This window comes from Monodelphis domestica, chromosome 5 (assembly GCF_027887165.1).
Source record: "Monodelphis domestica isolate mMonDom1 chromosome 5, mMonDom1.pri, whole genome shotgun sequence".
Lineage (NCBI taxonomy): Eukaryota > Metazoa > Chordata > Mammalia > Didelphimorphia > Didelphidae > Monodelphis > Monodelphis domestica.
The window spans coordinates 217,767,209-217,838,755 of record NC_077231.1 but is presented as its reverse complement, the minus strand read 5'-3'; the positions used below and the strand labels follow the sequence as shown (position 1 = coordinate 217,838,755).

Below are 71,547 nucleotides of genomic sequence, written 5' to 3'. Positions count from 1 at the left end.
AATTGCCAAAACTAGTCTGATATAAGGTTATAAGGGCTAGAGGGTCTGAGGAAAATCTCAACTGGTTAGGTAGGTCCTGATGAGTGTGAGACTTCAATAATGCGATTAGTGGCATAGAGGACAGAACATTGGACTTAGGAGTCTAGAAGACCTGAGTTTGAACCTTCTCTCAGACACTTACTAGCTGAGATTCTTGGCAAGTGACTTAACCTTTTATTAGATTCCTTTTTCTCATCCCATCTGTAAAATAGGGATAGCAATCACACCTATATTGCAGTTTGTCATAAGGATCGAGTGACATAACATATGCATAGTACTTTGTAAATTAAATAGCTAAATGTTAACTATTTATAATGTGCAGTTTGGTTTATAGTATTAAAGGCCAATATAAAGGGGAAAATAAATACACAAAGCAATAGTTACCATGCTGTTTCCGATAGAGAGGACAAAGAAGAAGAGCCAGCTCCTGACCTCAGAAACTTACAGTCTGATAGGAGTAGGTTAAATAATTGTTTTTCAGACATGTCTGACTACATAACCTCATGAACTTTGTCCAAGGAGTTTTCTTGACAAAGATACTAGAGTGGTTTTTCATTTCCTTCTCTGGTGTGTCCCAATTTTACAGATGAGGAACTGAGGCAAATAAGGGTTAAGTGACTGGCCCAGGGTTACATTACATATTTGAGGCCAGGTTTGAATTTAGACTTTTCTGAATCCAGGTCCAGTGCTATATCCACAGTGCCACCTAGCTGCCCCGAGTTAAATAATAATAGTTTTCAATTATATAGTGCCTACTATGTGCTTAGAGCTATGCTAAAAGCTTTTTGCAAACATTTCATTTAATTGTTACAACAACCCTGGGAAGTAAAAGCTATTATTACTATTATCCCCATTACACAGATGAGGAAACTGAGACAAACAGAGTTTAAGTCAGGGTTGGAGGTAAGTTTGGTTCAGGAGTGGTCCAAGGACAAATCATAAGAAAAGAGCTCTCTAGGGAAGCTACAAAGATCATGAGATGCCTTTCCTTCTGCTACCTTCCCCAATTCTGCTAGGAAGACCAACCAGCAAAGGTCAAAAGTTAACTCAGGGTCATATAGCTAGTAAGTATTTTAGTCTGGATATGAACTCAAATTTTTCCTGCCTTCAGACTTAGCGACTATCCACTGCCTTGCCAAGTTGCCTTTTATATAAGTAATGATAATATAGAGAAGAATACTAAAATGTCCCTAAAGGATGTGCTAATTGCTAAGGGTGTTCAGAAGAGAGAAAGAAGTTGAATGGTCCATATTCTTTTCATCTGCCAGCTTTCATTTCACCCTTTGGGACACACTATTTCTCTCCAACCATCCTCTCCTACATGAGGACTACAATGTATTTGATGCTGTCCCCTCCTTAGTTCTTCATTTATTCACTTTCTTTGCTCCCTTGTCTTATAACTTCACCCTACCCCAGCTACCCCAGAGGATGCTTACAAGGATCCACTTCCATGATCTTGAACTCTGAAATTCCCTTCTCTGAACATCATGCCATTTTTCTTCCCTTAACAGTCTTGAAATTTTAGCTAACTGAATCAGCTATACATTGTCTTCCACTGTAGACTCACTTTTTTCCCTAACCTTGCCCAGCCAAATTCCCAAAACAATCCCTTCTCCCCTGCCCCTTGTCTCCTTCCTGTGCTGACTAGTTTCCCTACAAATTTAACTAATCTTAACTGGACCTTTTTGCTGCATGGCAGTCCTCTTATTTACATTGTAGACTTAGATAGTCAAGGGGTCAGTCCTCAAAGGCTTTTTTGTCTTTGGCTTATTATGCTTCTCCCTGGAGTTTATTTAGAAGAAATCTCCAAAGTAAAAGTTAGCTATAGAGCATGTGTAACTTTTCTCAGATGTGAGCAATAGGATCCCCAGCTCTGATGCAACTACTTAATTAAATAAACGCATCTCAACCCATGGAAAATGAGGGATTCACAGGAGTCTATCAACTTAAGCAGAAAATGCCTAAGGGAGACACAAAAGACTTCTAAAATTTCACAACAGATACAGGAAATACTGAAAGCAGTCACATTGGTTCTGAATTTCCAATGGATTTTAGGCATTCGGAAGACTTGAACTTCCCTGGAAGAGAAACACACTTTTTGGAGCAGTTAAATGCCCTTTTTAATAATACGAAATGATAAAGGGAAATAGCAAAGACCACAGAAATGTCTTTTACCCATCACACATGATAAATGTTTTGTACTTCAGCTGTAAGAGCCACATGAGTGATGCTTTTATTTCTCCCAGTCTGGATGCTATTTGAAAACTATATGGGAGTAGTGTTATAAGAACATAGCATTGGGAGGAAGACCACTCAGCTACATGCCTTTCCAGTGTGTTCAAATTGATTTTATTAACATGCCCAAAGACAAGGGATACAAATATGCATTGTTTTTTGTGGATAGACTGACAAGATGGGTTGAAGCATGTCCATCCAAAAAAAAAAAATGACACAGCAACAGTAGTGAGATTTCTATTAAAAGAGATAATACCTAGACATGGCATTCCTGATACCATAGACTTGGGCAGGAGGTCCCATTTCACTTCCCAAGTTCTGCAAGAAATCTACAAGAACTTGGGGATCAAATGCAGTTATCACCCGGTTTATCGACCCCAAAGTTCAGACCAGGTGGAAAGGATGAACAAAGAATTAAAGACTCAGATAGGTAAACTCTGTTCAGAAACAAATTTAAAATGGACAGATGTTATGCCTCTTGTTTTATTCAATATAAGAACTAGACTGAGAACTGCCTTGCATATATCACCATTTGAAATGCTATTTGGTCAACTACTTTGGCATGGTAGAACAGTAAAGCTATCATACTTCTCCATGTTAAAAGGGGAATGTGTGCTTCATGAATACTTAAAACAGATACAAAGTAGATTAGACAAACTAAGAAAACTGGGTTTACTTGTGCAAAGAATACCACTAGATTTTTCACTACATAAGATAAAACCAGTAGATAAAGCATATGTCAAGAACTTTAATAGAGAATCTCCTACAGAACCAAGATGGATCAGTCTAAAAATGGTCGTAATGACAACCCCAATATCTATAAAGGTTGATCAAAAAGATCCATCGTTCCATGCTTCACATGTAAAATTGCATCACACTCATAACATTAATGTCAATGAAGATACATAAATATGACATCTGAAACAAATAGTCCTAGTTATAATCAACAATACAAATAGCCCTAGCAATAAGCAACAACAGTCCCTATGAATGGAAAACTATGAAAGGAAAGTTATGAAAGACAAAACAGAAAGAACAGACAAGAGAGCATTACACATGTTAAAATAAAGGAAAGCACATAAGAGTACAAATGAAAACAGAAAAGCACTGCTAAAGCAAATGAAACAGCTCTGGATAGAAAGATAGACAGTAAAACAGCCAGAAAAGAAAAACAGGTATTTAAAAAAATTAGCTCCAAAGAAAAGTCTCTACATAGTCTATACAGAATCTCTGCCAACAATTGTTTGTTTGTTTTTTATGGTCAAACTGTCAGTAAACCTTTATTTTTCACAGCAAGTTCAATTTCTTACCTATTTATTCTTTAATGCAAATTTAATAACACTAGTTTATGCTGAAATAAAAACTAGGTTAGGCTAGTCTAATTATCATCTTCAAAAAACATTCCCTGAATATCTGTTAAACATATTTTTAAAATGTTATTTATTTAGTCAATTTAGAACATTATTCCTCAGTTACAAGAATCACATTATTTCCCTCCCTCCACTCCCACCACCCTTCCCACAGCCGACGTGAAATTTCATTGGGTATTACATGTGTCCTTGATCAGAACCTATTTCCATGTTGTTGGTGTTTGCATTAGGATGTTCATTTAGAGTCTATATCCCCAGCCATATCCCCTCGAACCATATATTCAAGCAGCTATTTTTCTTCTCTCATAGATTCCTTCAAGTTGTTCAGGATCACTGCATTGCCACTAATGGAGAAGTTCATTACATTTAATTGTGTCACAGTGTATCAGTCTCTGTGTACAATGTTCTCTTGGTTCTGATCCTTTCACTCTGCATCAATTCCTGGAGGTCGTTCCAGTTACCATAGAATTCCTCCACTTTATTATTCCTTTGAGCACAATAGTATTCCATCACCAACATATACCACAGTTTGTTCAGTCATTCCCCAATTGTGAAGGGCATCCCCTCATTTTCCAATTTTTGGCCACCACAAAGAGCACAGCTATGAATATTCTTGTACAAGTCTTTTTCCTTATTATCTCTTTGGGGTACAAACCCAGCAGTGCTATGGCTGGACCAAAGGGCAGACATTCTTTTAGCACCCTTTGTCTGCCATCAATTGTAACAACAAAGAAAATAACAAAGTTATTTCACATGAAAACATAACTCTATGACCAAATGAAATACATTATATCAAAACAGTATCTCCAAGAAAACTCAAAAAGTCAACATCTTAACATGAACATCAAAGAGAGAGAACAATAAATCCCCTTGTGAAAATTCAAACATCGAAAGATAAGAGAATATCAATTTCATAATCATAACATACATCTAATAACTTATACTACAACATATTACATACACCCACTCATGAAGATGATCATATGAAAAGGTTACTTCATACTGACAAGCACTCATGAAGAATTCATACCTTACATCCATGAACAATGAAAATGTTCATGTATGTTCCTGAATATTAAAGAACACAGGACTTCAATCAAGAGTTGATGACAGACAACAAGTTGTATCCAGCACAGATGGTAAAACCAAGACACATAGTTTTCTGTGTCCAAAAGACATGGAAGGACTTTGAAATTTTGGACTTGTGGTCATGAGGTCATGTAAGAGTGTGACATACATGTTAATATCACATATATACATACATATGCTACACATAAATAAAATGTGGAAGGAAATCTCATGGACTAGGTAAGTATACAACATGCATAATTGCAACACACAAAATTCATACTGATATATAAATTTTCTGTGGAAAATTCAAACAAAGAAATTTCTTATCTGCATGAGTTTGCACAGAAATAAAAAACAATGTATTATATTTGTACATATGTAAATCTGTATAGATACAACCTATGTACATATGTAAATACTAATGTACTAACAAACTATATTAGAATAATTTATTAATGTTCTAATGAGTAACAATAGGGACAGCTTAAAAATTTTGTTAAAAGTCTTAGGGAATGCAGGGACAGACATAAATTTAGCTATAGAAGTTAGATTACATTATAATTTTAGGTTAACAATTGTTAATAATAGAAATTTTTATTAAGTAGAACTTACAGACGTAAGGAGATAAGACAGTTACATATTCAAAATACTGTTGAAATTGTTTAAAATTGTTACAAGGTTTGTCATTATGTTAAAAAACCATATTCATATAAAATCCTTAGTTACCTAAACCTTTTCCTTATAGGAATTACCTATAGGAAATACCGAAATTTAGCATAGAATTAGGTAGACAGAATACTTAAAATAGATTAGGATTTATTATTTTGGGAGGGTAAAGGAATATTTAACTTAGTATAGGGTTAAGAATTAGATAGTTAAGAATTTTGACAAGATATATTTAAAAGGTAAGTAACGCCAATACAGGATGTAGGATGCATCCTGTCCAAAGACAAAATGGGGGATTTGTAATGTTGTGGAAGTGAAAAAATGGAGAATCCTGCAAAAGATCTGGAGAAGCTGGGACGGCTGAGCTGTCACTCAAGGAGAACATTCTAATTGGAATGGTGACCAGGAAAGACTGTTGAAAAGGATGAGACAAATTGAAAAACTGGGTCTTTTTGCCTGGAGACAGAAAGGAGCAAGGACAAAAGTCCAGTTCTCTGATTTCTGCCTGCTGTATTACAGTGATTGAATTTCAAGACCTGTTAACCACTTTTCCCAATCTGAATTATATTCTACCATCCTCCAACCTTGGAATTATTTTAGTATTAGAGAAACCCCAAACCCTCTTTCCCTCCATCTTCTTATCTTTCCCTTTCTCTCAAATAAACCCATTAATAAATCTTGGAGAAAACAAAAGAGCAATTTATTTGATATACCATAATACTCACTCTGAATGATTTTAGAGAGACCAACCAAAGAATCAAGTGGAAGAGGGAGGAAGGAAGGGAGGAGGGCCTAGGAGGGAGGTTACCAGAGAGGGTAAAGGGAGGAAGGAGGGAGGAAGAGAGGAGATTGGCAGATATGATATTGAGTTATCATTTCTCACTTAAATAAATCCCTATTACAGTAGCTAGGTGGCTCAGAAGATAGAGAACTAGGCCTAGAAAAGGGAGGTCCTGGGCTCAAATCTGGCTTTCCTAGCTGTGTGACCTTGGGCAAGTCATTAAATCCCAATTGCTTTGCCCTTAACACTCTTCTGCCTTGGAACTGAAATTTAGTGTTGGTGCTGAGATGGAAGGTAAGGATTTTGAGAAAAAAAAAAATTTTTGTGGGCATTCCTCTTTCTCTAGCTCTGATGCCTGGGTTCTCAAACATGGAGTTAGACATATGGTACAATCCCCAAGATGGGAATCTCTCACTTAGATAAATATTATGGGGAGCACACTGTTTAGAACATTAAAATCATTCTTTCTCTACAAAGGAAGTTAGAGTTCCAGAGTATTGTCTATGAACTCTCCTCCTGGGTCAAGTATTTGCATATGGCATGTGCTTTTAAAACAAAACTCTTCTACCAGTGGATGTCATCTCTTAACCTGGAAAAATTTAAATTCAGACACTCTTCAATTATATGTAAGCACACAGTTTCTATGAATGCCAAAATCAACTACACCTGGGGAGAAGAAAGAGCTATGAGATTAAGAAGTTGCTAGAATTCTGCATCTTGAATCTTCCTGGGTAATGGGTGGTAATTTTATTGATGAGAGTTTCTAAATCTTTCAGAGGTTTTTTTGGTATTTATAATATTGCTCAATTTCTAATTCCTTGCTATGGCAAGAATAGATAATATAAATATTTTTGGACATATGGAACCTCTTCCACTTTCTTTTATCTCCTTTTAGGGTATAGCATAGCAATTTAGAATTACTTTACAAAAAGTCTGGACCAGGTAGCTCTACCAACAACACATTAATGTATCTGTTTCCCAATAGTCCTTTCAGCATTGTTATTTTCCATTTTTTGTCAACTTTGCTAATCTGGATATAAAGTAAAACTTCAGAGTTGTTTTAATTGGCATTTCTCTCATGAATAATCACTTAGAGCATTTTTATATGGTAATTGATAGTTGACTTTCTTCCTCCAAACACTTCATATTCATATCCTTTGATTTTTTATCAGTTGGGGGAATGGTTCTTATTCTTATAAATTTGAATCATTTTCCTATTTTAGAAATGGTACTTTTGGGGGCAGCTGGGTAGATCAGTGGATTGAGAGCCAGGCCTAATAACAGGAGGTCCTAGGCTCAAATCTGGCCTCAGACACTTCCCAGTTGTGTGACCCTGGGCAAGTCACTTAACCCCCATTGCCTAGCCCTTACAACTCTTCTGCCTTGGAGCCAATACACAGTTTTGATTCCATGATGGAAGGTAAGGGTTAAAAAAAAAAAGAAATGGTACTTTTATCAGAGAAACTAAACTAAATGATTATTGCCCCATTAATATACTTTTCTTCTAACTTTAACTATATTGGCTTGTTTATGCAAAGATTTTATAATAATTACTAATAAAAAATTTCCATTTTACTTTCTGTGATCCTTTCGGTGTCTTGTTTGGTCATGCACTATTTCCTTATCTATAAATCTGATGGGTAATTTATTCTTTGTTCTTTTAATTTGTTTATGATGTCACATTTTATGTCTGCCACATATCCATTTGGAGCTTGTCTTGGTATTTGATGTGAGGTATTAGTCTATACATAGATTCTTCTATACTGTTTCCCACTTTTCCTAAGTTTCTTTCGAATAGTGAATTCTTCCCCCAGTAACTAAGATCTTTCGGTTTTTGAAACACTTACGTCTACTGTGCTACAGCTAGGTGGCACAGTAGAGAGAGTATTGGAGGAAAACCTGAGTTCAAATTGGCATTAGGACACTTACTAGCTGCATGAACTGAGCAAGTCACTGAGCCTCTTTTTGCCTCAGTTTTCTCAAATGGAGACAAAACTTACTTTCTAGGGTTGTGAGGATCAAATGAGATAATATTTTTAATGTTCTTAGCACAGTGCCTGGCACATAGCAGGTACTATACAAATACCCATTCCCTGCCTCTCCTCATTTACTTTTGTATATTGTGTCCTTAATCCTTTCTGCTGATCAACCTCTTTATTTCATAACCAGAATCAAATTGTTTTGATGATTCGTGCTTTGAAGTATAACTTATCTGATATTGCTAGGCCTGCTTCCTTCCCACTTATTATTAATTACTTAGTAATCTTGATATTTTGTTCCTTCAGATTAATTTTTTTTAATTATTTTCCCTAGCTCTATAAAGTAATCCACTGGTAGTTTGAATGGTACAGCACTAGGTAAATTATTAGTAGTATAGTTATTTTTATTATATTGACTTATCTTGGCCATGTACAATTAATTTTGCTGACTTCTTTCCAGGCGTCCACATTCCAGTGAGAGGACAAAATGTGATATGGGGAAAAGTTTGGGGATCTCTCCTTCTATCTCATGTGTTTCCATGAACAGAGGACTTGGTTATTTGCCCCAAATTGATGTTTTTGATGTTGTTGTTCTTTTTTTTTTTTTTTTTGGTGAAGGAAATTATAGACTATGATCTTGTGAGCTATGAAAAGTGAGGAGAGTGAATCACCCAAGACCTAGGAGTTCAGAACTGGGGCACTTAGTCATTGATGGTTTACAATGTGAGTAAACATACCCAGCATGGGGACTGAAGTAATAACATTAATGGATTCACCTAGAACCTAGGAAGAGTGAGGCCAGAAAGAATACTCCCTATATTTCTGTCCCCTGAGTATTCACATACTAAGTATAGGTATGCTGTCCACATTGTGGGAATCAGGGATTTGGTACCCTAGCAATATGGAAAATCCATTTACAAGTTTTTTAAACTTTTCTTTATACCAGAGAAGAAGTCTGAATATTTTCTTTTTCTCTAATGGGGTATTTTATAGTACCTTACTATAAAATCTGACTAATTTTTTACTGTACACCAGTCCTAAATCATCAACCTGGGTTAAGTATTGGGTCAGAGGTTACATAGCTTGTAAACTTTTTTTGTGTCATCTGCTAACCTCTGTGTATCATCCACAGCTTCTGCAAAACTCCCCCCCCCCCATTTCCATTTAATTTCTTATGTCAACCTGTGATATATCGAAACTGTGATGGGGAAAGTTGTGATGTGAGAGGAATATCTATACTTAATAGGTGTCTGTTAATGATAATAATAGTTATCATTCCAGACTCTGTGCTGAGAGCTTTATAATTATTATCTCATTTGATCCTCATAACAAGTCTGGGAAGTAGGAACTAGTGTTTTCACCCCAGTTTCATTGAGGAAACTGAGGCAAACTGAGCTTAAGTGACTTTTCCCTGGTCACATAGCTAGTAGTTTTCTGAGCTAAATTTCAATGCAGGTCTTCCTGACGCCAGAACCAGTGCTTTCTATACATGAAATCATCTAGTTGCCCTTGTGGATTGATTGAATCTTACTTAGCTAGTCAATCAACTGAAGGAAGCCTTAGTCATTAAAAAAAAAAAAATCAAGTGTTGTTACTTCCTCTTAAACAAAGTACAAGTCCACGTTGTATGGGGGAGGGGTATGCTCAAACTGATGGCCATTCACTCTTCTTTATATATTCTTTTCTGATTGTCTATTTTACTCATCTCAGTGAGTGTTTCAAACCTCCTCTCCTTTCGTCAAGTCCCCAAACATTGTCCTGCCCACCTCTCTCAGTAGATGTTCTCACTTCCAGAGTAAACATATTAACAAAAACATCTTTCCTAGGTTTCTATATTTTCCCTAAAACCCACTTCAAAAGCTCTTTATATCTTCATCTTTTGCCTCCTTTATTCTATTCTCTGAGGTGATATTTCTCCTTCAAACGACCAAACTCTCTTTTTGCCCAGTCTTCCTCTCCTTTCTTCATCCCATATCTCTTATCTTTCATCTGCCAGCTTGTATCTCCTCTTCTATGTATTAACATATTGAGATCATATTTAACAATCCTTCACTTGCCTTGATGGTTCCCTCAAGCTATTATCCTATCTCTTCTTCATTACACTGCCAAACTCCTAGGCACACCAATACTTGCAGTCTCCAATACTTAATCACACTGTCACTTCCTTTGCGAGCTTGACTGAAATTGCTCTCTTCAAGGTTGCCAGTGATCTTTTAAGTGCTGAATCAGATGGCTTTATCTTAGATCTCATCCTCTTCCACATTTCTGTAGCTTTCGACACTGTTGAGTGTACCCTCCTTTTCTTTCCCATGGTTTCTGGGATACTCTTCTCATGGTTCTCTTCCTATCCTATCTCATTCTCTCCTCTGGGATTCCCATCTACTCCCATTCATTCTAATGTCATCTCCACCCAAGGCCAACACTAATTTTTTACCAAATTTAGTCCTAAATCATCAACTACCTGTGAGATTTCTCCCAGATGTGCAAATGTTGTTGTTCAATTGTGTCCAACTCTTCATGACTGTATTTGGTGTTTTCTTATCAAAGACACTGGAGTGGTTTGCGATTTCCTTCTCAGACTCATTTTACAGATGAGAATCTAAGGCAAGCAATGTTAAGTGACTTGCCCAGAGTCACATAGCTATTAAGTGTCTGAGGCCAGATTTAACTCATGAAGTTGAATCTTCCTGACTCCAGACCCAGAACTCGATCCACTCTGTCACCTAGTTGTCAATCTGTGTATCATAACATGCATGTGCCATTTTTTGTTGCTGTTCAATTGTTTGCAGTTGTATTTAACTCTTTGTGACCTATTTTGGGGGGTTTCTTGGCAAAGGTACTGGAATGGCTTGCCATTTCTTTCCCAAACTAATTTTACAAATGAGGAAACTGAGGCCAAAAACATTGAGTGATCTGCCTAGGTTCACACAGCTAGTGTCTGAGGTCAGATTTGAACCTAGGACCTGCCATCTCTAGGCCTGGTTCTCAATCCACCGAGTCACCTAGCTGCTCCAAAAGAAGTTGCATCCAATGTGAGGTTCAAACCCATGACCTGAGATTAAGATTATGCATGTTGAAGCCATGCATATTCCAATGCACAGACTACATTCACAAAATCACTCACAAATATAATATTTTCAAAGGAATATGAGAGAGGAATCAAGCAAGCAGTAAACAATAATTAAGCATCTACTATGTGCCTGGTGGAGCAGCTAGGTTGCTCAGTGGTTTGAGTGCTGGTCCTGGAGAATGGAAGCTTGCTTCATGAGTTCAAATCTGGCCTCAGACCTTATTAGCCATGTGATCCTGGGCAAGTCACATAACTCTTTTTGCTTCAGTTTCCTTGTCCATCAAATGAGCTAGAGAAGGAAATGGCAAACTGCTCCAGTATCTTTTCCAAGAAAACCCTAGTTGGGGTCATGAAAAGTTGAACATAACTGAAATGACTGAATAACAACATATGCCTAGCACTGAACTAAATTCTGAGGGTACAAAAAGAGTCCAAAAGGAGCCCCCTGCCCTCAAAGCTTTTATTATCTAATGAAGGAAACAATGCAAACAAATATATTGAAAACAAACTGTATACAAAATACATAGGGAATATTGGGAAAAGGTAATGCACTTGAATTTATAGGGGGAAAGGTACGCTTCCTGGAGAAGACAGGATTTTAGTTGGGAGCTTAGAGGAAGACTGGGAAGTCAGTAGTTAGAGAAAGCAGACAAAGAACATTTCAGGAATGAGAAGTAGCCAGAGGAAAATCCCTGAGCCAAGAGAAGGAGTGTTTTGCTCATAGAACAGCTAAACGGCCAATGTCACTGGACTGTAGAGAGTGTATGTTAGGGAATCAGTAGTAAGAAGACTGGAAAGGTAAGTGGGAGCTAGTTATGAAGGGCTTTGAATGCCAAATAGCATTTTGTATTTGCTCTTGGAAGCAAAAGAAGATGGAGTTTTTTTAGTTAAAAGGATAACATGATAGGGTCTATGCTTTAGGGAAACTGGTGGCTGCTTGATGGATTAGAGTAGGAAGAGTCGAGGTGGGCTGACTTACTAGCAGCATTGCAATTATCAAGACATGAGGGGATGAGGCCCTGCGCCAGCATGGTGGCACTGTCATAGGAAAGAAGGGGGACATATCTGAGTTATTGCAAAGGTGAAATCAGCAGAGTTGGGGGTAAGGTGTGTGCTGGTGGTGGAGTTGGGGGGGTGAAACATGAATAATGATAATATAAACTTTATTCTGAGCAATATCTGCTTGCTTGAGGATTGGAACCTGCTCTGTTCCCTTGGGATTGAGGTTTGGGAGAATTCCATAGCAGAGGGTAGGGAAGATAGAATCATAAAAAGGCACAAAGAGAAGGAACAAGAGAAACCCCAAGATGGGCCATCCCAGTCTCATTTATGAAGTGCATTACAAAGCCCACTGGGTATATGATTCACAGAGATACATTTGGACAAGGAGTATCTTCCATCTGCACAGTACTTTACATTTTCTGTGTTTCCCCATATATTATCTAACTGATCTTTCCCACCAACTATAAAAGACAGATAGGTATGATTAGCTCACCAATTTTACTGGTGAGAAAACAGTCTCAAAGAGTTTGAGTGACTTAAAAGATCATAGAGCTAATAAGTAGCTGAGTAAGCATGCAAATCCTAAATCTACTCTTTATTCCCTGGTGACCTTGGGTAAATTATTTTACTTCTTTGATTATTTCTTCCTCTAAAATAAGTGTTGGGGGGGGGCAGCTGGGTAGCTCAGTGGACTGAGAGCCAGACCTAGAGATGGGAGGTCCTAGGTTCAAATCTGGCATCAGACACTTCCCAACTGTGTTACCCTGGGCAAGTCACTTAACCTCCATTGCCTAGCCCTTACCACTCTTCTGCCTTGGAATTAAACACAGTATTGATTCCAAGATGGAAGGTAAGGGTTTAAAAAACTAAACTAAAATAAAATAAAATGAGAGTGTTGGAATAAATGATCTCTAAGGTCCTTTCTAGCATTCAAGTCATCATCCTACAATTTTGGGGTTCCTAATTCACTGCATTTTGCAACCCCATCTTTCATGCACATAGATAGATAGATAGATAGATAGATAGATAGATAGATAGATAGATAGATAGATAGATAGATAGATAGATGCTGGGGTATGCCCCTAGTAAGTACACGGACCCGTCCAGTTACCTACATTACCACTGGGACAACGAAAGACTCATATGCCAAATTAATATACAAAGTGACACAGCACTCAGAAGGCTGATATCCTCTGATATCTAGGAAAGTTTTCTAAATGTAGCTATCGACAGTGAGTAGAATGAAGAAACTCATGGTCAGGGTTATGCAGTGTCATGGTTGGCAGGGTGAGAAGTGGAAGAAAACCTGTGTATAGATGGAATCTATTCCTTAGATTTGTTTTTGCCCCACCCCAAGAAAGAAACAATTCCTTGGCCTCCCAGGCTGTTCCAAAGGCTACAAGATAGCTTTCTCAGACACACCAAAGATTGCTTCTAGCCAGAAAAGCAAAGGAAGGGGTAGGAATGGGGAGGGAAAAAGGTTATTAGGGGAGAGTCCAAAGTTAGGAACAAAAGAGTAAGGACCTTCTCTGGGACCCAAATACACACCTTGTGGTGATTTCATATTCCTGATAAAAGGAGAACAGTATCAGGACAATACTAATTCACCCCATCTCCCTTCTCCTATCATTCTTTCCTGCCTTCTCTCCATCCATAGAACCAAAGAATCTACTCACTTCATATACACTTGTATACACAAGCTAAACGTCATTCATACTCATTTCCCAGTGCAGTTGCTACTTAGGGTCAGGGAGAGGGCCAGTAAAAGGCTGGCAACAAAAGTAGCTGAGGTATCTTTATTTCCTAGTTCCTGTTCCTGGAGTGGCTGCCCAGAGGTCTCATGCCCCCAATTGCCCAAGAGTGTCTGGGAAACATAAAATTTGGCCTTGATCCCTTTCTGTAAACTCGGCTGGGACAAGCACCAATGTCCCTTTCCCACTTCTTGCCCCCCCTCCAACACCCCACCCTTCTCAGGTATCTGCTGTTAAACCTGTCCCAGATCCCTTGGCTTCAACCTGGCTGCTTCCTCCTGGGAAAGGTTGAATTGCCATGGACTGTGCCAGACTGAGAGCCCTGGTGATAAAACCACTAGTTCAAAGAAAGGCAAGAGAGATCCACAGAACCTGAAAGCTGGAAGTGACCTCAGAAACAATTTGGTTTAACTTTTTCATTTTATGTATGGGGAAACCAATACCATAAAGGAGAGGTGGTTTACTTTACTGACTGGTAAAAGGCAATCCTTATCCTTGGATGGGCTCTCTAACTCTCTTCTGGTTCTTGTGTACACTATTTAGCCATGTCTTCTTTCAATATCCTGAAATATCCATTGATTGACTCTGCTGCCCAATATGGACCCCAAATCCCCATCCTTCAGCCGTGGTGCCTTCACTCCAGACCTCTTTGACCCAAGATAAAGACCAGGGAACTGCAAAGAGGAGATAAGAGCCACTAGAGGGAAGGTCAGGGTTAGGGCCAATCTCAAATGAAGATTATGGAAACTAATATCCATCACTTCAGGACACATAGGAAAGAACACTAGATTGGTAATCAAAAGGGAATGATCTATGACTTTGGAGAAGTCAACCCATTTCTCAGTTTTCTTATGTGCTTAAAGTGAGGGGATCAGATTAGATGAACTCTAAAAACAAGTCCTAAAACCTCTTTAACTTTCATGATTTTATGAAGTCAGCTCTATTTTCTCCCTGTTCCCTATCCTTAGAGCTTTCAAGGCCATCTCAGACATGCCTTACAGAATCATAGCATTTGGAGATAGGGTGTGGATGCCCCACCTGCTCACATCCCCTATGGTTGGAAGTCAGGGTAGGGGTGATATTCAATTTCATTTCCTTCCCCAAGAAGTCTTGGGTAACTTAGCTAGCAGCTCGCTCCCCTCCCCATTCCCCTCCTTCAATAGTTAAGTACATTTCAGGGCTGGGTGGGGCCAGGAGACTCACTTACCACTCTGGTGCTGTGGGGAATTCTCCTCAGCAAGGGGAACAAATTCTATCCCCCCCTCCTGACCTTCTGGGCACCCACCTACAATCCTCTCTCCTCATTCCTATTGCCAAGCAACTCTCCCTATCACCTGGAAGTACAAATTCAAGCCTAGCTCCCATCCCTGGCTCTTAAGATTCTAGTTCCAAAGAGGTGATCTTGAGAAAGGGTGATATCACTCCCACTCTAGCATTTAGTCACTAAACATTTATTAAACATCTGTCATGTGGCAGGCAGACATTGGGGACTCAAAGAAAGGCAAGAGACAGCTCCTCCCCTCAAAGAGCTCAAAGACTAAGAGTTGAGACAACATGCATACAATTATGTACAAACAAGCAACATATAGAATAAATGAGACATATTCAACTGAGAGAAGTGAAGGGATCAGATCAAATCCTGACTCCCTCTGGATGATGAGGGGCTTTTTGAAAAGCTAGAAACTATTCTAACTCCTAGCTTCATTATCTATGCCCAACTTTCTCCAGACTACTGTTGAAGACCACAGACCAAAAAGACTTAGAGTGACCTCAGAGGGTAGGACTTTTCATTGACTTCTTTAGTAGCCATCTTGTAGGAGCATCTTGGAAGTGTTGAGGATGAGAAAGGTATTTGAAGAGAAGGAGGGCTTGAGGAGAGCTGCGATATAGTACAATGGTGTGTGTATGTGTGTGTATATATGCATACATGCACATACATACACTCACCTGTGTGCATATACACTAATGGGTAGATTGTGTGTAAGATAGAGCAGAGAAGGAAGTAGGATAGATAAAAAACAAAGAGTAAAGCTGAAACACTGACCAAGTCCACAGAATTTGAGATTAGGTAAAAGAGGTGAGGATAAAGGTGACAGTGGTTTAGAGGCTATAGAAGACCAAACTTCCAGAAAAGCTTCAGACTTTGATATAACAAATACTCAATATCTTCAGACCAGAGTCCTGAGATTCATGGAAGCTCAAGTAGATGATGGAAGTCATGAGTCAAACTTGGGGCGGGGGGGGGGGGGGGAGTAGGCTGTGGGAACCCAAGGAAATGGCAGAATTAGATCAGGGTCCAGTCTTATGAAAATGATGGAGCCATTTTTAATGTCTAAGCAGGAACAAACCTAGAATTGAACCCACTTGTCACCTGGCACCCTGGGAAACAGGAAACTAAGAAGCATTCAGAGGGTTAGAGGCATATTCCATGAATGAAGCAGAATATTGGGGGTTAGGGTGGGATTCAACTCAAATAGTAAGGACTAGAGAACATTGGATTTAGGTCCTGTTTGACATCAGGGCTCAGAGTTTGGGACACTGGGAAGAGAGTACACAGAATATGGATCAATTTTCTTTTTATTAGTCATATCATTCCTATAAAATTCTGATGCATTTCAATAATGAGTAAGTCCTGAACACAAACTTGCTTCTCGCAAGTTAACAGCCCAGGCACAAATGTTACCTGGCCTCCCCTGATTCCGTCCTCCTCCTTTTTCATGGCTCTCCTCCAATTACCCTTTTTTTTCCCCAAGGAAAGTCACATTCATCTCAAACTTGAAATGTTTCCCTTTTCCCAGCCCCTGCCCCACCCTGAACCACAGGGCCAAACTTTCAGGGTTTAGAGGGGGAGCAAAGATATAGTGGGGGAAAAGACTGAGTGTTAGCATGAAGGAAATGGGGGTACTAATGGGCATCCATACAACTTGAGATGAGGTACAGGGTAGAGTTAAGCATTAGTTGTTTGAGGGTCTGAAAAGATGAGTGATGGTGTCAGAAGCAATTAAGAGAAACACCTAATCGGCAGAAGCTATGTGTGTATGTGACTGTGTGTTTGTGACTATGTACATATGTACACCTGCTGACCTGTCACTCCCACTCCTTGAAGGCTTTATGAGTTCTAACTGAGGCCAGTGAACCCACTGACCGGAGCAAACTCCAAGCTGAGTGAGCACTGGTTCAATCCGTCCTCACTCTCCCTGGCGCCTACTCCATCCTCCCAGCCACCTAGGCAGCCCATGATTGGGTTGCCTATGACAGCCCATGTCAACTGAACTGGGTGGTTTCTTGATGGCTTCCAATACAGAACCAGTGATAGTTTTGGGTGTGGGGAGCAACTGAGTAGTCTGGGGAGGGCTCAGCTGTAAAAGATGGGGATGGAGGGTGCTGACACAGAAACTGAAATAGAAACAGATAAAGATCAAGAGAGAGACAGAAACCCAGAATCAAAAAAGGTAAATCATGTCTATATTTGCAGACCCTGAGTAAGAGGAAGGCAGACAGAAAGACACAGAGGAAAGGACAGAAAGACAGGATAGAAAAGAGAAACCTATAAACAGAGTCCAAAGAGCAAAACAAAAGTGTGCCTATGCCAGACATCTCAAGTGCACACAAATCAGGGCTAGATTTTGATACACTTACATCGATGGATCATTTAAAAACACAATGGTGATATATTTAGATAGGAATTTAAACCTACCATTGCTTTCTGCTTTTAGGCTCTTCCTGAAGTGCAATCTTCAGAAGTAGGGTGCTTCTTCTGCTTTGCTCTGTCCCTGTGGGGGGGCCCCCCTCAACTCTAGTCCTAGCAGGCCTGAGGTCAAGCCAGGGGCAGGAAGAACTGGTTTGAACAAATACTAACTGGACATTCCCTGAGGCTATGGAGCCCTTGGTCTAGCCCTGGCCCTCTCAGTTCTATTCCAAAGGACCCCAATTTTCATCTACAGTCAGACTTTGCTTGGATTCTAAATGGCATAGACTCTTCTCAAGTACTGTCTGTACTATATAGGGGAATAAGAGACCCTTAAGTTGATTTACATGAGGACAATTGTCACCAGTAATGGCAAATGATGAGAAGAAAAGAGAGAAGTGATTAGTATTTGTCCTTTGCTCTCACAGAGGGCAGCAGTGTCTAGAGAGGGAATAAGCTCAGAACAAGAAAGGAGGAGGGTGATTACTTCTCCATCCCCAATTCAAACATCTCATTGTCTTTTACCCCATCCTTTTCTGAGGTCTTATTTGGGGCTCTCTGCCTAGAGCTGCTGGATAGACAGGAGGTATGGGTCAGATAACAGGCCAAGCGCCAGAATAATGGGCACAAAGGTCCTGAGTTCAAGGTCTGTTCTTAAACTCCACCCCTCTTCCTGAACCCTCTGACCTTAGGGAGTGGGGATGGGGCTCATGGCTCCTCCTCTTCTAATCAGGCTATATTGTTTGCTCAGGGTGTCTGGCCCTGGCCATGGGCCTATCAGCAGGAACAGACGTAGCTTTCAGTCTTGGGCTGGTCTTATTGGTACTGAAGACTGTCCCCTCTGATCTGTACCAAAAATGGCACCCAGGTCTCTGCCATGGACTCTACAATTCCTTGCCTTATTTGGCTTTGCCAAAACTGTTCATGCTCTCTATTCTCTGCAAGAGAAACTGACCAGGAAAGATTTAATAAATATCTTTAATTCTTTAAGGACATACTGGACAACTAAGGATAAAGATATGGAGTATTAGAGAAGAGACTGAGAATAAAAAAATAGATTAGATGGCATGTAAGATCGTAGATTTAGAGCTGAAAACGATATTAGAGATCTTCTATCCCAGCTCTTATTTATAGACAAGGAAACTAAAGCTTCATGTGAATAACTTCTTATGTGTAGTAAGTAGCAGATCCTCTCATTCCAAATCCATTTCTCTTCCCATCATAAAGCAGCCATTTCTTTTCTCTCATAAGATCATATATTTAGAACCAGAAAGATCTTCTATGATATGTAGTACAAAGACATCATTTTTATAGATGAGGTCCAGGGAAGCTAAGTATCACACAGGAGTAAGAATCAGAGGTAGAATTTGAACCCAGGTCTCTGACTCCACCCTCAGTTGTTTTTCTACTATATCACTTGATATTAAAGAAACACTTTAATAAACAGAAGAGAAAGAGAAGAAAGATTTGAGAAGCAGTGTGGGTCAGTGGCAAGAATCTTGGATTCGTTGTTAGAGGACATGAGTTTGAATCTTATATATGCGATTTACCACTCATGTGACATTAGACAAGGAATTCCCACCCTTACCCCCCCCCCCCACTTGAGTTTCCTCACCTGCAAAATGAAGTGAAAGAAGGGTTAAGATTAGTCTCTAATTTTTTCTTCCTCCTCTAAGTCCTAGGTCCCTGTGGTGTGACTGCTGGCATAAACTGATTAAAGGTAGGAAACATCTTTTTTTCTCCCATCTTTGAGAAGCAGGAGGGAACTGCAAACAATAGTCACTGGAGAAGAAAGTGAGCAAAGAATTCAATACCGGCACGTGCAAAGAGAGGAAGAGAAGGTACCTATTCTGGATTCTGGAGAAGTGATAGCCCTTGGGGGCCTCTGGGTCATTGAGTCCCCACACTATCTGCACTTCATGGGCCTTGACCTCTGCCCCCACCTGCCCCCTTCCCTGCGTAAAGCTTCTGAGACTTCCTTGACCAGCCCGGATCACCAAGTGACTCCTGAGTCCTAGGACCAGATCTCTTAGCTCCCCAGAGTCTCAGTCCTTTAGGGGCGGGCTTGGGGGGAGGGGGGGGGCAGGGAGAAAGCCCCGGGTGAGGAGGAGCTTGCGCAAGCCCCAAGGACCAGCTGCGGGTGGGTCGGCCTCCAGCAGCCTGTCTCTTTAAATCTCAGGTAATTTGGGAGGACGGAGGGTGTGTCCGCCCTGCTTCCCGCTGGCTCCGAGCTTCTGACAAAGCCGAGCGAGCCGAGCTCGAGCCGAGCCTCAGCTCCTGCCAAGTGTAACAATCCTGAAGCCCTCTTGTGGCCCGACCCCAGCAGTGGGTGAGAGCTCCTGGGGAGTGGGGGTGGGTGGGGTGAGTGAAATCCTGCGACGGGGCGGGGGAGGGGTTTCGAGGATCTGGGGGAGGCGGAATCCCGGACCGGAGACGGGACCTCTGCAGGACGAAGGCGAGGGCGGATTCGCCCTCGGTTGCTGCGATGTGGCCCCAAGATTGATTCCTATCCGGATCTGGCCTCGATCCGGGTCCCAGGCCCAGGCCCCCGGGGAGCCAGCCCTGCACCCCATGGGGGTGCCCCTGCCCAAGGAGTTAGGGCTGCTCCCCAGCCTGTGGGGCAAGATCTGCCAATACCTGCAGGGACGGGAATCGTGGGACAGGCGTCTGGATGAGCTGAACCTGCTACAACAGAAGAGGTAGGTGTCATTCAGAGCCAGTCGGACCCCGCTTGCGCGGGACCCCCACCTCCGCGCGCTCTTTGGGTCACCTGGCCTTTCTTTGCCACCCTCGAGATGCTTTTAATTGTGAAAGAAAATTCCCTAACTCGTGTACTCTCTTTGCGGTCAGTCCTGAACATCTACATTCAAGTCAATTCATTTCATTTATTTTTGAGGGGGCGGGAAGGAAGCTCTATAGTTTACCCAAAAGTCTATCTCAGCCCACTTGAAGTTCTGAGCTGAGTGGAAACCGCACGGAGGATTGGCTGGGCTTGGGCAGCATCCCGGAGGCATCTCGGCCAGCAGTTGAATGGGAACATTTTGCTCTGGGGGACGGGATCCTAGTGTCTGACCGAGGGGGTTGGGGGTGGGATGGATACCGCAGCCCCAGCCTCGGGTCATATTAGATGGCCAAGGTTCCCAGCAGTCTTTCAGGGCTATGGCAGTGGGCCATCCCCCATTCCTGGAACTCTTCCCCCTCCTCCGTTCCGCAGGTGATCTCCAGAGTTAACTTGAAGCCCTAACTAAAATCCTACCTTCTACGGGATGCCTTTTCGAGCCCCTCTTAATTCTAGCGCTTTCCCTCTTTGATTTCCTATTTATCCTTTCTATAGCTTGCTTTGGATATATTTGTTTGCATGTTGCCCTTCTCACTAGATTTAAACTACTTGTGGAGAGGGACTACCTTTTTTGGCTCCTTTTGTATACCTTTTGCTTGGTACAGCAACTGGCAAATAGTAGGTGCTTAATAAATGTTGATTGAATTGAATAGTGGAAAGGATCCTGAACTATCCTCCTATTGTGAAACAAGATGCTTTTGCACATACTAGGTGCTTAACATTTTTGTTATTGTTGAACTAGGAACTGATCTGAGTTGGGTTCAGAAGATCTGAGTCCAATTCTTTGCTATTTACTGGCTCTGTGACCAAAAGTGATTCACTTTATGTCCCGAGTCCCTGTTTCCTTATTTACAGAAATGGGGAAAAAAATGTTTTCAGTACCCTAACTCAGGGGGTTGCAGAGAACAAATGGAAACAAATTAATATGAAATCACTTCCTAATTGTAAGCTATTATTATTCTAAGTTCTCTTTATATTCTTTATACTCCCAGATAGAATTTCTGGCTGTCTGAAGTCTGCTTTCACTTAACTTTGATCCTTATGCCGATCCCTGAGGCTTTCCCACCATTGTTTCCACCTCCCTGCCCTCCTCTGGGGACTTCTGGGACTCCCTGCTCTGGACGGAATGGACTGGGGTGGTTCTCAGTTTGTTTGTGTGTATGTTTGTGGGTGGGTCAGAGGGGGGGGACTGTTGGACCCCTGAAGAAGTGGCCTTTCAAATGACGCATTACTTTCTTCCTACACCTTGAACTCAGTCCTGACCAGGCAGTGGGAGTTAGTCAAGGTTCCCTTCTTGATAGGGACTTCCCGGGGCCCCTAAGATGGCATATAATGTGTCTATTCATAATAGAAATACTTGGCACCCCTTCTTTTCCCCTCTCAGCTCCAGAAGACTCAAGGTGTCTCTTCACCTCCAAACTTGTCGTGGTCAAGAAGGAGGCTGGGGTATTGAGGCAGGATCATTCTGTCCCAAACTAATCTTCAAAGACTGTTTGGGTGGGCTTTCCTTCCTTTCTTAGCTGTAGTTCCCCTTCTCACCTCACTCCACCCAAATCTCTCCCCCTGGGCTTGGGAGGGTGGGTGGGGGAAAACATGTTTTGGTGATGAGATCTTGAGTTGACATAGGGGTGTTGTTGTTGGGGAACAGGCAATTGCTAGTTCTATGGCCTATTCCTTGAGCTGGTGTAACTCCCCCCTCACCCCCCAGAGAATAGGAACGGAAAGGCCCAGGGGCTTGGAGTGGGGAGACTTAGTTTCCTGAGTCCCTGTGTGGGTGTAGAACCAGGGCTGGAGGCAGGTGGCCTGGTGCTCTTAGCTTCCCTCTATAGCACCATTCTGGCTTGGCTTGGAGACTCTGGAGGAAAGGTATCTTTCTCTGCCTCCATTTTTCTCTAAAGTCACATTACCTGCCAAGTGACCTTTCTGAGAGGAGAGTGAGTAGTAGCAGGTGGAATTCTGAGACCACAGCTTTACCCCATCTAGGACAGTCTTTTTCTCATCCTTAACAGAGACCTCAACTATCTGCTTCCTTTTCTATTTCTAACCCATTTTGTTGGTTCTCCACTTCAGTCCCCCAAACTCAGCTTCCTCTGTACTGGGCACTTGACTAAGGGACATCAATACTGTCTGGAAGGATGGGTTCTCTCATCTATGATAGACAATAAATAAAGGAAGACTACTGAAGATGTCAGTATAAATAATCACAATACATTTCTGTACTGTCTTGTGGTCATTGCATAGTATTTCTGTACATAATATATCTGATACACATCTTTTCTGTGTTTGTTCATTTAGGGAGAGCCTGTGAAAGAGGATCCTAGAATCTATAACTAGAAAATAGGAGCTAGGATCTCAGACACAGGTTCCAAAGTGGGGAAAGTATCTAACAGAGTAGGAAAGCCTTCATTTTATTGCATTCCTAATCTCCCAAATAGCCCCTTTCTTATCATTTTGTACTATGTCAATAGGATCCTAAATTCAGAACCAGCAGGACCTCTGAGGCTATTTAGTTCAGTTGCTTTCCCTCATCTAGATCTGAGACCACAGTTTTGCCTCGTCCGGGACAGTTTTTTCCTCAACCTTAATATCTACCTTAGCCATCTATCTCTTTTTCTATTTCCCCATTTATTGGCACTATCCAGATGAGGGAACTGAGACCCAGGGAAGTTGTGACTTGTTTAAGGTCTTGCAAGGGAATAATCAATTCTGAAAGGTGGAATAAGAACTCAAGACTTCTGGGTCAATGTTCTTTATATTGTATATCTCCTGTCTCCTGAACGAATAGGGAATTGCTAAGATAAAGAACTTTCTAGACTGACTCTGATCTTATCCACCTTGGGTCTGGTGGAATTCAGTTTGAGCTCTCCTGCCAGTGTTCCTTGTTCTGTTCTCCTCTTGGATCCTTTATCTCATTTAAAATTTATTTATTTCAAATTGACAAAATAAAATTAAAATTAAAAAAATATTTATTTCAACTCTTACCCTCTGTCTTAGTATCACTTAAGGCAAAGGCTAGATTATTGGGGTTATGTGACTTGCTCAGGATCATTCAGGTAGGAAATATCTTAGCTCAGAGTTGAACCCAGGTCATCCTGAATCCAGGATTGGATTCTATCCATAGTGTTACCTAGCTGTGTCCTCATGGGTTCTTTTATTAAAAGACCCATTGAAGCAAAAACAGAGAGCAGGGACAGGGAATGGCATACACACTTAGTATATAACATGTTTGTATAAATCCAGACTGAGCTGGCTCAGTTACCTTGAACAAATCTCTTCCTTTCTGCCCCCATCTGATGATCCTTAAGATCATAGATTTTGTGTTACAAGGAATATTAGAGAGCATTTGAAAGTACCCTCATCCCTACCTCCACCTGAAAGTACTTCCCTCTCTTGGATTCTATACGACCTTTTCCTAATGGATTGATTTCACCTTCAATCCATTATTTCAACTTGACTCTGTTGGTGGCCTAATAGTGGGGATGAAGGAGGTCCAGGGGACATTCATGCTTTTACATGTGTGTACTTGAACCCACATAGGCAGTGTTCTGTGATTCTCACTGTTGTTTCCCACCCAATCCAGAAGGAGCTATACTTGATCTATGTGCACAGGGTCTCCTACAGGAGGGGCTAGGGGTAGGGGAGGGAAAGAACATGAATCTTGTGACCATGGAAAAATATTCTAAATTAACTAATTAAATAAAAATTTCAAAAGAAAAAAATATGTGCATAGGGTATCAATGTTCTGGGAGAATAAGCTAAGTAAGGTTCAGAATTCAGTTCCAGTCACTAGAATCCTAGAAAAACTCTACTTTTATGGCTCTCAATATTTTCCTTCTTAATCTCTGAGGACAGTCTATAAGGAAGCTAAAGTAGTGGTTCTAAGAGCATACTCTGCCTTCCATCAATGCTCCCAGCCCTCACTCACCCTAAGAAAAACCACACAAAAATAAGTTCTTAGAGGAGACTACTCTTCCTTGAAGTCTGCTGCTTGGGACCTTGGGTCCCAAGCATTGACCCTTTCTGAGCCTCAGTTTTCTTATCTATAAAACGATGAGGTTGGACTAGATGCTTTAGAAAGTTCCTTTCCAGCTGTAACTACATGATCCAGTAAATCACCAGGTGAGCTTCAGCTTAGCTATTCCATGCCTTAGTTTCCTTATCTGCAAAATGAGGTGAATAACATGTCTTTTACTAACCTTAGAGGTTGATCATAAATATCAAATGGAATAATAAATATGAAATTACTTGGTAAAGTGCTGTTTTATGTAAATATAAAGGGACTTATTAATTACGTTGTTAGCAATTTTAATTAATTATATGTATAATATAATGCATAATGTTTATTACTAATAATTTCAGTCCTTATATGGAGACCTCTATGCCCTTCTTCCTAAAAGACTGTACCCTTTCTCCAAATACACCCACCAGCCAACAGTACAAGTTATATTTACAAGGGCACATTTTATAGGGTCTCTGTTCTGCCCTGTCTCCAAGCAACAGAATAAACACAATGCACTGTTGGGCACAATGGTAATCAACCTCACAATTTCCCAAGAATTAAGATGGAAAAGGGCAAAATGGAACAAAGGGAAGAGGGCAAAGCTCTTCATGTGCCAGATGACACCTAGGCTAGTTGGGCTAAGGGTCAACACCCCTGGGTTTTAATAGAAGTAATTTAGTAAGATTAATCAGTTATATGAGAAATGAAAATCCCATTTCTCAGAAGGAGGAAAGAATAGAGACAAAGGTATTTCCTTAGTTAGGAATAGATTAAAGAACATATTCTATGGTTTGCTGGTCATAGCATAGTGGAAAATGTGTTGATATTAAAAGCCAGAATACCTGTGTTCATGTTCTAGCTTGGGTTACTTGTTTATTGTATCACCTGGCAAGTCACCCAGTCTCTCTAAGGGTATTTCCTCATCTGTAAAATGATGCTAATAGCATGCATCGCACATATCACTCAGGGTCATTTAAAGGAAAGCATTGAAGACATTATATATAAAGGCAATTTATTTTTAATCATTATGGAGATGGTAGTAAACTTTACTCCTTACTGTTTTCTAAGAAGTTCCTTGAAAGATAGGAAATATGGTTAGGTTTTATCTTTGTATCCTCAGCACTTTGTGGCACATAAAATGGACATTGGTGCCTACTAAATCTTAGATGTTTGTTGTAATGAATTTAGCTGGGCTTTGGGGAAGATGGATAAAGTCCAATGAGGCAGGAGTGATTTCTAGAAAAAGCTTCTAGTGCCCCAATCTAATGCTATGATTTTGCAGGTTTTAAAGTGAGTAGGGTGAGGGCTTTGTTCATAGGATATTAGATGTATATCTGGAAAGACTACCAGATATCATCTAGTCCAACACCCTCATTTTATGGATGAGGAAACTGAGAAACAACAGGTTAAGTGACTTGCCTACAGTCACACAGGCAAGAAGTGTCAAGAGTTAGAAGTCAGGTCTTCTGATTTCAGAGTCAGCACTTTTTCTATTATACTAAATGCATCTTGTTTTTAAGATGAGTTTATCTCAGGGGCCAATCATATGCATATACATATATGTTTCTGTATGTAATTTTTTTGCCTCTACATTTCTTGCATCCCTAAGATTTTTGTTGGCTATGATAGGTTTCAGAAGCTGAGTAGTTTTGTCCCCCTTACTGAGTCACTGAAGGGAACTTGATTGCCATCCTAAATTTCCTTCTTTGTTAGATTTTCAGATTTACCAGCCAGCCAGAAGTGAAATAGATAGAGCTATTGACTGGTTTGAAAGCTTGCTGATTCCTTCTCCCAGGGGAGAAATTCTACCCAGATTCACTTTCAATAATAATAACAACAAGAAGAACAGCAACAACAATAAAAATACTAACAAAATAATAATAGCCAGTGTTTATATGACTTTAAGATTTGTAATTACTTTATACATGTTACCCCATCTGACATTACACTTTTCCCTCTGTCCTTCAAAGCAGACAAAATATGGATAAAGTAGAGGTAGAAAGATAGAGGTGGGCAGTACTCAATCATTCAAGAAGTCAGGGACAAAGCATAGAATAAACTTAGAAGCATCTAATACCATTTTAAAAATTGTATTTATTTTGTTACATTTTAAGTTGCAAGTTGTTTTCCTCTTTTTTGTCACCACTCTGTAGTAGAGAAGACCATCACTTTTCACACATGCATATATATTTACACACATATGCACAGTAACTGTGTGCCTACTTGTCAGTTCCTTCTCTGGAGGTGAATAGCATCTTTCTTCATAGGACGTTTGTAGCTGGTTTGAGTATTTATAATGCTCAGACTAGCTTAGTCAGCTATTCTTTGATTGATACTTCTGTTACTATATACAGTGTTCCCCTGGTTCTGCTTATTTCATTCTGCATTATTTCATGTAAGTATTTCCATGGTTTCTAAAATCAACCTGCTCATAATTTCTTACTTTTGAACCTACCGTATATTTTTCTTAAGGAATAATCATTACATGTTATCTGATTTGATACTACCCCTTTCCTTCTATCCTATAAGGCAGCTAGAAGATGAATTATGGAGGGGGAGAGATTCTCTCCTGAGGGTCTATTGTATCCTGAAACAAGACACAATCATTCAAGGAGGAGCAGGGACAAAGTAAAGAATAAGATTTAGAATAAAACCTATTCTTATATCTACTCCTGTCTATAACCTTAGAAAATCAGATCATATCCAACGAGATTGTTGTTCCCATGACAAGCCTTCTCCCTCAGCCTCCTCTAATTCCAATTTTTTAAAGCTCCCCAAACTCCACAGTCTTTAATCTTACTTCCTTTCACTCCTTCTTATCCCACTCCCCATCGAAACTATGGTCTTACACAAGAATCACTGTCAATGTGAGTCAGCTGTGTTATGTGGCTGCCAAAAACAGTGACTGCAATTGTAGACCATGTTAATAGAATTATAGTGCCCAGAACAAGGGAGGAAAAAATCCCATTGTATTCTGTCCTGGTCAGCCTGCATCTGGAATATTATGTTCAGTTTGTGGTGATGTACTTTAAAAGGCATATGAGACAAACTATTAAAGGAAAGGTGATTAGGAAAGTAATGGCACCTGAAAACACACAGAATGATTAACCAATCAACAAGTCTTTATTCAGCATCCATTAAGGCAATAGACACTGTGCTAGGCACTAGGAAGTCAAATAAAAACGACAAAAGCTACCTCTCTTTCAAGTATCATGAAGGTGATCTTAAACTATATTACTCCTACTCAGGTCAAAGAACTGGGGGAGGAATTTATAACTTTGGGAAGAAAAAGAAGGGGATTTTTATGGTGGAGGAACATACATGATCAGACTTCAAGTATTTGAAAGGAGTAACATTTAGAAAAGGGTTTAGATTTATTCTATATTGCTTCAGAGGGAAGTGTATGAAAAGGAGACAAATTTCATCTCTGGGCAAGGCAGCTCTAACAGGTTAGAGCTATCTTATAACGAATGGGTCACCTTGAGTGGTAGTGACTTCCTTGTTATCAAATTTGTTTGAGCAGAGGCTAGACCACCTGCCAGGTGGGGTAAGAGGTTGGACTCATTGACCTTTAATTATCTTCTCCTTCCAACACTAAAGGTTCAGTGATTCTTTCACCCCACCCTCCAGGTGCCCTTAGCTAAGTGCTCTTTCCCAACTCATCTTCCCTTCCCCACAAGTAATAGCTTGGGAAAATAGTTGAGAACTGGGAAGTGTCTCAGTGTCCCATTGGGCAGGAAAACTGGAGAGGACCTGGAGATAGGTGACAGAGCTGATTAGAGACATTGGGTGTCCGGTTCTGTTGTATTGTCTGACTAGCAGGGCATAGTAGAAATAACACTAGGCTAGGAAATAGAAGACTAGTTTAGTCCAAGATCCCCAAGTGGACAACTCACCAGTTCACTTTGCCTCATCCTAGAAGAGTTTCTTCAACTGTAAAATAAGGGGATTAGAGTAGATGAGCTCTAAGTCTTTCTTGGCTCTTTCTGTTGTATGATGCCTTCCTCCTTCTGTATTCCCTTGAGACAAAGAAGGAGAAGGAAGGAGGGAAAGAAATGTGTTGGAAAGGACAAGGCTGAGTAAACTCAGGGAAGAATATGTTTAGCAGTTATATTCAGAAGGGAATGGAGGAAGCCATAGAAGACTGTAGTCTGCTGATGTCCATCCCCAAAAAACAGCAGAAGGGAATTGGGATAGACTTCATAAGAGTGATTTTAGATAACATACAATGGCTAGATGAGGAAAATGCAAATCTAGGACCTGTTTTTTCCTTTCCTTCTCTTGCTTGTTTTCTTCCCTTGTTCACAGTAGAATTTGTAGGTATCTGGCATAACTAAGTTAACAATATTACTTCAGAATTTAAAGAGTTGTTACCCAATTTTGTCTCAGAATCCTACCTCTCATAATGTGTGATCTTCATTGAGCCCCCATATTAAAAAAAATTCACTGAAAGGCTAATTTCAATATGATGAGCCTTTCCCCCTGTCCCTATGTTGATTGGTCCTCAAATAGCAGACAAATCTATGCTTCAAGCTTTTTCATTTTTGTATGCCTATGCTCCTTCACAAACATTGGTTTCAAGAACTCAAAGTCACTTGCCTTTCCCCACAGCACAAAAAGTCTTATTTAGGATCAGGATCATAAATCTAGGGCTGGAAAGGGCCCCAGATTGGCTAGTCCAGTCTTCTCCTTATATAGTTGGGGAAACTGATACCCAGGGAAGTTAACTGACTAGCTCAAGATTGAATAAGTAGTGAACCTCAAAAGTGAAATTTGCACCCAGGTCCTCTGACTCCACAGCCAGTGTTGTTTATATTTCAGTAGGTATATACCACTTTATAAACCACTATCCCAGGAGGACCCATGTCTTTACCCATCTTAATAATTGTCTGTGAATGAGCTCTCTACATATTTTTGACTCCTGTAGAAAAAAAACAAGTTGTTCAGGAGAGAGAAAAAATGAGATAAGAGGAAAACTAGAGGGAAGATAAGTAAAAGGAAAAACAAATTTTTAGTTTATAGAACATAGATTTCAATATTACCTAAGGGAGAGTAGTTCAGCCTGAACCAAGAGACACAGATTAGACCTTGTAAGAGTCCACAGCTTTGTCTGGTAGTAGAAAAGTAAGCCTTGGATGCAAAAAAAGGTACAACCTAAGAACAATAGTGAGAGTGGGCTACACAGAGGCATCAAGATATTAGAAGCACAGTAGGAAGTACCTACTAATGGGTGCAAAGCAGGATGTAAATCTACTTTGTATATCTGTAATTGATGGCCTGATTATAGTTGTTGAATGAATAATTAATGAATAAAGCATTTGTTAAGAGTTTAGTATTACAAAGTACTGTTATTACCACTTGGAATACAAAGAGTACAAAAGATGCAAACAGTAAAATAAGATACCTCTTGGTGTCTTGGAATGGAATGGAATTCCCATTCTGTGGGTTATTGTTGGGTTTTATTTATTTATTTATTTATTATTCCTTACCTCCTTCTTAGAATTGATACTTTGTTTTGCTACCAAGGCAGAAGAGTGATAAGGGCTAGGCAACGGGAGGTAAGTGACTTGCCCAATGTCACACAACTAATAAATATCTGAGGCCTGATTTGATTATCTGAGGCCAGGATCTCCTGTTTCTAGACTTGACTCTCAATCCACTGAGCCACCTACCTGCCCCAAGAATTACCATTTTTATGGGGGAGATAACATATATGGAAGATTTCAACTGTTAGATGGAAAGTCCCATGCTTCCCAGGGTCTAGCAGCAAAACAAAGCAAATGTTAATGCCTTCTCTTTAATGTAGTTTCTAATGATAAAATTGTATCAGTTTTTTATGTTGAACTATTTGACATGGTTGTTTTCTGGGTGTTTAGTAGTAGTGGCTGTAGCCTTTGTAGCAGAAATTGCCAGGCTCCACAGGGGTGGCCTGTGTCAATAATTCTTTTTGGGAGAATTCATTCATTCTCCCAGAATAATGTGGGCAAGAAACATTGGTGTTTCCAAGGCTCCTGGGCACAAGGTCCTAGGCTATCCTCATTAAGACCCAAAGAGTGATGGTGGCCAAATTGGTTGTAGTTGTAGTTGTAGTTGTAGTAGTATGGTGGTCTGACCTGCTTGGTAATGTTGTCTTCTCCTGATTTCTCCCTCTGTGAACTCTACAGCACAGTCAGATTGGCTGACCTACCTTGTGTGTATGTGTGTGTGTGTAGTGGCAACTAGTCAGGGAGTGGTAGGAAAGGCTGGACCCTTTTTTTTGCAAGGAATGGGCTTCCTGCATGATGGCTACAAGGGCAGGATTAGAAGTAAGAATGGTGGTCTGGGTGGTGCTACCACTTCCATGGCTTTCATGACAATATGCTTGTTGGTAGCAGTTGATAAAGAGTTGTTGCTGGTAAGAAGGGAAGCTGTCTCTCTTTGATGGGGAAGGGCTGGAAGCATTTTTAGTTTCCCAAGAGGCATCATCAGTTCCAAGGCTCTTGATTTGAGTTTAGGGTCTTGGGGCTATCTTCATTAGTCAGAGTGATGGTGACTTGAATTGCCTAGCAAACCCATCCCTACTCCTATTACATATTGCCCTTTAGGGTGTCCTACTGTTTGTCAGCCTGCCCATATACATCTTCATTCCTAAAGTGAAGTAATATTTTTGTACTCAAGATGATTTTTTTTAAGTGTGTTTTATTGGTGACTTAGTAGTTGGAAGTGAACAAGGGGAAAAGGCCATGTTTCTGAAGTTGTCAACTCATAAAGGCTACTATGCTGGCCATACCCTTCTTCCAGAGATAAGAAAGAATAAATGGAGATGTGCACATTTGAGGAATGCTGCTTTGGGGATTCAAGATCCAGGAGGGAATCAGCATTTTAAAAAATCTGTTATGTGCTAGGCACTTGGCTAGTACTTTATAAAAATGATCTCATCTCATCCTCACAATAATCCTGTGAGTGATTTGGTGCTATTATCTCTATTTTGAAGTTGAAGAAAACATCTGTCAACAGAGGTTAAATGACTTGCCCAGAATTACCCAGCTAGCAAGTATCTGAGGCTGAATTTGAATTCAACTCTATGATATCAGTCTTTATCCATTTTATCTTTATCCATTATGCTACCTAGCTGACTCAAAAATAGTTTAAAGGTGCAAGGGAATAAGCATTTATATAGCACCTACTATGTGCCGGACACTTCTAAGCACTTTTTAACCTCCCCCCCCCAATATTTTTACAGTAAACCTGTGAGATAGATATTAGTATTATCATCATTTTACACTTGAGGAAATTGAGGCAAACAGAAGTTGTGACTTGCCCAGGGTTACTCCAGCCCCAGTGCTCTATCCACTCTACCACTTATGTATGTAGTTGGTGACCTACCTAGCTGCCATGAGTTTATCTGCTCTAAGTCTGGGGAGTGGCTAAATCAATTGGGAAAGAAGATAGAAGAAAAGGCTAGGTAGGATCCATTTGTGTCATATTTATAAGAGTAGATGCAACAAGACAGCTGAGATGAGACAGCCTGAATTCATAAAGGTTGAAATCAAATTGACTTGACAACTTTATCTAACTATTTTCTGTAGCCCTGAAGCAGAAACAGAAATTGTGTGGTGGAGGTTACCTAGAGATAAAGATTTACAAGGCATTCTAAGGTGACAATTAGTGAAAGATTAAAATAACAGACCATGAGGTCAAGACTGGAGATGGAAACAAGTAATACCAGAAGAGGGAAGAGCTGGAACGAACACTGGATATAGGATTGGGAGAGCTCAACTCCATTCTCAGGTCTGCCATTTTCTCTCTGTTGTGATATTAGTCAAATTTGGCTTCTTAGGCTTCAGTTTTCACATCTGTAAGATAAAAGAGTTCCATTCTACCATTGGTGTCAGACTCATATAGATACAGGGTCACCAACCCATACATAAGGATCTCTGTGGGTGCACTTTGACTTGGAAATTACATCCTTTTTATTTCCTATGTCCTACTGCATTTTTATTTATTTTGTTCCTACATTTAATCTGGTTCTGGCAGCACTCAAAAGTGTTGTGAAGTGGCATTGCTTTATACCTCTGGATCAGTTGCCCTCCAACATCCCTTCCAGCTCTAAATTTATGACCATATAATCCTCCCCTCTCCCCACCCCCTTCCTGATGACTTTTCTTTCCTTCCCACCTCTACAACAGCCTACCCTGGCCTCCAAGAAGAGCATTTAAGGAGGACAAACAAGAAGACCCAGTAGGGTGGAGCTTGAAACCATGTCCCTAAGAGTTTGACCCAACTTGAATATATGGCTAACTGGAGCCAGTGCCAGTGTGAAGACACATAAGATACTGTGTACCCCTAATCATCCCTCAATCTTAATTATAAAAATACTAGCTAGCTTTTAGATAATTCTTTAATATTTGCAAAGTGCTTTACAAATATCTCACTTTATCCTCACCACAAGTCTAGAACATAGATGTTATTATTATCCCACTTTATATGGGAAATTGAGGCAGGCCAAGGTGAAGTATCTTGCCCAGAGTTATTCAGTTAGTAAATGGCTGAGGTCATATTTGAAAACAGTTCTTCCTGATTACAGGTCTGATATTCTGTGTCTACTACTCCACATAGTTATGGTAGGACCTTGTTTTTCAAGGACGCAACACACAAGAATTCAGGTATACATGATTGGCAATTGGAAAAAAGGCGGGCAGAAAAATAAGTAAAATAAAAAATTTAATTATGCATGAAACCCATGCCATTTTCCCAAATGGCATAAAGTCTTTTTTTTAAAAACCCTTACCCGACATCTTAAAATCAATACCATGTAATAGTCCAAGGCAGAAGAGTGGCAAGGGCTAAGCATCAGGGATTAAGTGACTTGTCCAGGGTTCCACAGCTAGAAGTGTCTGAGGCTAGATTTGAACCCAGGACCTCTCCATACCAGGGCTGGCTCATAGAATAAAGCCTTACAGTTTACCCAATCATGCTCATTCTCATTCTGAGAGTCATTACATTGTTTTGTACCAAACATTAGCTCCCACATCAGGCATCAGTCTTTGTCCGGGGTTTTTGGTTGTAATAAGTCATGTCTGCATCAGAGCAGGGCTACTCTTTGTTTTATTAGTACTATTTCATCATTAATAATGGCCCCAAAGTACAAAAATAGTGATACTGGTAGCATGGATCAGTCTAAGAAAGTAAAAAAAAAAATTCCCAAGTATGTTTATATAAGAAATATTTATTAAATAATGTGGTTTGCTATTATGTGTGATTTTCAACTCATAGCAAGGGTCTTGAAAAGTTTTGGTTGCATAAAACAAAGTCCTACTATATTTGGCAAAGAGAGGAGAAAATGTTAATCCACAGCTATCTAATGAGGCAGAGGGGCCACCTGATTTATAAGTGAGCATGGATTTGGAGGAACTCCTTTGCCATTTTCGTTCTAGGCTATTGAAGACATAGGGACTAATGACTACCTTTCTCCCAGGATAAGTGGATAAGAAGAGCAGGATATATTGACTCAATGGAAAACTGGCCAGTGACATTGGGGATAAAGACCCATTACTGCTTTCCCCCTTCCTTTACTGACTGATCTTGAGGGTCCCTGGACAGCTGAGATGCATATATGTATAGGGGAGTAGGGCTTGGCACACATAACTCCCCACAGCCCTTTTCCTTACTTTTCCCTATCATCCCTGGAATCTTGCTCCCATCTTTCTAAATGTCCCCTCCTACAGAATCTGGGAGTCTCCACTGCTCTTAGCTGCCAAAGAGAATGATATTCGAGCATTGACCAAGCTTCTCAAGTATGATGTCTGTGATATACACCAGAGAGGTAAGGAACTTATGCCCTTCCCTGAGTCCTTCTGACCTGCCCCTAGCACCCTAGGTTAACTCTTCTTCCCTGACTTCCCTTTAACAGCCCTTTCCTTGGACTTCCCTACCCAGTAACCACAATCCTATATGCTACTCCCCTGCTATCTATAAAGGTCCTATATTCATGGCACTACTTCCCTTCCCCAACCCCAGGGGCCTTGGGGGAGACAGCACTGCATGTTGCTGCCCTCTATGACAATTTTGAGGCGGCCAAGTTGCTGATAGAAGTTGCACCTGAACTGGTGACTGAACCCATGACTTCTGAGCTGTATGAAGGTGAGAAGGAGGGGACTAGGGAAGGCTGCTTAGAGTCTCTTAGAGATATGGGGAGGAGATGTTCCTTAATTTTCTTTCTCTCATACATTCAAGCATAAGGAGCCTTCCTTGCTTTCCCTTGCTTCTCCCTCTTTCTTAAGATGTTCCACTGAGATTCAGTGGCTTAAGTCAGAGGTTCAGAAGGAGAGGAATGCTTTGGGAAGGGATGTTTTCTTTCTGGGTCCTTTGGAAAGATGTTCCTTATCTTGGAGGGTAACATGGGGTGAAGGCCCCATATGTGAGTTGTTCTTCTTGTTGGGGGATTCAGGTCAAACAGCGCTTCACATAGCAATAGTGAACCAGAATGTGAACTTGGTGAAGGCTCTGCTCACCCACGGTGCCAGTGTCTCTGCCCGAGCCACTGGGATAGCTTTTCGCCGGAGCTCCCACAACCTCATCTACTTTGGTGAGAGCAAGAGTCAGGGTGATGAAGGAGGGGGTGGATAGGGAGGGGAGTAAGGGTGATGGTGGGAACATGAATAAAGATGAAGAAGGGTGTAGAAGGGTGATTTGCTCTGGGAAAGTCAAGCTTTGGGTCAGTCTCTGAAGACCCCATAGCTTCCTTGGAAGAGCTCCTCCCTTTCTCATGTCTCTCTGCCCACACACTGATCTTTCCCTCATTCCTTTATGTGAATCCATTTTCCCTTCTCCCTTCTACCTGTCAGCTAATAATTCCCCTAATTTATGCACAACTTGTGCAAAGAGCCTTGAATTTCATGTGTACAAAAGGAGACAGTTTCTCCTGGAAGTTGTTCATCTGATAGGAGACAGAGTCTTTTTCAAGTGTTAAGGAAAATAAAACCGTTAGATGCCTCTAGCCCCCCATCCTCTGTCTTTATTGTGATAACTCCCTTCTTCCCTCTAGGAGAGCATCCTTTGTCCTTTGCTGCCTGTGTGAGCAATGAAGAGATTGTTCAATTACTTATTGAGTTTGGAGCTGACATCCGGGCACAGGACTCTTTGGGTAAGAGCTGGTACAAGAAAAGAGATGAGGGGATTTAAAAGGCTTTTTTTAGAGCTGAGACACAGCCAAAGTACAAATGGGACAAAGGAGGTTATTAAGAAGTGGTCAGTGGCCTTCATGCCACCCTTATATCCTCTCTCTAGGAAATACAGTGCTTCACATCTTAGTCTTCCAGCCCAACAAAACATTTGCCTGCCAGATGTATAATGCACTGTTATCTTATGATGAGCGGAGTGGTCACATGAAGTCTCTAGACCTCATTCCTAATCACCAAGGCCTCACTCCCTTCAAGCTGGCTGGTGTGGAAGGGAACACTGTGGTAAGGGATGTTAATTCTCAATATTAGACCCATAAACCTTGGCCCACATAGACAAGAATGACTGCCTCTTGCCATTCATCAGGAGAGAAGTAGTTAAGGAACACAGATTTCAGCTGTCAGCCTAAATTTAAATTTCTTCCTCAAGTTACTACTTTTCTGATTCCTATTCTTCATCCTGTTCCATTTCTGCCTATCTTGAAGTTTGGAAAGTTATGGCTAGTCTGGGGATGCCAAAGATGGACAGGTCCATGGGTGCTGATCTTCAGGAGTTCTTTGACTCAGATGTCTCTCATGTCCTGCTCTTCAGATATTCCAGCATCTGCTACAGAAGAAGAAGCATGTCCAATGGACATATGGACCATTGACTTCCACTCTTTACGACCTCACAGAAATTGACTCGTGGGGAGATGAGCAATCATTGCTTGAACTCATTGTTACAACCAAGAAGAGAGAGGTATAGGCATGGGCCAGAGAAAGAGAAGGGAAAGGGAGTGACAGGATGAAGAAAGAGAAAGAATACGTGTATGTATGCATGTGCAGGTACCAGGGTACACATCCAATTCTTCATTCCTCTTCCTTATAGGCCCGTCAGATCCTAGACCTGACCCCTGTGAAAGAGCTAGTGAACCTCAAGTGGAGAAGATTTGGAAGACCATACTTTTGTGTGCTGGGTGCTATTTATGTTCTCTACATGATCTGCTTCACCATGTGCTGTGCCTATCGTCCCCTCAAGCTTCGTAGCAGCAATCGCACTAGCCTGCGGGACATTAGTCTTCTCCAGCAGAAGCTATTGCAGGTGATTGCCCCTGAACTCAGGGAATAATAGGATCTTTCCTCCCTCCCCCCACCTAAGGCATTCAGAGGTTATAGGTGATCTATTTCCATATGCATATATATACTTGAATAATAAATGTACATACAATTTCAAAGGGACAAATATACATAGAGTACCGGTTAATAAATAGGATAAAAAAAAGTTGAGCCAAACCTAGTCCGGGAAAGTGGATTCCCATAGTGTAGACACTAAATAATTCATCAAGATCTGAGAGATGTTTCAAGTATGTACCCACATGGAGTCATTGTGCTTGAACCTAGAGGACAAAAGTAGGAATAATGGGACAGAGTCAGAGAGAGACTTATTTGGGAGCTTCTTAATAATTAGGGCTATTCCAAAATAGGATGGGTAGATAGATCCCAATTTCTGAAGGTCTCCAGTTAGACTAGATAACCTTTTTGTTAGGGATTGTTGTAGAGAGGATTTTTAGGCAGGCATAAATTAGACAATGTTAGATGTACTCTAAAGATTCTTCTTATATTCTATGAGAGTATACACATGTATAACATAGAAATGCATATACATCCTATATTCCATACCTTGAACTCCTATTTTTCCTAGCAGGAGTCTTACGTGACTCGTGAGGACAATATCCGAATGGTTGGAGAGCTGGTTTCAGTCATTGGGGCTGTGGCCATCCTACTTCTTGAGGTGAGATATGGAAGAGATAGTTCCAGCCCAGAGATTAAATAGGGAGGGTATTTGGGGCTGGTCTCTTATTCATAGTCCTAAATCATTTTTATATCCCTTATATCTGTTCTATTTCTGCTTTAATTGATTCATGTATTCAGATCCCAGACATCTTTAGAGTTGGGATTGCTCGGTACTTTGGACAAACTATCCTTGGAGGGCCATTTCATGCCATCATGTGAGTCAATTTTCACCCATGTCTTGGCCCCATTGTAGTGTCTCCAGCACCCTGATCTCAACTTCCCCTTCTCCACCTAGCCCTTCCTCCCAACAGTAGGCTTTGTATTTTGGCTAACCCTCAATTACAAAAGCCCCATCTTCAGAGAATCTATGTGTCTATATTGATATAGAATGGGTGCCTGGATTTTAATTAATGTCTGTTGTATATGTGATTATTTATGTATGAGTATATGTAATGGAAGTCACATACAAATTGCAGCTGAGGCCTGGGAGAGCCTACCAGCCATCCCTTCACATGTGCCCTATGTTTTGCTCCCTCTTCTTACCCAAGCGTCACCTATGCCTGCATGGTGCTAGTGACCATGGTGATGCGGCTTACCAGTACATCTGGTGAGGTGGTGCCTATGTCTTTTGCCCTGGTGCTTGGCTGGTGCAATGTTATGTATTTCGCTCGAGGATTCCAGATGCTGGGGCCATTCACCATCATGATCCAGAAGGTCAGTATTTCTCCCTCCAGCTTCTGGGATGAACAGCAACTCCCTACTCCCCAATCACATCTGGCCATCTCAGAGAAGGGGCTGAGCAATTTGGGGAGGCTGGTAGTCAGCATATATGATATAAACTAGAGGTGCTTGCAGGTGGCAGATAAATTGAGAATAGATATGCTATATTAGTGGATGGAAGGGATAGCTACTCAGAGACAGGGGAAGGGAAATTGCTTCATCCTTCCCTTTTCTTCTCTGGCCCCTGCAGATGATTTTCGGGGATCTATTGCGTTTCTGTTGGCTGATGGCTGTGGTCATCCTGGGATTTGCTTCTGGTAATATCTCTGCCTAGGACAGGGGCTGGGATAAGGAGGGAGAGGCTCAAAGGGCCATAGGTAATGGGCAATAGTAAAGATCAGGGTAATTTTGAGTAAGAATGGGATAATGGGGAACATAGATGAAATAGGAATTAATAGACTTCAAAATCAAGTCAATGAGGGAAGGATTTTGATCCCAAGATCAAACATAGGATGGGATCAATTAGGCACTAGGAGGTTAGGACTGGAGTGAGGATGGGGTTCGCAGGGAAATGAGGAAGGATAAGAGTATTGAAGAAAGTCTTCAAGGTGAGCCATCTTATAAATAATATTATCAGAGACAAGAAGGTCAAGGTCTAAATGTTTGGAAATATGATTAGCATGGGGTACCTAGGAAGTTGCTTGATAGTTGCTTGAATATAGTTGTCATGATAACCTTCTCCTCCTGGGCGGAGCAGCGTTCTATATCATCTTCCAGACAGAAGACCAAGATGAATTGGGCCATTTCTTTGACTACCCTATGGCACTGTTCAGCACCTTTGAGCTGTTCCTCACAATCATCGATGGTCCTGCCAACTATGATGTAGATCTACCCTTCATGTATAGCATCACATATGCTGCCTTTGCTATTATTGCCACACTACTCATGCTCAACTTGCTCATTGCTATGATGGGTGACACCCACTGGCGAGTGGCCCATGAGAGGGACGAGCTTTGGAGGGCTCAAGTGAGTGCCTTGGTAGAAAATGTATGTCTGTCCCCTCCTGTCTTGACTCTCTTGGTCTTGGACACCTCTTGATATAGTAGTTCCTAGCTGTCCCATTCTAGCAAGAAGTCATAACTTAGCAAGATGTCATAACTTAATACTAACTGCCAGGCCACTGGGTATAGGATCAGACCATAATCTGGGTATAGGATCAGACCATAATCACGCTTTATCTCTTGGAAAAGGAACAAAGAAGGTAGATCACTCTCAGGAATAAGAAACCATTTCCTTGGAAAGGCTCTCCTATCTGCTTCCTCCTCTTCTCATTTCAGAGGCTTTTCCTAGTATTAGGAGACTGGGAACATAGAATTGAAAGAGACCTTGGAAGCCATTTGATCATAGGGTCATAGATTTTGAGCAGAAAGGGGCCTTAGAAGCTATCTAGACTGATCTGATTTTAGAGACCCTGCTTAAGGCCATACAGCTAGTAAATGGTAGACTTTGAACTCAAGTCTTACAAATGCCAAGATCAGCATTTTCTCTCCTGCACCCATTTGCTAGAGCAGAGGATTCCTAGTCAAAGGCCCAGGTTAGAATTCTGTCTGTGTGACTTGTCTTTGTGATCTTGTAAAAAAGCTCTTCAACATCCTTCAGCCTCAGGTCTTCCTCGATAAAATAGAGGTTAAAAAAACAAACACCTGCCTTAGCTAACTCAAAGTGAGTTATTTATTAGATAATGCAGGTCTGGCATGAGAAATATTTCTGGGTAATATTAGGGTGAAATAGAGTTAGGTGGTAGCGAGTACTTAGAGAAACCAGACAGGCCCAGTTTCTCCTTATTGCACTTAAAAGATCACTTATTTCTCCTTATCTTCTCCCTATTCTGTGTTGTCCATCCTCGTCTCTATCCTAGAATCCCTTGACATACTTTTGACAATAATCCCTCTCCACTTCCCCCTCAAATCCAGGTTGTTGCCACCACAGTAATGTTGGAGCGAAAGCTGCCCAGATGCCTTTGGCCTCGCTCTGGGATCTGTGGTCGAGAGTATGGGCTGGGGGACCGCTGGTATCTTAGGTAAGCTGGAATGTTTGAGCCTGTGCCTGTAGATGTGAGAATATTTTTGCGTGTCTTTTATCACTACCTAGCTCCTTGGGTCTATTGTGGGTTAGGTCCTTTGATGACAGAATTTCCTAAAAAATGCATCTATTCAGTAACCCACTATCTATCACCTTACAGAAAGGGTATGGATATGGGTAAGAGCAGGTGTCTCCCACACACACATATACTCTCTCTCTCTCTCTCTCTCTCTCTCTCTCTTTCTCTCTCTCTCTCTCTCTCTCTCTCTCTCTCTCTCTCTCTCTCTCTCTCTCTCTCTCTCTCTCTCTCTCTCTCTCTCTCTCTCCAAGAAATAGGACTTTCCTTTTCCCCTCTTTTGACAGCCTGACTTCCTAGGGTCCACTCATTTTTCATAGCTAATGAACTATGTCTTATGCCTGGCACAGGCCGGGGGGGGAGAGGGAGAGGGGAGGCCACTGGCCAGTAACTGTATGTTTGAAGCCATATACATCTCTTCCACCCTCTCCCTAGAGTGGAGGACCGACAAGACCCAAGTCGACAACGAATATATCGATATGCCCAGGCCTTCAGTACTTTGGGGACTGATGACTTAGACAAAGACTCACTGAGTAAATCAGACCTGACCCCAACTTGTGGTCGTCATCGACTAGCAGCAACACCTACCCCCTCCATTTCCCGAAGCACCACCCGAAGCAGCGCCAACTGGGAGAGGCTTCGACGGGGGACCCTGGGTGTAAACCTAAGAGGGGAGATCAATAGAGGCCTAGAGGATGAAGAAGGGAGGGTATATCAAGTCTGAACCTTTTCTATAGTAGCCCAAAGAATCTGCCCCCTTTGCTCTTTGGGAATGAAAGGAGGCCAAGTTCTTTGCCCCTTTGAAGGAGATTGGATTGAGCCAGGTAGAATTCTCCTTAGGGTCCTCAGGCTCAGAAGAAGCCAGATTCCAACTTATCTAGACTCCACTGGGCATCTGTTGAATTAACTAGTACGTGTACACTCCTTCCCTTCATTACCCCCATTCCCACAAATGTCCTGTCACTGTGGCAAACTCCTCCTCAAGACCAAGCAGCTGAATACACTGCCAAAATAAAGCACTTTAAGGATGTTCTGCCAAGCATCCTCTCCCCACCCTTCTCAGGTATCTCATCCTTTGCCAGGGATGGGCTTTCCTTTGCTGAGCTGGGTAATTGTAGGAGATGAGAATGGGGCTCATGGGAACTAGAGGTTGTACAAATGAGTGAACAAGAAAAACAGAAGACTTGGGTGTTATGGCTGGTACACAGACACCTACCCTGCTAAGGCATCACTCCTTCCAATAAAGTCGGTGCCCTAGTCTTTAAAAGCCTTCTATGTTGACCTTTCTCCCCAAATATTTTGAATCCTTTTAACCTTCTTGTGGCCTCCTAGTTTCCTACTTACATGAGATTTCATCACACCTCCACGTTGGCAAAATCCCATTTTTCCCTTTTAATATGGCAGGGGAAGAACCATTTTGGAGGGAACAATCCAAAGAATGAGTCATGGGTGGGCAATGAGGAAGGGCCGATTCTTCCATCTGAAACCAAGGTTCACCCCATCTGTGGTCCTTTTGAGGCTGTGTGACCACATCTATATTCTGTCAAGGGTTCAGACCTCCACTGGGCTTGGCTGGCTTAGGTGTTGTTGGAGCAGATGGATGTTGTGGAGAAGTTTCTTCTGGTGTCCAGCCAGAGTGATGCCCAAGGCAGGCATATCCCTGGGAAAAGGAGGAATGGGGATGATGGGACACATATCCTCTCTATCTGCCTCCCTTGAGCTTTGATACCTAATTCTGTTGTTTCTCCCTGGGAACATGGGGATTCTGCAGGAGGGAGAAGACCAGGTGCCCTTTTGAATGAGAGATATGTGGTCCTGACACTTGGACTTTTTCTTCCCCCAACCTCTTCTCAATGACAACATTCCCTGTTAAGCCGCTTACTCAAGGCTGAGCTGAGCCACCTCATTGAAGCTACAGAGCCCAACTTTGGAGAAGCTGTCCTGATAGCACTCCATCCCGATTGCAGTCAACCAGGCCTGAGGTGTTTCCAGTGAGGAGAAGTCCAAGGTCACAGGACTCAATAGGCTCTGGGATTGTCTAGTGGGAGAAGAGGTTAGGCTGGTCAAGGGCTTCAGGCTCAAAGTTCATAAGCAACTTCCATACCATGTCTCACCCAGTGCTCTTGCCTCTCCCACTGGTTCTCCCATTTCTACTTCTTGATTCTCCCTAGCCCTCTCTAGTTTTCCCAGACCTTCCCCTATGGACTCCTCCAGCTTGTAGCATCTCGGGTTTGCGGATCATCTTGTCCAAGGCAGCTACCAGCTGGTCAAAGTGAGGCCGCTGGGCAGAATCCTGTTGCCAAGTGTCTAGCATCAGTAGGTGCAGCCCATTGGGGCATCCTGGAGGTGGAGGAAGACGGAACTCCTGTTCTATAGCATGTACCACCTTGAGAAAAAAAACACAGAAGGTCAGAGAAACAAAATCTCAGAATCTTGTTGGGCAGCACCTCAGAATCTATCTAGTCCAAATTATATCTGAATAGGAATTCTCTATAGCCTCAAAATCTAGCTTCTACATGAAGAATTATAGTGTGGGCAGAACCCACCACCTCCAAAGTTAGCTCATTTAGCTTTTGGTTAGCTCTAATTGTTAGCATGTTTTTTCCTTCTATCAAATCTCAGTTTTTCTCTCTGACGCTTCCCATTGCTGTTAGTTCTCCTTTGGGGGACAAACAGAGTAAGTTTGGGGTCTATTTCCACTAGTTAATTCTTCAGACACTTAAAGACAGCTATTCTGCTTTCCATATGTTCCCTTCTTCAGGCTAAGTGTCTACACTTTCAGTCAATTCCCATATAACAATCTGGTGGTGATTCTGAGTGATAGGTAATTAAGTGGCAGGAAAATGGCATGGAGAGTGTATAGGAATGGATATATAGAATCTACAGAGTAACCCAGAACCTCAGTGGGATGGGGTGGCTAATTAGATTAGAGGAAATGGAAAGGAGCTTTAAGTTTAGAGACAGACCCCCTTACACTGGGGTAGAGTGGACATTCTCACCTCTTGGTCACTCATGTCCCAGTATGGGCGTTCCCCATAACTCATTACTTCCCACATTAGAATCCCAAAGCTCCAGATATCACTGGCTGTTGTGAATTTTCCATGAGTTAGGACCTCAGGAGCTGACCATCGGAGTGGAGGCTGTAAACCCTGGATGTGGAAAGATAGGAGACTGTAGAGCTTTGGAGGCCCCAAACTAGTTCCCTTGGTTCTCAGACCTTTCTTCAGTCCTACCTTCCCAGAATTTCTTAATATCCTTCTCCAAATCTCCCAGTATCCTTCCTCAGTGTGAGTTCCCATCTATTTCTGCCCTCTGTAGCTATATATACCACAAAATTTATGAATCCTTAATATGCCAGAGGGTGAATGTCTCCCTATTTCTTTTGATAGCTTACTGACCCATCTTTGAAATGATCTTTTCCAGAGATATGATCTCTCACCTGGCTGTTGTGACTCAGGTAGCTGTGGCCATGGCTAAGGTGGGCCACTTTGCACACCAGGTGGCCATTGACCAGTACACTATGGGCTGTCAGAGCCCTGTGTACAAAGCCACAACTGGATAGGTACTGCATGGCTGCTGCCACACCCCGCTGCATAGCCACAAGTTGCAGGTTACTGAACTGGCCCTCTTGTTGCTGAAGAGAAAAGAGCAGAGGTCAGCTATAAGGCAGAGGAAAGAGATAAAAAGCTAATGACCAGAAGTCTGGTGAGATCAGCCATTGATCAGGGTTGGGATTAGAAAGCTAACTTCATATAGGGGCAAATCAGAAACTAAGGAGAGAGGGGGAGAATAGAAGAATTGTGAATCCTCTCCCAGGATAATTGGGGGACCTCCCCACCTTAGTCCCCAGAGGCCATTCCCTCTGGATTCTACTGACCCTGAGAAAGCTGTCCAGTGGGCCATTCTCCATGAGCTCAGTTAGCACCATGAGGGGTTGACTCTTGGTAACCACACCCTCAAGCCGAAGAACATTAGGATGATGAAACTGACCCAGTACTGCAGCCCGGCCTAGGAAGGCATCACGTTGGCTTTCTACTCCACTGGCCCATAGAGTTCGAATGGCTACAGCTTGTTCTCGACGTCCTCGAGGCTGCAGCCAGCCTCTGCATACCTCACCAAAGGAGCCTAGTTGGTAAATGCATAGAGTCAGGTTGCACCAATTTATCAAGGGACAAAAGGAGAAGGGATATCTTTATGAAGGTAATATGCATGGGGGTGTTTAATCCTACCACCAGAAGAGCTTGTTTGCACATGGGCTGACTGAGGAAGGGGAGAGCCTTAGGAAGGTTAGGTCACCTCTGTTAGTCCCTTTAGTTCTTTTGATACCTGGTCCAATAACCTCTTCGATCTTGACATATGCTGGATCCACCTCCCTGGTGAACTCCCTGATGGCTTGGCTAGGATCTTCATATGTAGATGGATCAATGTAGTACTTCACTCCAAGGCCTATGGTTTGGGGTTCATGGTTAAGACTCAGCCATCCTACTGAAAACATAACTCTCCAGGATACTATAAGTGTTAGAGAGATTCATAGGATGTTTGTACTTATAACTTCACTGCCTAGTACAGTTCTTAATGAATATTTAAGTATTCATAGATTCAGAGAGAAGGGAAGTTAGAAACCATCCAGTATAATCCCCTCATTTTACAGATGAGGAAACAGAGGCTGAGAGGTTACCTTTCCCAGCATCATGAAGACAGTAAGACATCCTTTCATGAGCCTTCCCACCACTAACTTCATCATTTCCCAGGGTCTTCATTTTTTATCTTCTTCCCTTCTCCCCCAGGTTCCACCACCCCTTTTCCAACTCCCCTTCATACCACTGGGGCTGGCGTACTGCTGCAGTGGTTCCGTGTAGCCTGTCCGTTGACGCTTCCTGTAAGCACAGACTTAAGAAACTTGTAGTATCTCCTAACTTCCAATTTCTTATCCCTCCCTAGCTACTTTGCCAAACGTACAAGGGGCAGTGCTGTGAATGAGAATTCCCACATCTCACCTCCCCACATACCTTTCTTAAATTTTGACAGGGGCAGAGGGTAAGGGGAAAGAGGAACTATATCACTGCACCTATTGGGGTAGGATAGGGGAGTACACTCAGGTTGTCATGAATCAGGGGTTGTGTTGGAATTAAGGGATGGGAATTTCAGCTGAGGGGGTAAGGGAGAATCATCACCTCTGGAAGATGAAGGCAAAGATGGTAATGACTGCTAACACGAGGAAGGCCAGAGCACCCAGGGCAGAACCAACCACCAATGGGAGCCTCTCTGGTATCAGCCGGGACAACTCACCTGAGAGAAACACACCCAGCATGACCCAGTAGCATCCACCTAATAACATATGGACCCACACCCAAAGTCCTTTAGACATAGCCACACCTAACAACCCTGGAAAACAGACCAACTGGAGGAAGTCACACATACCTAGAGTCATATACTCAAGGTGACATATATACCCATTCATTCATGGATCCATAATGATACAATGATGAGGATGCTAGTGCTCTCCAAATTGCATTTTCCCAGTAGACTCTCATTAGCTAGAGAATAATCTTTTAAGCAAGGAGGATAAGACCCAAATTCTCTAAAGCTTCTCCTTTCCTAGTGCCTCCCATATTTCATATTTCCCTCACCTTGTGGGAGAGTTTGGAAATAGACCTTGCCCCCATAGGGGCCATGACCTGCTGCACTCCGTGCCCGAACCTGGAAGCCGTAGATATGGCCAGGGCTCAGTTGGGATACAGTAGCTGTGTTGGTCTCACTGGTCAGTATGGAGAAGTGGGCCTCATCTGCCTAGAAACAATAGATGTTCTAACCTTGTACCCGGCCTAGCATTACAGTTTAGTCTTGCCCTGGGTACCAAACTCAATTTAGGGACAAGAAACACTGTGACAACCCAAGTACATGCCATCCAACAAAGGCTTCACTGTGTTCCCAACCTTTCTTTTCTCTTGAACAGCCTAACTCTGTCCCTGCTTTCCGCACTCCAGCCCTGCTTACTGTTTTCTCTGCCCAGTTTCTATCTGTCCCTCCCCTTCCTCCTACCCACCTGGTCATAGTACCGGAGCTGATAATCCAGGACACGTCCATGCCGTTGATCAGGCTGTGGCCAGGACACAGTGATGCTGTCAGATGCCCGGCTCACCTGGTGCAGCAGAGGAACTGCCGGGGGGACTGGGGGGAGGGTGGATCACTCAGGGGATGGCTGGGGGGACTGGGGAAAGTGGATTCCTTCAGGAGACTTGGGGTTACCCAGACTAGCAGATGATTGGGAAAGCAGGATGCTACTCAGTGCGTGATAAGGGTAGAGGAGAAACAACACTGCCAGCAGCTACCCTCCCTTTCCCCCTCCTCCCTGTCATACTCTTCCTTCACCCCCAGTCCAAGGAAAGAACTAGTTCTGCCCAAAAGTCTCCTGCCTGGCACTCTTTCAGTGGATTTCTGTTTTCCTTTGAATATAACTTAGCCCCTCTGTTTCATTAACAATGATAAACTAAACTTAGACCATACTTTAAGGTTTACAAAATATTCTGTGAGATGGTTGGTCCACATATTAGTATGCCCAGTTTTTACAGGTAAATTAGAAAGGGATTGCCCTAGAATTTCAGAGCTGGTGAAATGCCAGAGCCAGGATATCAATTCAGGCACTTTGGCTTCCAAACTCCTGCTTTTCCTACCTTGTTACCAGGCCCTGTAATTTCCTAATTTCCTTTTGCAGATAGTAAAGCTAAATCTGGAGAGTGTTAAGAGGTAGGAAGTATAATGACTCAGAACCAAGCTGACTCACACAGTTAGGCCCATGAGGGAAGGAAGAAGGACATAAAGGCATGAATACAAACACCATGACCCAAAGTAGACAACAATAACAACTAGAATCCTCCAGCATCTAAGGAAGCCATCTGTAGATCTCACAAGCATGAAGTATAGGGGAAAGGAAGCACCCCTAGGTTGGGGAAACCATGGGATGAAGTGAAGATGACAGGTTGGAAGAGTGAGTAGGAAAGAGATGGAGAAGGAAAGGTTATTTGGGAAGGGTAAAATTTAGGAGAGAAGAGAGGGTTGGGAAGATTAGAAAAGGGTCTCACCTTCATGGATGATGCTGACATTGATGGCTGTGGTCTTTGGCGGTTCAAAGCTGAACTCAGATACTCCATTAAGAGACTGCACCTCCAGGATGTAGGGCACATGGGCTCGTAGCCCTCCAACCAGCACTCGGCTTTCAGTAAGGCCTTGCTGTCGAGGATCAAAGTACACCTCATCTCCACAGTGGTGACAAGCTCCACTCTCAGGACTATGTTCCTCTCCGCACTGCTTGCACACGATGTTAAATCGCACATCCCCTCGACCACCCAAGTCTTGGGGCAGTCGCCAATACAGCATCAAGGATGAGCCCTGTACCTCAAACCAAAGGTCTCGGGGTGCTGATGGAGGCCCTGGATAGATACACAGAAAAATAAGGCTTGTGAAAGCAACAGAGGGTTTGGAGGCTAGGGTAAAGGTGTACAGGGATTTGAAGAGGTCAGAATGGTATGGTTGGAACATAGAGAATGAATAAAATTGGATGTAATCAATGTGGAAGGAATAGATCTGTAGTTTATCTAAAAGTACCAAAAAGGAAGAGTGTTGAGTGGATACAGAGGATAGTCATTTTTTTTAAACCGTTATCTTCTGTCTTTGAATCAATATCATTTCTAAGGCAGAAGAGTGGTAAGAGTGGGCAACTGGGATTAAGTGACTTGCCCAGGGTTACTCAGCTAGGAAGTATCTACCTAGCTGCTCCCAACTCACTGTTTTCTTCCTTCTTTTCCTTTTTCCCCTTCCTTCCTTCCTTCCTTCCTTCCTTCCTTCCTTCCTTCCTTCCTTCCTTCCTTCCTTCCTTCCTTCCTTCCTTCCTTCCCTTCCCTCTTTCTTCCTCCCTTTCTCTTTTTCCTTCTCTATTTCTTTCTCCCCTTCCTTCCTGTTTCTTTGCTTCTTATTTTTTCTTTCTGTTTCTTTTTTGTTTTATTTTTGCCGTTTCTTTGCTTGTTTCTTTGTTTTTCCTTTCCTCCCTCCCTTTCTCTTTCCATCTTTCTCTCTCTCCTTCTCTCTTTCTTCCTCTCTTTTCACTCTCTCCTTTCTTCTTTGTTTCTTTCTTCCTCTACCCACATTCTCCTAATCTTTTCACCTCCCCTTTCTTACTATCACCAATTCCCACTTACATTCAATTCCCCACCCATTCTTTCAGTGATAAATGACTCACCAGTGCAGGGAGCTTCAGGGGCATCAGAGCTGGACCGGTAGAAGCCACTGAGACAGGGGCACATAGATGCACCAGGCATGGCAGAGTGGCTTCGGGAAGGGCAGGGTATACAGGAGGCACCCCCAGCCAAAGCCTTAAAGGATCCCCTGGGGCAGGCTAGGATGAAGCAGATAAGATAGGGAACTCATTATACCCACTGTCTCCACCTTTCCTACTGTTCCTGACCCCCACCCCTCTCATCTTTCCCCAAACTGATCTCTACTTTTTAGTAGAGAAAGACTCTTTTCCTGTGCAGTAGGTCTTCCCTCTCCACTCAACCAGATTCCCAACCCCTTGAGCTGGTAGAGTGTTTCACCTCCACTGAGCCCACAATTAAGAGGCAGGGCCATAGCTAGAACCCTATCCGTGCCTGTGAGTTTTGTGTTACTTTTAACCCCTACTTCTTTCCCGTGTCCACTACTCCTCCACCAGCCTTGAAACCATAATGCTCAACTTCTTATACTCCCTAGTAATTATTGTTTGCTCATATTTATTAAGTTCTATAATTCTTGGAAAAGTATCTTGCACATACTACCTCATTAACCTCTCGACAATCCCATGAGTTAGGTAAAACAAATATTAACTCCATTTTACAAACGAGGAAGTGGAGTCTCACAGTAGTTAAATGATATCCTCAAAGTATGGAGACATTAAGTTGCAAACTCTCCTGACTCTGATTTTATTGTTCTTTCCTTTACACTATTATCCATAGTCATAGCCCTTTCTCCTTCTTTCTGGCCCTGTACCCTAGGGAATCCTCTCTCATAAACATCCCACTAGGAAAAACTGAGGCATGTGTATATTTATTCTAAGAGAGAAAGGGCTAGAGAAAAAAATCCATTGAATTTGGCCAATGTGATCCTGAGCTTCCTTATTCTCACATTTCTTCAAAAGGCAAAAGTGCCTATTCTTATCTCTCCACAGCCTTGAAATCCTAGGAAGGGGCTGTGGGAAGTCTTAAAGGGCAGAATTTCAGTTGGTAGCTGAAGCATTGTAATAGTGAAGGGCAATGCAGGGTTAGTAAATCAAAATGAGAAACTCAGGGGAACTTGCCCTATCTCTGGGTGACCAGAACTTTGTGGAGGTATATGGGGTAAACCCATAAATTCCAAGTGTTTCTTCCATCATGGAGAAGGGGATTATATCTTACCTTGGCAGGCTCTGTCGCCATGTGCAGGTTGGTACCCAGGGCGACAGTGACAGCTTCCCACAGCTACCATCCACTCGCCTTCACCATTACAGTGAAGCCTTGGAAGGTTGCTACCTACTCCATCATCCTCTGGCTCTGCCTGTGCCACACAAGTACCCACTGCCTCCACCAAGGAAGCTCCCCCTGCCCCACTGGCTTGCGTCTCAGGAAAAGAAGCAAAGGCCTGAAGTACAGCAGGGCAGGAATAGGCAAATATCTTCACAACTACAAGGGCAAGACATGCTCCTGTATCCTGGAAGGCCACATAGAAGCCTCGCTGGGTTAATGGCCCAAAGCTCCTCTCCTTAACATTGAGCTGAAGCCCAGCTCCTCCTGACCAAGAAGAGGAAGAGGCAGAAGCAGGGAAGCTTTCATCTGCAGCAATCGTGTCCACCTTGATCCAGGGCCCAAGATGCCAGGCTGATGCATGGCTGGGGTCATCTGGTTCCTCAGCCTGGCGGTAGTAGAGGGTAAAGGTCTCTCGGCACATCCCCCCACCCACTCCCAGGCTGGTACATGCCCTCACAGAGAAGTGGAGTCGGATATGTGCCCGATGAGCTCCTTGCCGATCCACAAAATGGGTTTGTAGCCAGTTGTCCTGTCCAAGACCTAAGCCCTCTGCTACATGGCATGCCTCAAATGTTCTAGTCAGACGCTGCTGATTATCCAGGACACTGACCTCATCCCACTGCAAAGAGGGTGGGAAAGGGAAAAAGAGGTTACATTAGCCTCCTAGCATTTCTAGTAGAAAAGGAAAACAGCTTAGAGCAGTATAGGAAGCAGGGCAGGAGGGGATATATCTAATTTATTCTTTCATTAAATTCATATCATTCAAAGTAGCGTGCAGAAAGATGTACTTCAAAAAAGTTTTTTAAACCCTTGCCTTCTGTCTTAGAATCAATGCTGTGTATTGAATCCAAGGCAGAAGAGTGGTAAGGGCTAAGCAATGGGGATTAAATGACTTGCCCAGGGTCACTCAGCTAGGAAGTGGCTGAGGCCAAATTTGAACCCTGGACCTCCTTTCTTTGGCCTTACTCTTAATCCATTGAGCTTTTCAACCTGCTCATTGGCGTTATCCCTTTAGTTTCTTCCCAGAGTATATAGTCCTAAATCTCTGTACCTCTCCAGATCCCATGATTATCTGTAGGGGAAAGATCCTAGAATAAACTAGAGATGTTCCTGATTTGGGAAGGTAGGGTCAAATAGGTCAAAGTAATCAGGCTGAACTGTAGATGGATATGGAGCTACCCTTGCATAAAGGGTGAAGGGGATATACTTACCCCTCCTGGTGGGTAGGTGAGCCAGCCTATTTCAGATGTCTCTCCTGTAGTGTCCAGCAATACCTCTGCCCAAAGAGAAGCAATCACTAAGCTCCCAGTCTTTTCTTTTCCCTCAACATAGTATCCCCACCACAGTCCATTCCAGCTTTCTTCCTTGAGAAGCCCCAACCACCAACCACAGATCATATTTCCCACTCATAACAGATAAAATATAAAATCTCCCTCCTTCCTGGGTTTCTTTGATGCTTTTCTCTTCTTTTAAAACATCCCCATATCCTTCTTTCCTATTCTCTCTATAAAGGTCAACTCTTCTTCCTCCTATCTTTGAGGAGAGGAGAGTGGGGTTATCCCTTGATCATTGCTTTTTCTTCCTTCTTACCTTCAAGGGCTAAAGCTGGAATTATAAACAAGAGGACCCAGATCCACACCATATCCTCCACTTTGTCCCCAGGCTGAGTGGCCCCTTTAATCAACATGGGGCATCTTCATGACTTTCACCATTGGTCTAGTCACCATCTCCACTGCCAGGGGGAGCAATTGCTTCCTCAGAACTGAGTGATATTTTATCCGAGATCACTTCCTAAGAGGAGATACAAGGAAGGGAAAAAGAAGGGAGAGAAAGCTATAATTTGCTCATCCACATTGCAATGAATGAACCTTCATGCTCACCAAGACTCAGATTGTTCCCAAGCCTAGTAAGGGTTTTAGTTATCAGGAAGTGAGCTCACTTTCCAGGGTCAATGTTAATTCATTCAGGAGGAAAATTTAGTTGCCTTCTTTTTCCTTGCTTGTCTCTTGGAATGGACCTAATCCTTAGTATGCTCTAGTTCTGTGCCTTGATTTCTTTTTACACAGTGACATGGAATAAACCTTCTGACCCCATCTCTACTTTCCAAGGACACAGGAGTGGGATCTCAGTTGATCTTATGCTCATCTGGAAAGAGATTTTTTTTTTCTTATTCTGCTTCTTTGTTGACTTTCACTCTCTTCTCCCCTCCTCCCCCAATCACTTTTTGAAACCTCGAAGCTCCTTTGCAAGTAAGGGAAACTGGGTATGGAACTGCCCCCAGTCATTCCTTACTAGGGACACAAAGGGCTCTCTTTCTTTGCTGTCAGACCTGGCAGCCTAAAATATTTCAGAGGAGCAGTGAAGCAGGAGGGAGGGAGGAATGAAAAGCTCTGGGGCATGATGGAAGAGGGGAACACATGAACAGAAGTAAAAAGGGGGAGGGAAGAGAGACTATGTTGTGCCAAAGCCTACAATGGAATGGGAAAGGAATAAAGATATTAAATCCCCAAGGGGTGAGAGTGGAGGAAAAAAACACCATGAAGATTTCTGGGAAAAACAATCTTTTTGTGGGTTATCTTTTTAACTGAAATATTTGCTTTTTTAAAGGAATAAATAAAACTTTCAGGAAGTTGTACCTATATTGCTACCTATCTCTTCCTTTTCTCATTTACTTCTCAAACTTATGTAATAGGAGAATAACTAGCATTTATATAGTGTTTTAAGTTTGCAGAATATTTTACCTGTTATCTCATTTGATTCTCATAACAGTCCTGCAAAGTAAGACTATTAGTTAGTCCAACTTTAGAGATGAGGAATCCAAGACTGAGCAAGATTAAATAATTTGTCTATGTCTTAAAAGGAGTGTGTGAGGTAGGATTTGAACTCAAGTCTTCCTTTCTCCAAGTCTAACATGGCCCACTTGCACCACCTAGCTGCTTCTAAAATAAGTATGTAAAGGAATCTGCATCATTAGGCTTTTAAAGATGCTTACAAAGTACACAAGCAATTATGACTTTCACTTGGAAGAAATTTTTTTTAGGATTATTTTTGCTTCTAGAAACCTTCGTCATTCAAGAAAGAAGAATTTGGTCCCTTCTTTGCGTGTGGGTTTCCTCTTGTGTATTTTTGATTAGAAGATTAGTAGGTCTAGGATTGTCTCCCTGATCAGGCCTATAAAGAATGAAAGTGGAATGGATGCTGGAAGCAGCATCGATTTATTCCTGTAGAATTTAGAAATCTGGAATTTACTGTCCAGATTGTCTGTAAGGCTAAGTGCAGAGAAGAATAAGAAAAAAGTTAGGTTTGGGATTTTAATAGTAAGTGAGAGGCTGGTTGACTTCACCTGGGTCTATTATTGATAAAGAAGATCAAAAAAGTATGCCTCTTAATTGACATGACAAGAGTTCATACTTACCAGAATAAAAAATATTAAATTGTATTTAAATTAATATAGTTTCAGTTTTAATATTTTATAACTTATATAAATCATAATCAAAGATCTCTTCATTTGAAGTTTATATGGCAAAATCATAGCCTTAGCACTGAGCTGAATTCTGCTTTGTAAGGAGGGCAAGTTGTTCAGTTAACTACAAGGAAGGAAATACCACAAACATCTCTACATGCTCTAGTTTAGAATCTGTGTACAAGCTAGTTATTTACTCCCAATCAAATAATAAGACTCCTTTCACCTGTGAGGATGAGAGTTGCTACACTCCAAGTTATTCCAAAGGGGGAGAGAGAGTGATTTGAAATTATTCAGAATAAAGATGCATTTCCAAAGGCTATTAAGATCATTAAACACCCTTGGATCAGATAACTTAAAAATCCATTTGGTTAGTTTAAAGGAGAGGGACCACTATAAAGAAAATACAAATCATCCTTTCTAATATTCTTGGCCCAGAGGTGCAACTGTAGCTTTTTTAATAACAGCAGCATCTAAAGGGCTTTCCAATCAAAATCCTTAAAAAGAAAATTGCACTCAATTCAATAAGTGGTTTCACTCATAGAGAAGATGTCATCTGAAAACCAGAGAGAAAATGAATTAATCTTTTCCAAGAGCAACCTATTGTTCTGAAACAGAATATATGGGTCATGTAAAATATAGTCCAGCAGAGTTTGCAAATGACTAAGACCATCTTTCCATCTGTCCAGGAGACCTCCCTCATGCAAGTCTCTTTCAGAGTCTGGATATGAATAGGTTTGTGTAGGAAAAGAAATCAATAATGTACCATACCTCTGGGGTACTTATAGAAAGATGGGCACAGGTGTAGGAAAAAAATTATAAACTTCATGATCACACCTTAGTGCCAAAAGAGAACAGATAACATTGCTGAGTCCTTCAGCTGTAAAATAAGCAATGCTAGGCAGAAGCCTGGGAGTGGTAGAGTATTTTCTTTGCTGACTGGCTATGCAAATAAATGTGAAGGCATCATGGGAGATTGAAATGGATAAATACCGATGTTACTGCAATAGGATGTACATCCCATGGTCTAAACTTGTTTTGTGTGACGTCATGAAGTTGGACAGCCTCCAGAAGAGCTACAGAAGTGCAAATGAATTTAGTTACAAAGCAAATCAAAGCTGCTCCTGTCGCAGCTGCTGTCTTCAAGAAGGAGCAAGACAAAAAGAACTCAAAAGAATAAAATAGGGACGCAGAAGCCTGAAAAGGGAGGGGTACCCTTTGTGAATGTTGGCGATGATGTGTGTCGTGGCTGAATTTATTCTGAACTTGAGGTGATGGGAGCTGTTCTATTTAAGATTCACACCACTGGAATGTTCTTCTCTAGTCTAGTCTAATGGCAAGAGCAAGGGTAGGGGGCAGGAGTGGAGTGGACTAATCATTCTTTCCCTTTTTTATGTCTTGGCCTTCTCCATTGGCAGTCCGCTGAAACCTGTGGAAAGACTCCCTTCCCAGAATGTTTTATTGCTTACATTCATAACTGAAGGAAATGCTAGGTTTTATTTAGAGGTTAGTGAAAAATAAAGATCTTCCCCCCCATCCCATTTGCTTTTGGATCCTCTGAGATTTACCCACAGAGCCATTGTGGGCCAATGAACCCCAAGATAAGAAGTCTATTCAATTCTGGAGTCACTTCCATCTCTAAATTCTATGGCCTTATCTACCTCCCCCCCCCCTTTTTTTTTAAAGAGGAGGAATTCCTCATGGGGGAGATAGGAAAAGTTAAGGTAAGATTTATTTAGCTAAGAGACTACATATCATATTGTGTGTGCTGAATCACAGACCAGTAGACAGCTTTCTCATTGGATGAAATTGAGAGTGAGATTAAGAAAATGTGTCAATGACATTGAACCAGAGGATCCAGGGAACAATTTCAAATGGGGATGAGATATTCCGAGTGATGGACTATTTCTCCAAAGGGATTTAAGATGGGCAGAAGTAATGGCTGTAAGACTGGAGTATCTCTTCTAAGTGAATTACTAACTTGGAAAGTTTAAAATGGAATCTGGAACATATGCAGGTGGAATCAAGGGCAGATACAGAAGAACAAGACTGAGGAGTGCAGCAAAGATGCTACTCTGACAAAAGAAAAAACATTTGAAGACCAAGAAAGAAGATTGTTCTCAACAGTCATTTGGCTGAGACATCTAGTGGTGAGCCTCCTGATTTTCATTCCTACTTCCCTGGTTTAAATCTCTACTATGGTGATGTGATTCCTTTGCCCACCATCTCTTAGTCTTAGGGGTTCCTTGGATTCAGTTACTGATTCAGCCAGGTCTCTAGTTTATATTCTTGCTTGGATTCCATTCTGGGTCCTGACCCTTTATGAAGTGGTTTTCAGTCAGACTTAGTGATCAATCTAATCACTGATGTTTGTCAACCCTAATGTGGGGGACTCAGTATTTATTATCAGCTGCCCATTACAAACTCCTTCCCCTAATGCCAGTTGCTAATAGATGGCTAAACTCCAACCACCCTTTAAGACTTCTAGCAAAGGACTGCACCAAGCCAGGGGGCATCTGTCACCATTTGGGAAGCAAACAACTGACACTAGCAGCAGATGGGGTCAGTTGCCTTGCTTTCTGGCAGGCTTGTGAATACCCTAGATTCTTTGCCTGGGTGGGCAAAGGGTCTCTCAGAGTTCCTGACCCTGAGTAAGTTGTTTTTTGACCTTCACCTGTGGATTATCTGTAACTCTGCCCATTGTGACTTTTATTGCATATTTATTCTCCCCCATGCTACCAAGTAGCACAAGTTTCCTACTGCACCATGGCAAAAAGTTCCTTATTGATAAACATGGTGGTGGGTTCCTCTGTAGTTCAAGGAGATATCTAACACCCTTTTTGGATCCCATATTGCCAGCCAGCATATTGTAGGGCAAGGATAATATGCCAACTCCCTCAGGATATTGTTAGAATGTGACAGAAACAGGGGCTCTTAAGCTGTCTTGTGTCATGTACTAACTTGAAAGTCTGGTGAAACTTATGGATCCTTCTCAGGATATTTTTAAGTGCATAAAATTAAATAAGTCACTACCATGGTGCATCTGTTCCTGATACTCAAGATTAAATTGTCAGGTCACCTGTGAGTGTTGTGGAGCTGAGCTCTGATGAATTCAACTGCCTCCATAAACTTTATGAACTTGTATAGGTTAATAATGTGATAGGATCATATACTTAGAGCTGGAAGGGGCCTCAGAGGCTATCCAGTCTGATTTGCTTTATAGAGGAAAAAACCAAGATCCATTGAGGTTTAGTCAATTGCCCAGGATCATTTATACATTCATTAAGCATTTATTAAGGGGAAACTAAGTACTTCAGAGGATAGAGAGCCAGGTCTGGAGATGGAAGATCTTGGGTTCAATTCTGACTTAAGATACTTCCTAACTGTATAACCCTGAGCAAGTAATTTAGCCCCAATTATCTAGTTCTTATCATTATTCTGCATTGGAACTGGATACTTACTATTGATTCTAATACAGAAAGTATAGGTTAAAAAAACATTTATTAGGTGTAACCATACACATTTATTAGGAAGTAGCTGTCAGAGGTAGGATTTGAAACCATATCCTCTGACTATATAGTGCTCTTTCTACTGTACTATTGATTATATTATACTATATAGGGGAAAAAAAGCAGCCCACAGAGGTTAAGTAACTTGCTTAAGGCCATAAAGGTAGCAAGTGACTGCTGGGATTATTACCAGAGTTCTGGACATTTCCACTAGACAAAGCAAGTACCCTAGAAATCCTGACACAGACCCACAAAGTGAATGGGACTTTTTTAGGAAAACAATGTGAAATATCCAGTGTGAATATAATTTCCAACCCCTTTTATCAATAGTGGTTGATTCTGCATAATTCAGCTATTGCCCAGGATTTGATCATGTTCTAGAAACAGGAATCTGATTTAGAGAAGATGTGAGCTGCCCCCAGCCAGACACTGAGCAAGAAGTCCTTCCTTAGTACCAGAATCATCTTGTTGTCTTTAGTACAACTGAGGTAGAGAGGCACCTCTCGTGTAGACTATATATTTGTATAATTAACCTCAAGTTCCAATCCTTACTGGCTAGATCTGTTAACTGCCTAGACCAGAGAAAGCAGTTCTGGAGGAGTTTAAAGAAAAGAGAAAAAGGAAATGTCTTTGTCTCCCGTCCCTTCCCTTTCAATGGTCCAATATTATTTGTGGGAGGGAAAAAAGAGTAACAAATGATAACAACAGAGTACTCAACACAATCAACATATGAGATTAGCATCACTTACTCTTAATCTTCAGTCTTACACATGAGTTGGCAGAGATGGTTAAATTCTTCAAGATGCATGTAATTTGGTTTGGATTTAAAAAGCAGATGAATGGAAGATGGCCTTCTAAAGCTTGCATGGTTCTGCATGAATACCAGGCTTTGCCTTTTAGTTTGTTATAAACCAGACATTTCCTATTAAATCAATGATTGGTAGTTTACCATATTGCTATCTTCATCTATTCCCAGTACTTTTCCCAACACAAGGAAATTGTCTTAAGGCCTCTTCCTGGCCCATGCTAGCACCAATACTTTATCAAGTAGGAGAAATACTAATTTGAGATTATGCTAACTAAAAGATAAACAGAACTTCAAGGGCACATAATAATCTGTATGGAGCTGTCCAGGGTGGACACCTCCATATTAATTAAAGACCTGAAATGGTTCCACTACTTTGACCATCCAAAGTCTATGGAACATACCCCAGAATGTTTCTAAATACATGTAAGAAAATACTTAGTATTACAAATTATATTGAAATACATTTCTCTCTCTACCTATCTACCTATCCATCTATCTATCTATCTATCTATCTATCTATCTATCTATCTATCTATCTATCTATCTGTCATAAAGTTCATGGACACTTAGATGAAGAAATTTTATATTAGGGGTTGAGTTGTCTATTCCCACAGAACCATGCCAGGGTTGCCAGGAGACCTGTCCTGTGTACAAATATGGTCATGAACTAGCACTTCAGCTCAAGGAGATAAGGTAGACCACACATATTGCTGAGATAAAAAGGTAGAGTTTTGAAAAAAGAAGATTGTATCACAGAGCCATTTTGCCAACAACTCCTGTTATCATGCTCCCTGTTTTCCTTGCCTTCCCACTTCCACTTTACCTCTTAGTTTGGATGTTGCCAAGGGATTTTGGTTTCTGAACAGTCACTTTTAAACACCTACTATCTGCCAGGCACTGTGCTAAGCACTGAGGATAAAAAAAAAAAAGAGGCAAAGGAGCCCTCAAGGAGCTCCCAGACTAACGAATTCACCTAGTTCGGCTTATATTCTTACTTGGATCCTGTCTTATATCCCCCAAGGGATTCTTTCTTTCTTCTTTAGGACCAATAATTTCCTTATTTGTCATCACATATCAATCCCACAATAAGTGGTATGTAATATGGAGAAATTTTAGTATAGGGTAGCTTTATGAAGTTTAGAGTCCTGGATTTTTTTACATGGTTCTCAGTCTGTGAAGGCAGGAGTGAGAGGTAAAAGAATTAAAGAGAATATAAAGAACAGGCACCTAGAAACAGTGGAAGTGGAAAGAAAAAAGGGATAGGTAACTAATAACCAATCAAATAGGTTTAGCTAGGTGGCACAGTAGATAGAATAGTAGGAGGCAGAAGACCCAAGTTCAAATTTTTCCTTAGATATTCACTAGCTTTGTGATCCTGGGCAAATCATTTAACCTTTGACTCAGTTTCTTCAACTATAAAATGACTTCTGTTTCTCAGGATTGTTGTGAGGATCAAAAGAGATAATATTTGCTAAAGCATTTAGCACAGTGTCTGGAACATAGTGATTGCTTAATAAATTATTTTTTCCTTCCTTCCTCCTTTATTAGCTTTGTGAATTCAGAGTTCTGTGGATCTCAGGTTCAGAGGTGTTTAATTGGGAACACAAGATGGCCATGCTCTGAGGACGAAAGCAAAGGTTCTGAAACCATCTCTGAGAGTAGGAGTTGGGCACCCCTTTTCCCCACCCCCACTCCCAGAAGCTGAAAGCAGGAGAGAAAGGCCCCACAGCCCAAATGTGGTTTTCAGCATTCATAACAGCTCTTCAGTAAAGCACAATGGGAGAAACTAGCAATATAAGAGCACCACAGATTAAGAATTGGAGTTGGGGGGGGGCAGGTAGGTGGCACAGTAGATAGAGTACCAAGCCTGAAGTTGGGAGGATCTGAGTTCAAATCCGACCTAGATACTTCCTAGCTATATGATCCTGGGCAAGCCACTTATTCCCATTTGCCTAGCACTTGCCCTTCTGTTTTAGAGATATTAGTAAGACAGAAAGTAAGAATTTTTTTTAAAAGGGGAAAAAAAGAATGAGAAGAGATCTTACAAATGATCTTGCCCAAAGGTTCTTAACCTGGGATCCATAAACTATTTTTTAATTTTAATTTGTATTTATTTATTTTAAACCCTTACCTTCTGTCTTGGAGTCAATACTGTGTTTTGGCTCCAAGGCAGAAGAGTGGTAAGGGCTAGGCAATGGGGGCAAGTGACTTGCCCAGGGTCACACAGCTGGGAAGTGTCTGAGGCCACATTTGAACCTAGGACCTCCCGTCTCTAGGCCTGGTTCTCAATCCACTGAACTATCCAGCTGTCCCCATGAACTGTTTTTTTAACAAAATATTTCAATAACTATATTTTTCAATATAGTTGGTTTCTGTTGTAATCCTATGTTTTTATTTTGTCCTTAAGAGTAGCATTCTGAAAAGGATCATTTGCTTTCACCAGGCAGTCAAAAGGGATCCATGATACATAAAAAAGATTGAAAACTTCTAGCCTAGACCAATTCCTTAATTTTCCAAATGAAGGAACTATCAGAGAGTTGCAGTTCCTTGTCCAAAGTCACAGAGATATTAAGCTGGTCAGCCAATTTTTGAATCTAGGTCCTCTGATTCCAATATCATTAGCCCTTCCATTCTATCACACTAATTTTTTTTACCTCAAAGGATATACTTTAAAAAAATCCTTACCTTCTATTTTAGAATCAATACAATGTATGGATTCTAAAGCATTGGTTACTAAGAGCAGTAAGGGCTAGGCAGTGGGAATGAAATGATCTGCCTAAGGTCACACAAGCTGGGAAGGTCTGCAGCTCAAATTTGATCTCAGGACCTTCAGTCTCTGTATTTGGTGCTTTATCTACTGAGCCACCTGACTTCCCCTGGAGATTATATTTTTTAAAAACTGCAAGTGTCTACAAGAAAGAGTAAGAATCTTCAAGTACTCAGAAATGTAAGGACATTGTACTCCATGAAGATGACAACATTCAGCAGCAGAAATCCAGGAAGATCCTAAGGCCAGCAAATACTAAATCTGAATCACAATGCTCTTTTGTCAAACATTTCTTGCCAACTCTATCTAACATCAACTGATTTTGATACTCTATATGTAGCCCTACTTATTGGTATAGAAAAAAAAAGGAAAGTAAAAGGCTCCATTAAGAAAGGAGAAGAATTTTGTTGCCAGTTAATCAACAGTACTACAAGTCTCTTGGTTACAGATTGAAAGGCAGAAATATAAGTGATGACAATGCTACTCTTGCCTTTAACTAGGCTGCAAAACAAGCAATCCACCTATAACTTGATCCTGGAAAGATATCTTGGATCATAATAGAGTGTCCTCAGGTGTTTGGTCAAGGAATGCAAGTTGGGATTCTGCCAAGCAAATCACTCCTGCAATGTGGTGCCAAGGCTCTTAGGAGACAACAGCCCCTGATTTCTTTTGCTTCTTTTATGCTTCAGTCTTCTGTGGCCCGTAAAAGAAACGGGTTTGTGTTTAGAAGTATCTATTAGTTTAAGTAATGAAATAGAGAAGCTTGTCCCAATCCTGGCAAACTTTTGGTTTTCAGAAGGCCAGGAAGACACAAAAATGGAACATTAGAAGAAGTTTTTTGTTTTTTTTTTTTAAGTATAGTGACAGCTTTGAAAATGACAGGTTTTGTGTTGGGTTTTTTTTGTGTGATAAAAGTGAGTCCAGTTAGCTCACTTGTTTTTTTTTCTTATTAAGAAAATTGATAGTTTACATATGCCTTTTTGAAATTGTGGAAAATGCTAATAAAGAATGAAAGTTAGGCTTTCATTAACACAAAGTGGCAAAAAATAGATGACACATTCCTTAAAGTTCAACAGCCTATAGCCACATATATAACATATACTAAATTATGTAAAAGCAGATTCCAATACTAAATATGTAATTACTGCTGAAATTAACTATTTGTTTAAGTTTAGCATAGAAAACAGGATAATTTTATGAACAACTAAATTATAATTAATGTGTCTTGTAAAGTTCCTAAAATTGCAGTTATATTATATTTGCAGAGGGTGCTTTAAAAGGCACTGCATCTATTTTATTTTTTTCCCCAAACTTTTCAAGTGAAATATTTCTTTTCCCATGACTTTGAAATTTCTGGAAATTTTGCAAAACTGAGATGAGAGCTGAGACTGAGAAGCTGAGCAACAAGGACATGACTAAGAAAATAGTAAGCACAGAAATAATAAACAACATAATAAATAATCATCATCCTAGTATTTGTTAATGCTCTCTCCCAAGAAGTTGAGATTACCTTGATAGCACTTTGTTTTCCCTCACATTATCCTGGTAGGGAGGATATAGGAAATCATGAAGAGAAAAATAGAAGAACAGAGAAGTCAGGGTATAGCCAGGGCCACATGACCAATAAAAGAGCTGTAAAGGAACCCCATGTGTCCTGCCTCCCAAGCCATATTCTCATCCTTAGACTGGAGTACGATGATCTAGAGGATCCCAGGGAGGGACAGAAAAGGAGAAAGGAGTAAAGAGGGTAACAAATGGAACAATATGGGGACAGTAAATCTGTGACTAGAGCTGAAACTGGGCAGGGCTTCACACCTGCTACCCCTGGTATCAGAATGGGACGGTCAGCACCACTAGGCCATTCTTGTGTCTTGCTTTGCAGCTGTTAAACTCTCAGGAAATTCCTATATAATCCCTGATCAGTGCAGTCCTGTAAGCTTGTAGCCTTTAATCTCCACCTTGGAAAACCTCTCAGCAATTCTCTTCATCACTCCAAGTCCCTCCTTCTCAACAGCAAATTTTTAGCAGAGACCCATGAGGAAGAGTCAATGTCACCTAGGTATAAGATGCATAAACTAATTGTGGGGTAGATGGGGTTGGGGGAAAAATATGAATTGATTTCTCTTTTGTTTGTGTGACTGGATAGGAGAGATAGGGTAGGACACAGCACAGCTCTATGATGTTTACTGAGATTCTCAGCCTATCCTGCAGGGAATATCTTTAACACAGTATGCTCAGAGCAAGAAGCATCTGTAGACATATGTAACTCCCACTCTCAGAATGGGGAAGTAGGGGCAGCTTTTGAGGTGTAGGGTGTCTGGAGAGTCCCTTCCAGCTGAGATCACCATAAACTGACTAAGTGGGTGTGGATGTGGGTGTGACAGCATAGGAAAGTGTTTGGGGTATTTGGGGGCAATAAATGTGTGTGAAGGAAAGTGTAAGTGAGCCTTTGAATATCTATGATAGTATATTAATGTGAGGAGAATGAAAGGTTGTATTAAAAACACGTCTTATAAGAGAATGTGAATGAGATAAGGTATATGTGAGAAAGTGTCTGTGACAGGAAGAGATGTGTGTGTATGTGTGTGTGTGTGCGCACATGCACACATGTGTGTTTAAAGGCATGCAGTTCTATTGGTAGATGAAAGGGAGTCCTTACATCCCAGTGCTAACACAGTGTATGTCTTTGGTCATCCATTTAAGTTTGTCTCAGAATAGCAATGCCTACAAGTAGCCAACTCCCTACTTTCTTTTTCTCTCTTCAGTCTGTGTCCACCTGTGTTCTCAGAGGAGTCTAAGCCTAGAAAGCAGGGTAATTAAAAGGTTAGGGAGAATGTGCAGCTGTTGCACCCTCCCAGTTCTGCCCTAATACTTCTTAAAGTTCCTCAGTTTACCTACTTGTCTTGAGAACACTGAGTCCACAGCAGAAGAAGGCACCAGAGGGCAGAACGCTTCTTTCTGGACTTGCTTTTCATTTCACTCCAATCCTCAGACAACATAGGTACTGCCATGTTTCTCCCTGGGCACTGAACTAGAGTTCTAGAGTACCAGAATTCCCTTTAGTACTGAGGGTGGCTCCCCTTTAGCTTTGACTTCCATGCTTATAAGTGATCCCATCAAGAGGGATCAATACTCACCCTATCCCACCTCCCTGCCACCTTGCCCTCCACCCCTCAGCATTGGGAATAGGCCTTAGGCATTCTGACCTTCTCCTATAATCCCCCAGTCTCTGAAGCAGCCCTTCACCCCTCTATTTCCCCCTGAGTCAAATTTCCCCTGTAGGGTGGAACCAATTGGGTGGGAAAAGACTTAGCTCTGACTTTCTCAGCCTAATGCCAGGGCCATTACAACACGAACTGTGCTGCTGGGCTCCTGCCACCTCCCCCAGGGGAAGGCGGGCACAGGGTGCCAGGGTGTTGGGCTGCCAAGGTGAGGTGGTATGAGCCAAGCCAGGAAGAGAAGGGAGTGGAGATAGGGTGTGGACATGGCAGAATATTGAAGCTTAAGTTTTTAGGTTGTGACGGGGATGCAAAAGCTAAGTGTCAAGTCTCCCCTACTCAACCTCCTGAATTAAAATTAGGGTGGGTCAGGCACGTTGTAGAGAGTAGGGGCAAAATAGGATGTAACTTCTATATATTCCCCCCCCACCACCCACCACACATACACACACACACACATACACACACACACACACACACACACACACACACACACACACACACACACCAACCCTCCAAATTCAATTCCACTTAGGATTTCAGTAGATATCTTGAGTCAGAGGAATAGGGTGGATAAATCTGGTTACAAGTGGTCACTCACCCTCTGTCGAGGTTCCCCAAATTAAAATCAGGGTTGTTTTAGGGTGTAGATGCAAGAAGGATTTTCACTCTCGGCATGATGAAAGGGTAGGGGACTGAGTCGGGAGGTCCTTTGGCTAGTCCAGGGGAGGTAGACAGGGGAGTCTGTAAGTGACAAAACTCAGGAGGGATTTCTTCGGCCCTTTCTCTCCTGTCCCAGAGACTTCCTAGGACCTTGCAGAGACCTTACTGGGCAGCCCACCACCATCTTTCAAAACCCTGTTGGGTAGCCAGCCCACCCATCAAGTAAAGCCTTTTCGACTCTTCCACTCCCTAAGCAAACTCCTCTGTCCCTCCTCTCCCCCTCCCCCATTTCTGGGTCTCACCTTCCAGCCCAGGGGAAAGTAATCTGAGTCCCCGATCCTCCGGGTAACTGCAGCTCTCCAGGGAGGGTAGGGCGCGGGGCTTCCCTCGGCGCTGCCCAAACCCTCCCCCTAGGCTCTGAAGCTGAAGCCTTCTCTCGCCAAAGCCCGCAGCCGCCACGACCCGCCGCGATTAGCTCGGTGCCTGCTTGCCTGGCTGCCTGGTTGCCTGCTGCGAGGAGTTCCGAGCTTGTGTTGGGGCGGCGCAGGCTCCTCTCCAAGGCGGGGGTCTGGTGTAGGAGGGGAGCGGAAGAATCGGGAGGGAACAGCTCCTTCTCACCTAGAGCTGAGCTCAGTCCGATCCTTCAGTACAGGTCCCGCAGCTGCAGCTGCAGCCGCCGCCGCCGTCCCCTCCTCCGAGCGTTGTCCGGCCCCCGCCTCTTCTTCGACCCCTCCCACTTCGCCCGCCCTCTCTGGGTCTCGGCTTTCTACTCTCTCTGGGGCTGCAGGAGGTCCTCCCAGTCTCGGCAGCTTCACCCGTCAACTGCAGGGCCGAGCTACACGTAGACCCTTCCCCACTGCCCGGAGACGTAGTCTGTGAGGGGAAAGAATGCCTCTCCACCCTCGAACCCCCGGCCCCGTGGACTACTAGAGAAGGTGGCGCGCGGGGGGCGTGGGGTGGCTTCGGGGATTATGCCAAGTGGTTAGGTGGGAGGGACGTTGGCAACATCCGCCTAGACAATCTTGCCAGCTCCCGTTCCAGACTTGAGGGAATGCATGGGTGGAGCAGCCTGTTGGAGGGGCCTGGAGGGATAAAGGCGGGAAAGGGGTAGAATTCATGTTTTGGACCCCCTTCTATCTCTTTATTCCTATTCCGAGGTTTGTGGGAAGGGATACTGAGGTAAAGCTGACAGGAGTTTGTCCATAGTAGGCCAGATCCACAAAGGGTGTTTCTAACCCTAAACTAGTTGATACCACCTTCTTCCCTTTCTGCTTTATACACCTCCTTTCTTGAATTCTCTTTATTTATATTTAGCTAGCCTAGATCCTGAATGAAAATGCCGAGTGGAGGACTGGAAAATGGGTAAAAGAGGACTTGGGCATGAATTGGAGTCAAAGTGAAGTGAGAAATTTGAGGGCAACTTAAAAAGGATCCTGGAGTTGGGGTGGAGTGGGAGGGAGGGTATAAAGGATGAAGCTCAGATCTGGGTGAGAGAAGGTCATAACTTTGATCAAGACTATTTTCTTTTTTTCCCATAGTTATATTCTAAGTTGGGATTGTGCAAACTAAATATCTTTATCACCCTCCATCCTTCAACTGGGGTAAGGAAGACCATAAATGAAGCGCTATCCATTATGAAGATTGAATGAGTCTCAGACTCTTGATGAGGCTTAAGGCAAGTTCCTGAAACTATCTGCTTCAATTTGCTTCTATCCCACAGCAAGAGATAAAGAATGTGAACTGTGCCTCTAGTTAGTTTCAAGAAGTGGATATGAAGATAATGGGAGAGGATAGTGAATGGGAAGTCTTCAGCAGTCCTTATCTGGGGTCCAGAGATTGTAAATTTTCTATTTTTATTATTCACCTTCATTTTGTAATGGACTTTCCCCTGACATCCTGCTACCATCTGCTGGATGCTCCAAGGAACAGTCCATTACCTGCCAGTTTCCTATAATTTCTCCCATTAAAGCAAACAAAAACAAACAAACAAAAAAGACTTTCAACCTTGTCATTCATCCATTCATTCATTCATTCAACAATTAAATTTCCTACTTCGATGAATTTGTGATCTTGACGGTGAGTGCAACTTTGCAGCATAGAGCTCACATCTATTTTGTCATCTACTGTGAATTATATTCATGTTCTCTCATGAATTTTTCATGGAGAGCAATGGTCCTCTAGGTCTTTACAGGGATATCAGTGCAACATATAGATTATTAATCTTTTTCTCTTTAACCTCACTATGTGATCCAGCTCAACATATGTCATTTTCTATCTTTGAATGATATCTTTAATTGAATATTTTTGCCCACAAAACATTGCTGGTAATATGGTTCATTCCTTTCCATTACTAGAGAATGGAGAGACATAAGTTACTGTATAACACCTGAGAGGCAATATAGTATAATGGAATGAGTGCTGGATTTGTAGAGGACCTAAATTCAAATCCTGTCTCTGAAACTTATTACCTATTTGAACTTAGGCTACTTGATTTCTCTGAGTCTCAGTTCCCTCATTTGTAAATTAGAGAGTTGGTATAGATGACCTCAAAATTCACCCATTCCACCTCTAAATTTGTGATCTTGCAACCCTGGCCATTATTGGATATTCAAAATGGACCAGAATATAAATATTCTTCCAAGAAACTGAGACTGAGTGATTTGCCCAAGTTATATACAGTCTTAAATAAGTATCTGAGGCAGGATTCAAATCTGAGTCTTTCTGATTTCAAAACCTGCATTACACAGAGTTCAAAGGCCCTAATAGAGCAATCCTAGAAAAAGAACGCCTACCATAATATATTTGAAATATGGTCATCATTTGCAAAAGAATCTACCACTACCCAAGATAGTATAGTCCATTTTAGAATGCTCTGATTGTTAAGAAGCTTTATGTTACATCAATTCTAAATTTGTCTCTTTGTAATTTCCACCCCATTACTCCTACTTTTGCCTTTCATGGGTCCAGCAGGACTGGTCTAATCACTCTTTTGTATAACAGCTCTTCAGGGGTAGCTATTATGTCCAGTATTATCCAAGCTAAACAGCCCCAGTTCCTTCAGATAATCCTGAAAGATCAACAGGATGGTGTGATGTTGATCAGTCCCTTCTGGGAACTTTCCTGATCATCAGTATCCTCCCTAAACTGTGGACCAAAGATATGACTTAAGATGTTGTCTGCTAGAGCAGGGCCCAGCAAGGCTATTAGCTCCTTAGTTCTAGATCCTTTGCTTCTCTTAAAGCCAGCATTAGCTTCATGTTGTCATGTCACACTGATGATTCATATTGAATTTTTACCTGAAAACTTCCAACCCTTTGTGTGATGAACTGCATTCTAGCCTTATTCCCTCACATTGTGTGTGTGTGTGTGTGTGAAGCTAGTTTTTGAGCCCAAGTTTACAAGATATTACATGTTATTAGAGAACCTGAATTTGAACTGTAACTTGAAGTGCCAAGCTCTACTTGACCTTTGGCAACTCAAACCTTTTAGGATTGTTTGCTTATCTGTGTGGAGGGGGCTTATCAAGGGAGTTCCCAGAAAAGCTTGTTGAGCTTACAAGGTGGCAAACCTTTGTTTTGAACTTTTGAAAGCTTCTCCTTATGACAGGTATGAACATGCCCATTGGCACCTTTTTGAGAAGACTTAAGAAGTGTGATTAAGTTTCATAGACTGGGGATGCTCCCAATATGACTAGTTTTGTTTAGTGACACCCTTTGGAACCTCTTAAAAATGGGTTTTGTTATTTGGGGCCATCTATTGGTTGATTTGTACTCTTGGAAAGGCTCCTTCTATGGGAGGAACCAACTTCTTTGTACTGGTCTATAAAAAGGAACTGATGAACTGCTTTCAAGTTTTTTTTTTCTTTTTTGTCACTTTTAGCCCCTATAAGAACTTTTAGTGATTGTCTTTTGGCAAGAGCTTGTAGAGAGCTGTATATTTCCCACCCATGAGGCCTGAGAAATGGCCACTTTTTTTTATTTCATTTTCTGAGCACAGATTCAAGGGCAGAGACTTAAAAGTAAACTTTCTGAGCTCAAGAGAAAATACTAGGAAAATAGTAGAATATATAAACTTTCTGGAGAAGTACTTTGTGAAGGTAGGCATAAGTTTATCATTGTGCCTAGACTGGAAGGTTCCCAAACGATGTTTTTTAAAATTTTCTTCCTGAACCCTAGTTTCCTACTTAGAATAGGAAGGAGTGTCCTGTGAAGCACTAGTCTTGGAGTTATTTGGCAGATCATCCCAAATTCATTCAAGGATTCTAAAAAGCTCAACCTTCTTTTAAAAGAAGAGGAGTTTCCAGGGCAGCACTAGCTTCAGGAATAAGCACAAATTTGAGTGTTTGGTGTCTAACCTTTGTTAAGAGAAGGGAAATTTCTTTCCTCCTGGAGAGAGAAAAAGTATTGATCATATGCCTCAATAGTAAGGGCCTCAATAGTATGGAGCTAAAGTCATAGTATGGGAGAATAAGGGACCTGGATTTTGTGCTTCAACATCTTAGTAAGTTATGTGGATAAGGTATGATGGCAAAGGAGGATGCCTATCAGTTCCTCCTTCTGGAGGACTCAAGACCAGGGTGGGTAGTGCCAAGGATTTTAGAAGAATTTTAGAAGCTTTTAAACTTTTAAGAAATGAATGCAACTCATCGAAATGGAGGAATCATATTGATTATTGATGGACTGTTTTGATCCTTTTATGTTTTATCCATGTTTATGAGCTTTTTACATTTTTATGAATGTTTTATGAGATAAAATTAATTGTTCTGTAGTCACTTTCTGCATTTTCCTTAATATTTTTATGGGATTGGAGAAATCTTGTTACTAACAGCTGTATTCTGAGGTTTTCTAGAAAAAAACTTTGAGTGGGCTAATATGAGAGAAAGAGAAAGTGATTTAGGATGAAGGCAGCCCCCAAGATTAGACTTTGTCTATCTTAACCCTGAGTTCTGTGCCACAGATTACATGTCAAATGAGGAGGTTTCTCTATTTGAATACTAAAGTCTCTTTAAGTGCTAAATATATGATTATAATTAATCTTAGATTAACTATAATATTCTCAGCCTCTGAGATCATCATGAATCCCCACTGTAATCCAACAATTTAACTTTCCCTCCTGATTTTGTACTCTTAAAAAAAAATCTTTTCTCTAGATACATGTAAGAACAATTTTTAACATTTGTTTTTAAAATTTTGAGTTCTGCATTTTCTTCTTCCCTTCCATGACCCCTCATTGAGAAGGTAAGTAATTTGATATGTTATACATGTAGTACTAGTGGTAGTCTCTCGGTGATCGAGAATGACTATTGTCTTTGTGCATTATCATCTTTTGATGTACCCTCATGTGGCTTTGGAGTCCAAAGGCTGAGGCACAGAGTTTGTGGCACATGGGGCATGGGACTCCAGTTGTTACGGGAGGTGCAGTTGTGGCCTGGTGTCGGCATTCACGCGCAGCGGCAAGACGTCGACGTCATTCATCTTCAAAGGTGGTGGCGGCATGGTTAATGTGGGTTCACCAGCTGCTTCTATCAGAGGCAGAGAGTTCTAGTTGCTTTGGTGTAATGCCAGCCCACTTCAAGTCTGACTTTAGCTGATCCTTGAATCTTTTCTTTGGTCGGCCTTGTTTTCTGAGTCTAGCTGACAGTTCACCATAGAATACCTGTCTTGGTATTCGCTGTGGGTCCATGCGGATGACGTGTCCAGACCATCGTAGCTGGGCTTTGAGGACCAGGACTTCGATGCTGGTGGAGTTGGCTCTGTCGAGGACTTCCTGGTTGGTGATTCGGTCCTGCCATCTGAGCCTCATGATTGACCGGAGGGAGCGTTGGTGGAATTGCTCCAGCTGTTTCATGTGCTTCCGGTACAGTGTCCATGTCTCACAACCGTACAGGAGCGAGCTGAGGACCACTGCGCTGTACACTTTGAGCTTCGTCGCAGTGCTTACACCTCTGTGTTGGAGGACTTTGGAGTGCAGCCGCCCAAGTGCCTGGCTGGCCTTTTGGATCCTGGCTTTGATCTCATGGTCTAGGGACCCGTCGTTGGCGATGGTGCTGCCCAGGTACTTGAAAGTGTTGACGTTAGAAAGCTGCGTGCCGTCGATTATAATGCATGGCTGGTTAGTTGGCCTCCCTGGTGCAGGTTGGAACAGCACCTCTGTTTTGCTGAGGCTGATAGTCAGGCCAAACAGTTTTGTTGCCGTAGAGAACCTGTCCACAATGGTTTGAAGATGATTTTCTTGGTGGGCCATGAGAGCACAGTCATCTGCAAAGAGAGCTTCCAGGATGAGTCTCTCTGTTGTCTTTGTTTTTGCAGTCAGGCGGCGAAGGTCGAATAGTGAGCTATCCAGTTGGTATTTGATGTAGACACCCAGGTCTAGATCCATCACAGCATGTCGTAATATTTGGGTGAAAAATAGGTTGAATAGTACTGGAACGAGGACACAGCCTTGTTTCACGCCATTGGAGATGTTGAAGCGATCAGAAGTCTCTCCACCAGATAGGACTTCCCCTGTCATGTCGACATGAAAGAGCTGTATCAGTTTGATGAATTTTGCTGGGCAACCGAGCTTGCTGAGGATCACCCACAATACCTCCCTGTTCACTGTGTTGAATGCCTTTGTCAGGTCTATGAAGACAATGTAGAGACTCAGGTTCTGCTCAAGGCATTTTTCCTGCATTTGCCTCACCATGAAGACCATGTCGATGGTGCTGCGATCTGGTCGGAAGCCACACTGTGATTCAGGCAGGTTCTGCTCTGAAACAGATGACAGGAGTCTGTTGAGTATAACATGGGCGAGGATCTTTCTAGTGTGAGATTTAAAATGGTTGAAGTCTTAAACTGTAGTGATTAAAATAGTGGAAGATATAAATTGTGATAGATATAAGAGAGGGTGAGTAAATTTGACCGCAGAAAATATGTTTCACTACAGTGTCTTGGTTTTAAATCAAATATAAGGTGGTCACCAGGGAAATATTCCCAATTATTCAAATACCCAAGTCAACTGGGTTTTATAGAGATTTTTAATTAATAATATAATGAGGAATTAGAGAAAGAGAGAAAGAGTAGGAAAGGAATAATTATGAAGGGCCTCAAGCCAATATTGTCTAGACCTGAGTCTTAAGAGAGAGAATCAGTCAGTCATTCTTTTAACACTCACCACAAGGTCTGACTAAACAAGGATTCTAGTGACACCAGGCCAGCTCCATCTCAGCTGACTTCACCAGAGAGAGATCCAGCGAGACCTCCTTAGAGATTGTCCTCCAAGAGCTTCCCTTCTCCAGAGCTTCTCT

At 41.8% G+C, this 71,547-nt stretch overlaps 2 protein-coding genes across 4 annotated transcripts; one reads left to right on the top strand and one right to left on the bottom strand.

Annotated features, from left to right (window-relative positions):
• Nucleotides 1–19,896: 19,896 nt before the first annotated feature.
• Nucleotides 19,897–41,568, top strand: TRPV6 (transient receptor potential cation channel subfamily V member 6). The gene is made up of 15 exons (XM_001362611.5): nt 19,897–20,351; nt 34,199–34,296; nt 34,491–34,613; nt 34,921–35,058; nt 35,518–35,616; nt 35,760–35,935; nt 36,243–36,389; nt 36,519–36,731; nt 37,335–37,421; nt 37,562–37,638; nt 37,972–38,137; nt 38,394–38,460; nt 38,901–39,169; nt 40,117–40,223; nt 40,737–41,568. The coding sequence occupies exons 1-15, from the start codon at nt 20,224–20,226 to the stop codon at nt 41,023–41,025; spliced, it is 2,184 nt and encodes a 727-aa protein (XP_001362648.1). The 5' UTR covers nt 19,897–20,223; the 3' UTR covers nt 41,026–41,568.
• Nucleotides 41,569–41,678: 110 nt separating this feature from the next.
• EPHB6 (EPH receptor B6) lies at nt 41,679–65,190 on the bottom strand. Of its 3 annotated transcripts, none has more exons than XM_007504468.3 (17): nt 64,565–65,190; nt 51,425–51,625; nt 51,046–51,110; nt 49,727–50,453; nt 48,538–48,693; nt 47,384–47,731; nt 46,348–46,472; nt 45,932–46,091; nt 45,476–45,590; nt 45,123–45,178; nt 44,628–44,747; nt 44,179–44,426; nt 43,741–43,935; nt 43,301–43,450; nt 42,494–42,687; nt 42,184–42,339; nt 41,679–41,961 (listed from the first exon to the last, which is right to left on the bottom strand). In XM_007504468.3, the coding sequence occupies exons 2-17, from the start codon at nt 51,519–51,521 to the stop codon at nt 41,853–41,855; spliced, it is 3,021 nt and encodes a 1,006-aa protein (XP_007504530.2). In that variant the 5' UTR covers nt 51,522–51,625; nt 64,565–65,190; the 3' UTR covers nt 41,679–41,852. The 3 variants fall into 3 exon arrangements, with proteins under 3 accessions (XP_007504530.2, XP_016281684.2, XP_056655792.1); XM_016426198.2 differs by lacking the exon at nt 64,565–65,190 and adding an exon at nt 64,201–64,456; XM_056799814.1 differs by having other exon boundaries at nt 41,679–42,339; nt 64,565–64,982.
• Nucleotides 65,191–71,547: the final 6,357 nt, after the last annotated feature.

Bases quoted from the DNA above. Each gene is read 5' to 3' on its own strand.
- TRPV6 (XM_001362611.5), top strand. From the start codon at position 20,224: ATGGGGGTGCCCCTGCCCAAGGAGTTAGGGCTGCTCCCCAGCCTGTGG. The intron at 38,138-38,393 runs GTCAGTATTTCT...TGGCCCCTGCAG, and splicing joins TCACCATCATGATCCAGAAG to ATGATTTTCGGGGATCTATT. The intron at 39,170-40,116 runs GTGAGTGCCTTG...CCTCAAATCCAG, and splicing joins ACGAGCTTTGGAGGGCTCAA to GTTGTTGCCACCACAGTAAT.
- EPHB6 (XM_007504468.3), bottom strand. From the start codon at position 51,521: ATGTTGATTAAAGGGGCCACTCAGCCTGGGGACAAAGTGGAGGATATG. The intron at 46,473-47,383 runs GTGAGACCCTTT...CCCTCCCCCCAG, and splicing joins TGTCAGCATCATCCATGAAG to TCCCCCCGGCAGTTCCTCTG. The intron at 41,962-42,183 runs GTAAGCGGCTTA...TCCTTTTCCCAG, and splicing joins GTGGCTCAGCTCAGCCTTGA to GGATATGCCTGCCTTGGGCA.